Below are 72089 nucleotides of genomic sequence, written 5' to 3'. Positions count from 1 at the left end.
TGAGTTTGTCTTGATGGATCTTCCTTCAGGCAACTTTCTGTCTTCTGGTTTAGGACTTGGCTCTAGAAGAACCAGAAGAATCACAAGGATGTCCCACAGTCAAAAAGGTACAGCTCACAGCTACGAGGTGTGAATTGTTTGGTTAATGGAAGTATGGAGTCTGTGAACACAAATACAGACTTCTGCAATATAAAGCTCTCCCTGGCTGATTTCATGCAATGATCCCAAAGGGAGATCAGTGCTGAATACGGGCCTTAAAGAATGTAACAGAACAAAAAAAGGCAAAATCTTCTGGCACAAAGAGGGGTTTGGAGCTGTAGACTAAGGGCTTTTCTACACTGGAAAACTGGCTAGAATTGCTGTTGCAGAATAAGCTACTCTGCAGCAACTTACTGTCTGATCCACGACTTCTCCTCCAGACTAGAATACTCACACAGGGAGCTATTATGGATAGGTTATTAAGAAACAGCTACTGTGGTCACTTTTCCCACACAGATAAATGCAGTGTTCCTGCATCTCCGTAGTAAGGAAAAAGCTTGTTTGTTTGTGCTTTTTACAGAAGAATACTTTCTTATTTTTCTTTTTTTTTCCCCTGATATATAACATGTGGCAAAATGGTAAAGCAGACAAGGATCTTTCAATCAGACTCTGATGCAATTGATTAAGATATTTTATTTAATTTACAGTATATTATAATTTGCCATGATTACTTACATGCTAAGAACATCTCTACATCTGGAAGACTACGTCCACCACAGGATGTTGCATCAGTTTAACTAAATCATTAAAAATAAAAATAAAATCTAATTAAGTCAATACAAAAATATTAGCAAAATGATTTGCTATAGTTTCTGATTGATGGATCTCACATCTCAGTCATCAGCCTTCTGAAAACATCATATACATTGTTAGAAAGCAAAATACAACAGTTCCACGCAAAAGCCAAGCTTCTTTGGTGTTAGCTCATTAATTTTAATAAACAATACATAGATGATTGCTGCCAGCAATGCCTCAGCTAGTTTAAGAATTCCTGCTTGTGCCTTAGGCACAGGTGGATGGCTGGTACGTTCCTTTCTAAGACTGATGTAGTGTTAATTTCTTATTTCAATATTTTTCTGTATGTCCTCTACTCTGTAACGTTAAAGGGTCTCTCCTGCATTGCACTGGAATGCTTCCATGTTTGGATCCACTCACAAGGACTTTAGAGTGCCAGGAGTGCAAGACTGGGACCTTAACATGTTGAGAAGAAATGGCATTGTTGGTGATACTGTAGACCATCCACTAGTTCTAAGAAAAAATATTTAAAACTTTTTCTGTAAATTAAGCAGAAGGTTTTCTTTCAGCCGTTTAAGAATGTTTGATACTTCTTCAAAAGCAGAACATGCTGATAAACCAATCCAGTTTTGTATTTGGTGTAGAGAGCTTGATGAGATCATACCCTCAGTAAACTTCACAATACTAAGAAGAAAATCAGGAGAGCCAATTCCTAGCTCTCATTTTAACAATAGAATGCCTCATAGTACTGATGTAATGTAAGCAGAAGATAGATGTTGCTGAACAGCTGCTATTACACTACATTGGCTCTTCTCAAAGATTCAAGCAGGAGAGAACTGTTCCTTTAAGTTTTAGGTAAATTGATTTTCTTGATATTTCAGCCATATTATCATGGAAAATACATAAAAACATTCATGTTGACTTAAAGTAATTTTAAAAGTTATTCCATTAACATTATTTAATTCCTGTAAAACATGCTTATTCTATTGAGATATTTTGCTGAAATACAGATTTACTTCCAGAATATTGGATTCACTGAACAAATTATATCATGACATTTAAGGAGAGTCATGCTGCCTATTAGATACTTTTAAAATAATTTTGGCATTCTTTTAAGGACTCTTGATTATGAAGCTCTACAATCTAAAATAAATATTCATATATATATATATATATTCATATATGTTATCTATTCTGACAGAGAAAGACAAACTTTATACAAATCCATTTTTGCCAATGAAGAAACAAAAAAAAAAAAAGTTGCCACTGGGAAATAAATACTCAAGATCCTCACACACATATTAGCAATAAAATGGTAATTTGAATAATGAATAGGAAGAAGACAATTACACCACATATGTTGTCTGCAGGGATCCAAATCTTTACAGGTTTGTGTTGTTTTGGGGATTACTGACACACTGATGAAATATTGGCACTTCTGGCTTGGTATTTTGGAAGTAATTCTAATGGTTCTAAGAAGTGCTGTGCTGACAGTATGTTTTCTGGGAATCATGGCTCTACCCATGGGAACAGATGACAATCAGATTGTCCACTCACATTGACAGAATGAATGGCCACAAGAGTAATTTTGTATAATCTCCTTGGGCAGAAAAGAGCTGTGGCGAAAGGATTCCCAGGGAGTCCTGGGGGGAAAAAAAAGAAATGAGGTTTCATTCTGGTGCAGCAATCCATTACAAGATTATTAGCTAAACCCTTTCATGTCACAGTTACGCTGGGAAGAACCAAAAGAGTGGCTAGTAGGAAGAAAATTATAAATAGAAGTTGGAAAGCCAAATTAGACATCTCTCAGGCTAGAAATGGAAGAAATAGGACAAAGAAATTCCAAACTAGGATAATTCAATTATGCAAAAAAGTGGAATTATGGAATAAAACAAGTTAACAAGTTTTTTGCTTTTTTCTTTCTTTTTTTTTTTTTTTAATTGTGATATATTTTGAAAAAACTTGGGCATAGCCTTCAAACTCAGAGATTGGAGGTCTCAAAGATGACTGACCAAATGGTCTTCATAACAATCTGTGCCCATTGTTCGATTTCAGTTGTGTGTGTCTCTTGGGAGCTATTTCACATTCGTGTTGCAATTATTCTCCTTCTGCCAAGGGACCACAACCCAAACCAAAGAGGCCACGCTACACCTCTCAGATGGATTTAGTCACTGGTAACATAGAATTAAAAACAACAAACCCCAAATCACCACAAAACATATCACAAACCAAAATCAATAATTTGCATGATGCAAAATCTAATATTTCTAGAGATTCAAACTAATTTCCAGCCCCACTGGAAAATTTCATTAATGGAACAGTGCCTCTTTCACAAGACAGGCTCTTGCAGAATATATGGTCACCATCTGCATTCATACTGACTTTCTGCTGTTATGAGGTAGCAATAACAGTCTTGATTTTTCTTCTGTGTTGTAGAACATTCTGTTGTCTAATGAAGAGTTAAACTGAAAGTAAACTTCTACTTTGAAATGACATGTTTCAGTGTTTTGCATGACACACTTGTAATAAACATATTAAATGATACACTGAGGTCAAGTCATGCTAAAAGACTGTAATAAAAATGCTTTTTGCTGAGTGTTTGGGAAATTATTAACAATAACTTTTTTCAAGTTTTCATAAACTCCCCAGATGGACTTGATAATGGAGAAATATTTCTGTGCAGCATGAATAACTATTTTTGTCCTCATTTTAAAAAGAATAAGCTCTAAATTTTGCCAGATGACTTCCTAGGTAAGAGTCTTGCCCATAAATGCAGTCAGGCAGATTGATGCTAATGATATGTGAAGTCCATCTTTGTACTCCATCATTACTGGCAAGATTAGCAATAGCATATTTGCATTGATTTATACTAACTATTTACAGTCCCCAGAGCAAAGATGAAGAGTTTGTTCAGCCATGGAAAAACCTGTCATACTCTCCTTTTTTCTAGTCATTCCTCCATGTATGTGATGATAGAGAGATTGAGCTTCCTGTCACTGGAGTATCCTGCACAGAAGTCAACTTCTCTAAAGCCAGGTATAACAGGAAAAATTGACTTTGCTAATAGCTGGGGAAGGTGATCTAAAGAGGACAACTTGTATGCTACATTTTGTGTTTAAATTTGTGCGTATGTGTGTGTGTGTGGAAAGAGTTCTTTTTGCATAAGCAAAAACCAGAAGTGCTTAATTTGCAATGTAATATGGACTATCATCTTCTTGAATTGAAAATTAGCATCTTGTAATGAACTCACCAAACTATTTGGGCACCATTGCATCACTTTGCCCACCAAGACAAAGAAAAAAGTTGGAAAGAAAAGAAAACTGCATACAACCTATTGGCCCAAAAATGTGAGCATGCTAATTAACTAGCAGCAGTTACTTGAATAATCAAGACAGGTTAATTCTTGTATTTATTACAGGCTCTGTCAGGTATTTATTACATCAGCTGTGATATGTATCTAATCATCTGCTCAGAACATCACATTGGACCATATGTGCTAGAGGAAAGGCGTTAATTCTGGTTATTTAAACGGCAGATATTCTATTTAAGGCACTTTGTGACACGAGCAAGTTTTCAGCTTTCCCTCAGGATTTACAATCTACTAGCACTTTTCAGATGGTTCATACTAATTTTAGTGCTTTCCAAATGCAGTTCCAACCATTCAGCTTTTCAGTACCCAGTGAGAAAATTGGTTTCCTTTCCCTTCCATCTTTTCAGTTTCCACAGACTGGTGGTTAATATTTTCAGCACAGACTCTCTATTCAACAAACACAAAATGTTTACAACATGGGTGACATAACTATCTCTACAGTGCTAAAACCTGAGGCATGGACTCGCCTACAGGCAACCCAAAGCTTTCTGACCATTTGATTGCTGTATCTACAGAAAATTTGCAATGTACAGGTAATTATTGGAGATATAAACACTGATTTGTGCTTTAGTAGATCAACTCACGTTTGAAACTAATTTTTTTAAAGTCATTCCTGAGAATTCATCCCCACTATACTGAATTAATCACTTTGAATCTGATTTAATAATATTTCTGTTATTTAGCATACTGCTGAAAGGACACATAAATTGCCACACGTATTTTCTTGATGAGAGGAGCTTTTGTATGAACTTTCAAGGAGCTTTTGTATGAACTTTCAAGATCAGCTGGCAAAATATAGAAATACCTACCATGCTTCCCTGGATTGGTTTAAGAGATGGAAAAGTAGGAGGAATACAAACACCACAATACTTTGTAGCCCTGTTTAACAACTAAGGGCTAAACTGCCTCCTGCCTTCTATTCTTAATAAAAAGCATAAGACATACTCTACTTGTAAATCCAAAGTCCAACTAGCCTAATATTCTGCTTCTGACAGCAAGCAGTACTGGATGTCACAAGAAGAGTAAAAGAAAAGCACCCAGTGATGCTTTCCCAGCACACTCTCCCAGTCTCCTATATATGACTCATGGACTTCTGGAAACAAGAGGTGTCTTTGTATTCATCTTTTTTTTTTTTTCCCCTATGGATTTGCACATACATTTTCAACATACAAAATGTCCTGCAGAGGGGAGTTCCACAGATTAGCTACTCACTTCCAAAGATACATCTCTTTGAACCTGGTATCTGCTGATTAGTTATGATGCACCTTGCTGTGTTGAACAAGACAGTGAACAATAAACCTATGTCTGCCTTTCCCATGCCATTCAGCTGGGTGAGCCTTTTAGATTTTTAACATATTTGTCCACTCTGCTTCCCTGGGCTCTATTGTCATGGACCAGGGAAGAGAAGAAAAAAAAAAAAAAAACGTAAAGAGTTGTAGATAAAAATGGGGGGAAAGCAAAGATTTGGAATCTGAACCAAGAAGAGAACACAATGCTCAGAATGTTTGCAGGTTGATATGTGGGGCAGAGAGTAAGAGCAGAAAAACAGACTGTGAACAAACACAAGAAGGAGAGTGAAAATCCCTAAACGGCAGGAGAGGTGGCAATTCCAGACAAGATCCTCTGTCTTCCTTTGGATAATACAGGTGTCAAGATTCAGATGGAGTTTTGGGCCATATGAACTTGTCTGGAAGCTACACACTCCCTCCATTTGTTCTTTCCCCCATACATATCAACTCTGCAATCAAATAAAAAAAAAATCAGGTTTTTAAATTCCTTAACATTTGGGCATACACAGGCAGGTTTTACCTCTCATATCCTCCCTGCAGTCCAATGATATTTCAGCCCATGGAAATCTGAGATCGTTGTTTGGCTCCAAAGAAATTCAATGTATAGGACATTAAGGAGATACACCATCTCTTCTCAACACTGAAGGGAACTTTTTTGCCCTAGTTTGAAAAAGAACTTGGGTGAGATCAAGATAAAATAGATTATGGAGAATTTGATATACGTGTAAATGCTTCCAGATATTTAATCAATGGGGAAGCAGTGAAACAGGTTTGGGCAGCCTACAGGTTGATGACCTATTCTGATAAAACCTTGCTGGACTATAGAAGTCATTCAATATCCATTCTTGCTGCATTTTCTCATGGCCAGCTAGCTACACAGAAAAGAGATTCTTGATCTTATTAGGCTTTAACCTGCCACCTTCATACAGCTTATTGTATTAGGATATAAGGAAGTAATCTGAAAGGGACATTGAATTTTTACCTGTCCAAAAAAACCCAACCCAACCCAACCCAACCAAAAAACCCAACATACACACACACACACACAAAACCCCCAAACAAACAAACAAAACCACCACAACAAAAACTACAACCAAATCATTATGTATCCAGATTGGGATGGAGAAGAGGGAAGTGTAGGAAATATTGGCTAGGAGTTCTACTATATGCATGGACATGAAATTTTGGCTGCCCACTGTATGAGCTAAAATGTTGGATAGTAACAGTGCTCTAGAAAAGATTGAACCCTGGGGCTTACTGCTAGGCAATGATGGATTTAATTAGCAGGGTGTGTCTAGAGGGAATGGAGGAGATTCTTCTCAGGACATGACTACACTTGAAACTGTATGGGTTTTGTGCATCTCTGTTAAATTATTTGAAAAGACTATTGTATGATCAATGCACACATTCCTCCTTACAATACAGGATATTCTTATTTTCTGTCACTGCAGTTCTTCATGAATAAAAACATGCTCTTCATGAGCTTAGTTTAATTTCTCAGCTTGTTCACACTACTTTAGTCTTCTGTGCTATTTCCCACATGTTCTGTTACCTTTCCAGTTACAAATAGGATAAAACCTGGCAGATCAGCATTCAACTGAAACAAAAACATCCAGTGAAAATGCTAATGCTACGGTTTTGCCCCTGGTCAGCAGACTATGTTAAACAGCACATTTCCATTTATGCAACAGGAGATTTTGTTAGTCAATAAATCCATGCAATCTTAGGAAAGAATTAATCTTATGTAATTGGGAGTTTTGCTTCAGGAAATGAATTTATACCAAGAGATTCAGTCTCTTAATTGAAAAGATTTAGTGCATTTGCATTCCACTTTGCAGTTTTATTTGTTCTTTAATTTGCAGGAATCCATACTAGGGAAAAAAAAAAAAAAGCCAAGCAGAAAGGGATGTGCACACCAGGTTTGCATGCAGACAAGAAACGGGGTCTCCAGCTATGCTATTAATTGTGACTCTTAAAGAAAATTTCAGAACATTTCATGCTAGTTGCACTGTCTGTAAGATGGAAATTGAGCACCTGGTTATCTCACATAACTGCTATTAGTATTGGTATCCATAGAGGGTGCAGTTGGTAAGTGTACTACTAGTATTACCAATGTAACAAAATCAAAGGAGGCAGGATAAGATTTCATGGATGGGAAACGCTGCCTTAACAAGAGGCTTTTTCAAATGTCTTTCTCTCCTGACAAAAGATGAGAAAATTACTAGTAAATGCATTAAATTGTGTTGCAGGAGGAAAAAAATCCCAAACCTGCCATGTTTATGTTCTGCCAGGAGGAGCAAAACCAGCACTGAGCTGTACCTCATACAAAAGTGTTTGTGTGTCGAATGATCCTGTACCAAGGTTGTGCCCCAGTGCAGCAATTTCATTTGCAGAACTTCAGGGACTGCTCTGCAAAGAGCACCTAAGCCTGCGGACACCACTGCCTTTCCCTTGAACTCTTGCTGCTTAACTTACTCTTTCTGGCTGTGAAGTCTGAAAAGAGTTCACAGAGGAGCAACAGGATCAGACTTCCCCTCTCACCTTTTGTTGCAGAAAAATAAAAGGGTTTGATCCAGACCATTAAAAACACTTCAGACTGTATTAGACCACAAACAAACAAATCCATATCACACCCAAGATATACCCTCACAAAAAAACCCACCACCTTCCTAACTCCTGGAATTTAAATCTTTAGAGCTGCTATTTACAATGAAATATAATCAAATATCTTTAAGACATATTATAAATTATAGTGAAATTGTCGTTTTGCTACAGCTTAAAGAAGTATTCCATAGGTCTGATTTTAGCTTCCACTGAAAGCTGATGAAAGGAACCACCACCCCTGGACACAGGGATATATACACATGCACATATTTCATCCAACCCAGTACTACCAGTTCCAGGTCACATTGATTAACACTTTTCACATAAACACACATTTTCTTGTTTCAAATGTTAATGCCTGCATAGTGCAAGGTGAAAGTCTATCCAAAGACAGAATCCCTTAAGAGTGTTAATTAAGCAGGACAATAATAATCCACTGGTGATTTATAGTGAGGTGGATTACTAGACCGTAGTGGTTGGTCTGATAGGCATTTATTGCCTACTTAACCATTTAAGTATAACAAAAAAAATCATTGTGGTACAAAAGGTGATGAATGTTTCTGCTAAAACAGTCCATTAAGATGATTCATTAACATTACAAAGAGGTCTGCAGCCTGTGTGCCACTTGGAGCCTTTAAAAGTCTGGGAAAGTGAGAGGCATTACCATAGGAAATGCTTTATGCTAAATGTGCCCTGATAGAATCTAAAGTCTACTTTCTGCAGATAACATCACTTTTTACATTTTGCACTACAAGGTCTAAAGGTGCTTTGTACTCCTCAGCTCTCCAGCTCGAGAATGTATCTTCCTAACAGAGGGGTGCGGGAGGAGAAGAGTAATAAAAGTCACAATGCTCTGGCATACATTTGAGTCCCTCATGCTTCCCTTTGAACTGATGTCACTGGAATGCTGAATCGCTGGTTACACCACTGCAGAATGACATGGGAGTCATGAGTTATAGTCACAACAGCTACAACTTTATTAAATGCACACCAAATAAAGCTCGAGTAATGATCTTTTCAGGTCAAATAACAGCAGGTTCCTGCTGTGTAACAGCAAGGCAGTGTACCAGCTACAACTGATGCAGGGAATTGTAGAAGGGTTAAATCATCGTGTAAACGTATCCAAAATACCAAAATTAAGAGCTCAGTATTTTCCTAACAAATTATTCTCCGAAAAATGGAACTAATGAAGCTTGATTCTTTATGGATTTATGTTACATTTCTTACATCTCCCTGTTGGAATAACCTCAGCAGTCCTTCCTCCCGTCCTCTGCTATGTCACACTTAAGTGCCCCCCAGCCTCCTTCAGCCTTCCACACTCTCACCTCCTCCGAGAACATTCGGTATCTCTTATTCCCTGGGGAGTACCTTTGTGTGCCTTGGCATCTCTCCCCTAGCCATCCCCTGACTTTTTCGATTAGGCAGCTGAATAAAGCAATGCTTTGGCTGAGGAATATCAGAACAATGTGCAAATCAGTCGGATGGCTTGCTGTTGTCAAACACAATGAATAATTGCTACATTCTCCCTTCTTCCTCAATGGGAGCATTAATAAGGATTCCTTCCTCTACTTAGGTGCTAATTCCTGCAAAACTGGAAAGGACATAGTATCTCTGAAACATCTCTGTAGCCTGTGACAAGTATGTCAGCATATTAGAAACTGGGTCAGACAAATAATAAGATTGTGTAAGTAGTTTCCCTAGGGAACCAGACTAAGATGTGTGATAGGATCTCTACTGACCAGAAGTCAGTAGGATCTTGTTTATATATTTCATCTTAAGTAGAGCATCATGCAGCACTTCCTAAATTACAGGAAGTGTGTACAGCACCTGCCCAGACTACCTGCTTTAACTCTAAACAAGCCAGACCAGGTTCTAGGAGGAGAGCAAGAAACTTGCACCAGAGCTCATAAATTTTGCTTCTTAGTAGGCAATTAGCCTATTTTATTTCTCAGTAAGTGAATGAGCACAGCTACACCAAATCCTGGGCTGGAGATAACTTAGGCAGCTTTGCTGTCCCTGCATGGTGTTTATTTAGTCTTCTAGACCTTTCAATTGTTCAGAAATTTAAAGTGAAACACTGGAAATGCTGAATCTGTCCAAAGGAATGGAGCTGAGAGACCCATATGACATCAAACATAGCTACCATCAACATTGTTCATTGTCATTCAACTTCTTGGGGAATTGAGCAAGCAATATTTAATATCTGATGCAAAATATAATTCCATTTCATTCTTACAGGAAAACTAGGCTTTGACTGCATACATAATGTGGAACAATGCTTTATTACAAGGCATGATGAACTGGATTGACTTCATCTACAATAATGGGATAACTGTTTTCGAATAGGGCCATTAACCCAGTAACCAGCTTTCCAATAACCAGCTGCAGAAATGACAAATGTCTTTAAAATTAACAATGCTGATTAATGAAACAGTACTGAGACTTGGAGACAGTGTGCTGTTGAAACACATGCTCTCCACCTCTACATGCTTTAGATTCCCCTGGGACACTTGCAAGTCTCAGTTCTTAGTCAATAATGCCCAAGGGCGAACAGCGCGAGGGAAGTGTATTTGTGGTGGGATGAGGCCTGGGTGTAAGGCAGACAGGAGGGAGGAAGGAATACAAAACAGTGGGAGGTTGGCAGGAGCACAGGCTAAACCAGAAAGAGAAGCTGAACATGTGTGTCCAGTGGGGCTTGATGAGATTCAGAGTAGGACTGGAAACAAGGATGAAAGGATTGGATTGAAAGATCCACGTTTGCAAAACAAAGGAGAAGAGTTAGTTGGGAATTTCAAGACAAAGTGCTTCTTGCCATCAGAAAATGCCAACTTGCCAAAAAAAACCCCAAAAAAGGTAATATGCTGATTTCCACAGAAGTATAGTTCGTCAGGTTTGGATATTTCCACAAGAAAAATCTTTTCTGATTGAGAATAGAATCAAACAAAATAGAAACATGGATGTTAATTTATTCATTACTAAAGTCGGAAAAATACCCAAACATCTGATAACTCGCTATCAAATGCAGAGTGATGAAACAGCCTGGTGACTAAGTCTCACCTATGAAGTACAGCACTCCAAGCAAGCTCTTTTTCAATCCACTTCAGAGCTCAAATTGGAGTCTGACAAAAATAATGTTGAAAACATTATGTCAAATGTCTGCTCCAAACCCCATAAAGCACTCCTTGGATATGACCCAAGTAAATACCCTAGCCACTGGATGTTGGCTATTCTGGGATGTCTCATTCTTTCTATTCATGTTTTGTTTTTTAAATCATTCTGTGACAAATCTAAAACAAATGTCAAAACCGTTAATTTTTTTATATACTAGAATTATTTTTTTTTTTCTTTCTGGACAGCTGTAATTCTCAGTGCACCACCCTTAACTCTTCAGTTCATTTTTTCTCTTATAACTTGATCCAAATTGCTGGCCTTTAGAAGAGTGAGAGACATTTAGCTCTTGCGTAGGGAAAATTAATTTGATTTGTGCATTCTGCATTGTCCTATATCACTGATTTTTAAAGTGAGCTTTACAAGAGTTTGGGACCCTTGATCCCAGGGATCCTGAAGGGTAAAGAAGACAGATTGATTTGATATAACACAGAGAACTGGCTGCTGCCAAAGCCTGCAAATCAGTATGCCAACATACATATGTCCCACTGTTGTTGTTAGTACAGGTTGAAAGCTTGCAACAAGCTTTTATTTGCACTTGGATAAATAACAGCTAACAATAAAGACTAAGAGAATCACAAGATTGTTTGAAAGACAGTAAGAATACTTTGGCTCAGGATGTTCATGGTTAACTGGATTCATTACTTTCAAGAGACAGCAATTTTACACCAGTTAAAGTTAATATAAAGTTCATGTTCCTACTTTTTCCTTACCTATATCCTAACAGAATCATAGGAAAACTAGAAAAAAAACTTGGTCCTCTTTGACACTGTTGTCCTTCATGATTAACAATTACCACATCTCTAATATGACCCTTAAACATGAGTTTATAGTCAAAACATTAAATAAAATCTGGTTTACGTGGTATTAAACACAGCTAGAAAGCCATTTGTTCATTTATTCTGACAAAGTAATTCCCATTAACATCTGTTAGACAGATTCAGAAATCAAGGTGCTTTTTTTTTCAGTGCATGCACCTGCACTTCTCAACCAGAGTCTTTGATGCAGCAAACTTTAGTCAGACACAATTAGATACAATTTTCCTTAAATGTGCATTTTTGAGGAAAGATGTGACAAACCTAAAAGAGTACATTCTGTACCTACTGTACCGTGTGTACAAATCACACAGCTACCATATTTAAACCTGAAAACTGGATGCAAAATACCCTGTGCAATGCTTACATACATACAAATAAGAGTAACAGATTTCATCCATGGAAAAACATCGCCCTGCACTCATGGACAGTTGCTTTTACAAAAGGCCAGGTCAAGCCTCAGCTGCTCTTCCTCAGCACTGTCCTTTACCAGAAGCATTTTCTCTATCCCCAGTGCAACAATACAGCTTGCAGTAGAGTCGGATTAGGCTCTGCATTTTATTAGCTCCCTTGATGTCCAAACTGCTCTTCCATACATACCAAATATAGTAAACAGTAAATGCTCAACTTTTTGTTCTTGCCTCACGGCTTAGAAACAACTTGCAAATCCTCTCAATTCATTTTACATCCCCATTCCTTCCATTAGACTTGCTGCTAACAGTATCTTTCACAAAGATTCTTTTGTTTCTACTGGAAAACTCCTAAAGATTTCATTGACATTTCTCTTTTTCTCAGTATCCTGTCACAGGGCACTAGACCTTCATCCTGCACTTATTCAAATCCTTCCTTTTTCCAGGAGACACTGAAGCCTTCCATCCCATTCTCCTAAGAAGGAAAAATGTAGGCACTATCCATTTAAAAAACAACAACAAAACCCAAAACAAAACAACAAAAAACCCAAACAAAATACCAAAAAAAAAAACCCACCAAAAAAACAAACCCCAAACCACACAAAATCCAAAAACCAAACAAAACCCAAAAACCAAACAAAACCAAAGCTCAGAGCTGCAAACTGCTGAGCACTTACCACAAACAGCAGAGTGCTCTTGGACCCCCAGCACATCGTGGAGACTCGAGTGTGTTCTGTGTCTTGTAGGGGTCACCTTTCTCCAGGATTTAGTCTCTGCTTAGAGTATGTGGTTCCTGTAATAATGCATGTTCCCTCTTCTTCCACAGTCTCTTCCTGTTTCCAAATGAAGCAGTAGTCCATGCTTTAACTTAGAAATACCCTTAGTAAATCAGATACCAGAACACAAACAGCAACTTCTTTTATTTGCAAATGTAGTCAGTGTAATTCTCAAATCATCCAAATTATGGACTTCTGCCGCTTGACCTATTGTTGCTTCCCAATTACGCTCAGTAATGGTTTGTAAATAGTTTTTTTTAAGTGGAAGGTCTTCTGTGCTACTTTTTTGATGTATCCAGGACACAGAAATAGGGACAGAAATAATCAGGAAGTGATTCATAATCTCCGTAGCCCTCAACTGCGTGAAGAGACACTGTCTATGCTACATGGATCTGTACAGAACGTCCTACAGTTACTCATCTGGAAGAACAAGACTTTGGTCCTTAGTGATTTCAGTTTGTCACCGTATTTCAAATTTCTCGAGAAACTAAACAACTCAAACCTTTCCCTTCCTCAGAGCTCTTCCTTGTTCATGATAGAACACATGTTGGTCACAAAGATAAATTTATCCCCAAAACAAATGTGAGGATTTTACTGGGATGCAAAAATCTTAACTTCTTTGGACTTTATATTTTTATTTTCCTATGAGCTTAGCAGATAACAACTAATTAAAAAAAAAAAAAAAGCTTTTATATGGAACTCATAAGAGTTTATTTTATAGCCCCTTGATTTAAGTAAACAAACAAACAGGCAAACTGCTTCCTTCTGCTCTTTTCCCGACAATCCAAATATTTAGAAATCTTTATAAGATGCTAATTGTGGAAATTCATGCTTTTAAATTATTCTTTTTCGGTGCCTTGAACAACAAAAACAGATTCTCTCTTGTGGTCAGACCACCGGAGCGGAGTAAAGTGCAGTAACTCTGAGAGTTTCTGCCCCATGTTCTGCTCTGCTTGTCCTTTTGAAAAGGGTCTCAATGAAGAGCCTTGTTGAGACCTCCGCTGGTGCCACTGTTTATAGAGGGGGTCATTAGGAACAGTTTAGTCAGAACAAAAGGGGGTTTGTTTCTATTGTCCTGCTTGCAGTTTGACGATGCCTTAACTGAAAAATTATCTTAATAGTCTAACAGTATATATTTGCCTATGGGGTTCAGACAACTGCAGAAAAGGCTCTCGATGAATGCTAAAAAGATGCTCTTTACAAAGCAAACTCAGTGCACGCCAAGCACTATTTAGGGAGCAAAAATTTTCCGACTGAAAACTTAGAAGTCCCAGTCTCAGAAAGATAAAACTCTTACAGCGTTGCCTTTACAATGAAAGTATCCCTGACAAAAACAGCAGCAGCAGCGATACCAACCCCTCCATACACAGCCCCAGGAAAGCCCCAGGTGAGTTCCTCGGCTGGTATCAGCATACCTCCATCTGCTCACACGGTGCTATGTCGTGCTACACCAGCAGAGGAAACAGCCCACTCGCATTGTCTTAAAATCCTCCACCATAAACTTCTGATTAATGATTTTCTGCTGCTAAAGCTCTGGGAGATTGCTTCACACAGCCACTTGTAATGTGGCAAACCTCCTCCCTCGGTCAGACCAGGAGCTGGAACGTTCCTCAAACCATGGAGAACTGGGGCCAAACAGTGCTACCCTCTGCAACTTGGGAAGGGATATTTGTGGCCAGGGCTTTAGAGAATCAAATGAATCTCCAGCTTCCATCTTGTTTCAGACCAGTTCAGAAACACTGCTATAAATCATCACAGATATAATGAAAATTGTTAGAGGCAGAACCAGAAACAAAAAAAGCACATTGTATCTCTGCAGCCCCATACAGCTCTAAATTGGCACTCAGAATTTCCAATTGGAGTGGTTCTAACATGCATTCGAAATAGACTGGTAAAATAATTGTTCCTATGGAAATGAAATATAAATAAAAGTAGAAGCTGAGACTGTATTAAGATAATGTTGGACGGAATTCTGTTTCCTGGTTATTTAAACACAGAAGATAAGCCTCAACAGGAGAGAAACTGCAGGGTGCAGCTGTTGCATATAATCCTGCTTCCTACAGACCTGTAAAACCCATAGTCTCCAAAGATCTCCCTGCTCCAGCAACATAAGTTTTATGATTCAGGGGCATGGTACATATGGTTTAGCACACACACCCCAATTTTCCATGCAACCTCCCCTGTTAGGATTACTAATACTTGTGGCATGAGTAGTTTGTACAGCAGCTGTGCAAGGGTTATGCAAGCATTTATGTACACATTGGAATAAAGGCACAAAATAATGGTTCTTTTGAGGTATTACTCTGCACCTGCCTGGAGAGAAACAGTAAAGCCATCCAAATTTATCTTACTGCATTTTACAGGTCAGAATCAGTTATTGTTGTTCTCTTTGCAAACAATGAATAGGTTTTATATCTTTTTGTACATAGCAGAGTGTAAAAATACCAAACAGCTCTACCTTTAATGATTAGAAACAGCAGAAAACTAAAGAATACTCTGGAAGACATAAACATATGTGAATCAAAAGAATTCTGAATGTCTGATGATGGACGATCACCACTTATTATAAGAAAATTTTACAACTAAGCAGACTTCCAGTGGCACGTTTTCAAGGTGATGCAGCATGGCTGATGTCTGCTCCTCACAGTGGCACCTAAATATGTTCTCAGTGTAGTTTTTTACTGAAATGAGCCTAAGATTTCAGATGTTCAAATTACAGTGTTACCAGTGAAGGAAATGCCTGGGTTTATGCCAAAAGCTTCAATCAAATCAAAAGTGTATGGAATAATTTAATAGTACAAAATTAAATTCAGTTTTGTTTGGGCTGCTTTGGCAATAGACAGACCCCAGAGTGGTCTTCCATTAAACAATATTCATATGTATGTATCTGTGCCACAAAAATACATTACTTACATAAAGATTGCAGACATTATGGAAGTACACTGCTGTATGCACACATACACATGCTCATACTAATATACAACTACATACAAACATAGATATAACAGAGGACATTGGCCTATATTTAAGCATTTAAGTAAATGCATGATAAACACAATACTATAAATATTTTAATGATACGAACAGATTTCTAATGTTCTCTGGAGTAAATAAGAATAAAAGAAGCCACACAGTCTCATCAAGTGAAGTCCTTTGAAGGACTGAACTTTGTCTGCCTTACTCAGTTGATGAACATTAGATTCAACACTGTAGTCCCATTTCATAAATCCAAAGATCATTTTCTACTTTAGTTATCATTAGCATCCCCAGATGTAATGATGCCCTTTCGTACCCCAAGACGTAATTTCTGACTCTCCTTTCATCAGCAGCAATGAGAATCAATACTTAAGTTTTATAACATAATCAGTATTGTCCAACCCAGCACAGTTCAACCTAGATCTGGATTAGAGCTAATGTAGCGGCTTACTCCTAATGCGATTACTTTCATATTGGTCAATATGTTCTCAGTAATAATGCTGAAGAGATGAATAGAAACTATTCCTAAGAATGATCCAATATAGCATAATCAAATAAGCACAGTAATTATGCATTCTTATGCAAAGAATACTACTATTATTTTTCTTATAAAAGTGTTTTGCATACACAGGGCCCAGAACAGTTCAAAATACCCCAAAACACATGCTACTTTAGTGGGAATATTTGGAAGAAGAAAAAAGTTTGCTATAATTTAGGACTTTCACTTTGTTCAAGACAAATGAGAGAAGATGCAAAACAGAATGGAAAAGAAACATGGTTAAAGTTAAAAAGAGGACATCAAAGTAGGAAGGCAAGAAGCTTGAAATTGATTCAGCAGAAAAGAGGAAAAAATGCTTTGTGTCTGACTTTTTAAAAATCATAAAAGGAGTTTGGAAGCAGAATCCAGAATTTTTACTGCCCAGTTGGTAAAACTGAATGCAAATGGTCAAATTCTGCTACTGGCATATTCCTAAGATGGGTACACGATGATGACAGCAGCACATACAAATTCATGAAGCACAGACCTGCACATTTTGGGCTATTTCGTATTTTAAAATCAGACCCTTTATCTCCTATACACAAGCTTCTAGATGTACTGACTTCCCCACAAACAAAAGCAAAGGCAGTAGTTGGTACAAAAATCAGATAAGAGCATACACACAAGGCTCAAAGAGATCCAAAAGTTACTCAGTTGGTAATGTGCTTGTATAGAACCTCAGAGACATTGGGAGTTTGTTTTTATAGAAATTATCTGAAGCAGCAAGTGCCAACAAACAGGATTACTTCATCATAAGCATTTAGTTCTCCTTCTCAAGTGGAGGACGGACAAGAGAAGAGTAGTAAGAGGAAAAACTGGTTTCTTAATTGATCCAGGAAGGAGGAGGAAAAAGACAATGACATGAAGGTGTCAATATTTCAGCAACCTGTGTGGAACTGATCCTACAGGAAGCAGGATGGGATTTACGCAGCAGGCAAGAAAGGGGGGAAAAAACCTTGTCCATGAGAAAGGCAATCCAGTTTGTACCTTTTCTGTTTGAAAGGGATTTGAAATTCAAGCTCAGATCTGAGGACCAAACCATTGTGGTATGAGCTGTATCATCCTTTATTGTATGCAGCAGAATAAATGCTGCTTTTTGTTGTGCCCCAAAGCAAGCTGAAGTCAAGAGCCAAAGACCTCACATTCAAAAAAAAAAAAAAAAAGACTCTTTAAGAGATTCATTTTCTCATTGCACAGTAGTCCCACAGTGCTACACCTTTTAAGAACACATGCAAGCAGTACTCTTACTGCAAACTCTCATATGATCATTTAATACTGTAACTGGTTCAATAGGATTATAGGAAATGCTGCTACGAAAGGTTAAACTCTTGCAAATATTCCTACGAAGGCATGGGATACAGTTGCAGCATTGCCATCTCTTTGAAGAACATAACCTGCACTAAATGGGGATGTATCTAAACTTGGCTAAAACCAGGCCGCTTAGCCAAAAAAAGAAGGAATTAAATTCAAATATCACTTTCCCAAGAAATTTATAAATTAAGGTTTCAAGGTTTACTCTTTTTTCCCCCCCTCTGCGATTTCTTTATACATAGATATACAGCTTTGACACTAGTTACCTGAGCTGTAGCCAGGATCCAAACCTTCCAAACTCTCTCTTTTCTTTCTCTCAGAGTGATGTCATTCCAAAGCATGACCTTGACAAGTTTTAAATGTGAGCTACAAGCAGTTCAGGTGTAAGTAGTTCAGGCTGCAGAGACACCTGCTCTCCAGCCCACTGTTCTATCCTTACAGATTTTTGATCTCACTGTCTGTGTCTCCTTGCTCTGATGCTACTCCATCAAAGGCCAACACGCAAAACGAAGAAAAACAAACTTCCTACAAGGAACAAAACAGAAAGTGAAATCAAGTTATCTGCAGCTGAAAGGGAGAGCGGAGGGATACTGAATCATCTGTCTGCCCTTCCACCACCACCAGTTTCAGCCAACCTAAGGCAGCCCAGCCCAGACACCCTCTCGTTGCCCCCAGCTGTGCATTCCTGTGGCCTCCCTAGCTCCAGCACAATATGTAATCAGTCACAACTGACTACAGCTGATCCAGCAGAAAATTAATTCAGCAAAACCAAATACACAAACAGTTAAAAAAGGTTTACTTTTAAAAACTGAACCAGCTTCCTGACCTGTGTGTGCATGTAAGTGCTCATACTAGCATTGGAGAGGGCTGGGGTTGCACAGCTGAAGGTCCAGGCTGGGGTGGGATGAGAAAAAAAAAACATCTTTCTCAGGAGGAGCTTGGCTTTAGATCAGCTTAAATTGATCTAGAAACCACACCCTCGGCAAGAGAGAAATTTAGGCAAATACCTGGCCTGCTTAAAAGCAGGTTAGTGCTGCTTCTCAGGAGCTACAAAAGATGCTAGAGAGTTTGATCTTAACTGGGGATCCAAAATGCAACTGCTTAGGTATAGGTGTTTTCGTTAGTGGGGAGCAATAGGAGGACCACTACAGAGTGGCTTTTGAGCACTCGCATTAGCACCAGTGAGTTTTTCAAGTGCAAGTGCTCTCATGTTACTTAAAGTGAATGTAGCTTCACAAACTCTCACCCGCCATGGTCCCAGAGCTAGAGCCACTGCTAAACATGTGTTAGGATTGAGCTAGGAGTTTATTGCTGGTTCCACCACTATTTCAATAACTCTGTGAGTCATTTTGATGTCATGCCTCAGTTTCCCTGTTATTAAGAGGTGTACATACGTTCATACAAACACACTAAATCACTCAATGTGCTTCCCATATGGCTTTTTTACCTGCTGTTCACACACTGATTTTAAACATAAAGCGCTAAAATAAGTGCTGAATACTAATTTCCACAATTTATGGAGGATCTGGTGCTGGATACTGCTATATATTTCTTGCCTGAAAACATCAGATGAACAACGTGTCAAAAAAACCCAACCCCGTCCTCTTTTATCCCTTGACCTTCTTCCTCCTTGTTTTGCTTAAGGAGTGAATCTTAATGTCAGCATAAACTTAGCATGGTACATATGTATATTTCTGTGCACTGGATTCAGTGACCCAGATAAACCCTTCCATCCTGCCTTCCCCTTGCATTCCAAGTAAGTTTTGGGAAGCAGTAGTCTACGTTTGTTATCTGAGATTATCCATTGTTGCAGTAGACATCTATCTGGACTCATCAGGTCTGGGGCTCCCTCACTGCAGATGTTACACCCACTAAGGTAAAAAAATTGTCACTGCTTTAAAAAGCTCAAGCCAGGGTTCCACAAAGGCATGTACCAATGAGCTGCAGTGGATAATGTAATGGTGTAAACCACGCGTGGTGTGCACAGGTTGATGGTTCCAATCCAAGTTTTATGACTCCTCTATCATAACTTGCCCCTCGGATTTCTGACTCTCCTCCAGTAACACTCCCCATTGCCAGCTGGAAAAGGTGACCCGGGGCTCTCTGTATACAGACACACATGCCTACGTGCGTGAGTATGTAATCCTCTCATTTTAAATAATTTAGTGCTGCTGGTTGTGTCCTGGACATCCTCTCCTCATCTGTACTGCTTGGGAAAAAAAAAAAAAACAACCCAAACCCATCCCAAAACAACACAACAGGGTGGAAGAGAAGAAAAAAACCACTGCCAAGTATGCATGTTTGTGCAGACAGACGAGACACTTGCATCTCTGAACTCTGTGGGAGTTTGGGCCCCTTCCTTATATATAAACCACCCTCCCTCCTGGGGTGTCTTCTTCTTAATTACGTTCACCTTAATTGAAGCACTCGGGACCGGCTCACCCTCTCCCCCACGCCAGCAGCCTCCCCAAACATCCTGCAAAGCAACCTGATCAGATGTTCCTCCTCTAGGCAGTTACAGGGATTTTCTCTCCCAAGCGGTTTGGAGCGGGCGAGCGAGAGCGCTCGGGTTTTCCAGCCTGCTCCTCCCACCAGAGACAACCTCCCGCTGCCTCCCCGCCGCGCAGCACTGCACACACGGCTCCGCCGCGGCGTGCGGGACGCGGGCACAGCGCACTAGTCCCGCTCCCAGCGCCGCTGCCGCCACCGGGAGAAGCACTTCGGGCCACCGTCGCCGCCGCTCCGTCCATGGGCCGGGGCCGCTGAGGGTAGCCCCTGCCGCTCTGCGCCGGCGGGCCATGAGCGGGCTGCGGCGCCTTCGCGGGGGCTGCCGGCCGCCGCAGTGAGCGCGGGACCGCGCCGTCCTGCCGCTCCGCTCCGCGCCGCGCATGCCGGTGGGGCGCGTCCCGCGGCGGGGCAGCCCCGCGCCCCCCGCGCCGCCCCTCCGCAGCCGCCGCCGCCGCGCCGCGATGCCGGCGGCGGGGCGCGGGCAGCCCGCCTCCTGGCTCCTGGTGCTGGGCGCCGCCGCCCCCGCCCTCTGGCTGCGCTGTGTCCTGGCCGACTTCACGGTGGACAACGAGGTGCACTCCAGCTTCATCCACCGGCGGCTGCGCGGCCCCGAGCGCCGCGAGATGCAGCGGGAGATCCTCTCCATCCTCGGCCTGCCGCACCGACCGCGGCCCCATCTCCACGGCAAGCACAACTCGGCCCCCATGTTCATGCTGGACCTCTACAATGCCATGTCCGTGGAGGAGGGGGCGGCGGGGGCCGCAGCTGAGGAGGGCGAGGGCTTCTCCTACCCTTACAAGCCCATCTTCAGCACCCAGGGGCCGCCTCTGGCCAGCCTGCAGGACAGCAACTTCCTCACCGAGGCTGACATGGTCATGAGCTTCGTCAACTTGGGTGAGTACCTGCCTTTGGTGAGGCTTGGGGGCTGGATCCGGGGTGCCTGGGCAGGGGAACCATGCGAGGGGAGGCTGGAGCCGGGCCACGGCCACCGGCGGGAAGACTGGCCTTGGTCGCACAGGTGGCCTCAATGAGGACCTGTTTCCACAGAGGGTCAGATGGGCGGCAGCCCACTGGGCGAGGAAGGGCAGGTAGCGGCCCTTGGAGAGGCGACCGCTTTGTGAGGTGGTAGTTAAATGGCACCAGCGTGGAGAGGACTCTGACTTTCCATCACAGCATTTGGACAGCCACAGGCTCTGGCCACAGTCCACCCCGTACATCGACACAAGTTCTTTGTCGTCTTCTTCCTTTGATAGTTTCCTTTGATAGCTGCATGTCAGAAATTGGATTTGCAGGTAGGAGTTAAACAAGACGATTAGCAGGTCTGTTCTGCACCCGGCACCGCCAAGGAAGACACAAAACCCAGGCAGGATCACGGGTCTCAGCACAGCTCCAGTGCTGGGCTGGTGCTCGTGTGGGATGCAGAGCCACCGGGGCTTCCCAGATGACTAGTCCTGGCGACATCCCAGCAGCATCCCAGCACCGTGCACTCTTGGCCGAAGGGGCCGAGCCGCTCACACATGTTTTCCTAATGGCTTGGGAGGGATTCCACAGTAAATCCTTATTTACTCCTGCAGCTTTTTCTGTTGACCCCAGTTTGTGCAGCTCACTTGCCTCTTTTCACAAGCACATGTGGATGGGTTTATGCAAATGATACCAAAGTTGGCACGCTTTGTATGTGGCTTGCTAGGCCTCTCTAATTGGATGCCACGGCCCAATCTGATTTCTATTTGCTTGCTGTAGATTGCACACCCGTGTGGACTGACTTGGCTGGATTTGAGTAAAACACTGTCAGGATGAGCATTCTATTTTAAATATGTAATTACAGACCTGGTTCACTCTATCCATTTTTAGACCTCGTCATGTGCAGCTCTGAAACCACCACACGTACAGATTTGGTGTCTGCAAGTTCAAGACAGAGTCTGAATACTACTTCCAAAACAAGTTCAACTCAAACTTTGTCCCAAACAAAGGGACAGATAAAGAGCAATAGCAGCCCAACTCTGGCATGTAACCCACTAGGGATTACAGACATCCCCATTGCCAATAAATCCATTAACACCTTTATGGATGTCACTGTTCTGGACACTTCCACTGTCTGGAACTTCAGAAGCAGCAAAGATTAAATCACCAGCTCTCTAATCCCAGTGCTTTAACTAACTGAAAAAGATCAGTACCTGTAAAGGCTTGGTGACATACATTAATAATTGTTAGACACGGTAGCCATCCCGGCACAGTTCCTGTGTGATAGGGAGACACAGGACGCTGTGGGAGATCTCTAGTTTGCATGAGCTGCACCTCCTTATTAACTGCCATAAGCGTCACAGTGGGAAGCTTGGAATTACATCTGGCCTGGGGGCTGCGCTCTTTGAGAGCGCGGGTGCTTTCCATTTGGAATTACAGTGTTTGTCTAATTGCTGTTAGATACTTAAGCTGATCAGCAGTGATACATTTAAAATCAAATATTTGAGCAGCTAGAAGTACCAGCAAAGTCAAATATTTGACTTCAGAGATAGGAGTGATCTTGTTCTTTGTGCTTCCTGGGTCCTACACAATGTACAACCAGCGTGCAGGGAAAGTCCCAAACAGAAGATGAAGTTGAAATAATGATAGCAAAATTCACACTTCTGTTTCCATTTTGGGAGAGAACCTTTCTGAAATGTGTAAGTACCGATGAAAGGGAGTTTAGCTCTGGGGAAGCAGCTCTGCTTCTCCGCTGTAGTTATTTACTGCATAAGTTCCATCCATGGAACTTCAGTGTTCCCATCCTGTGTTTCCTGTGGAAGGAAATGTCACCTTTGCAGCCCAGGGAAGTTTTACCTGAAAGGAATTAACGTTCAGGTCTCTACGTACTCTGAATACAAAGGAGTGGAATCAATCCATAAACCCTGAAATAAAAATTGCCACTTTGGATATGCCTGTTTCTACGTGGGAACTTCTTACAGAGCAGGATTTACCTGTATAAAGTGTACGGAATCAATAGTTGACACCCCGATGGGATGTGATGACCACAGTGGATGTATTCATTCATCGTGACCTGCTGGGTTTTATAGTTGGCTTAGAAATCCACAAAGTGTTCTTTATTCAAAATACTTAATTATCACTTTATTTAATTGCTGTCAGCATGGTCAGTGAGTGGGAAGAGTGCAGGCAAAATCCAATCGTTTTTTTAAGGATAGGTGGAATTATTACCATCAAGGCACATTTCAGAGGTTTAGCTGTACTGTTTTGTTCCCTTGTCAACTGTGCATGCCCAGACGAGTTTAAAAAGGACATAGATCTGTAACAGCTTTCTTCATCCCAGTGTACACCTTTCATCCCATTATAGTCACCGGTCTTTCATCTTTATAGGACAAAGACAGGCTTGTTTATGGATGTTTTAATGAATTAGGCCAGCCACTCACTCCCGTATATAGTCAAATACAACACCTGCTTTGATATGTACAGTTTTCTGTGACATTCAGGGAAAATTAGAAGATCTATTGTAGGACTGATATTTTTTGAGGCTTTCTACAATGATTCCTTTTAAAGCAGAGCTGAATTGCTAAATGCAGACTGTAGTAAACTGTGTCCTAGTTTTGTAAGGGATACTCTGTGAGCATTGCATTTCACAGGTAGACTTCTATTTCTATACCAAAGCCCATCACAATGAGGAAGTGTCACAGCATAATACAGTTTCATCTTAGAATGGAGGAAGTAAAAGTGAGTAAAGAAATAGTACTTTTAAATTTCAATAAATAAAACATGTTGTTCCTGGCTTCCAAATGCTAACCTACAAAACCACATTTTTGCTTTATTCATATTCTTCATCTATCTAGTTGTACAACTTTAGAGGGAAGAAAAAAAAAAGAAAAACAAAAAAGGGTTTACTTTACAAAATTTATTGGGATACATAGTTAAAAAAGGAACAAACCCCCTCCACACATTGATTTCTATGGAGATACTGTGATATTGTGTGTATTTATTCCAGAGAATTTATACTGGGTAGGGAGGAACCAGAGTACAGGTGCTCCATTTCAGGGTTATGTTGCAGGGAGCTTTGTACTAAGCATGTAATGTTACTGTAAAATCTTGGCAAATAATTAGATTTAGAACCAGTTAATTCACAGGCTACATTTTGTCTTAGCCTACACCTGTGCTAGGATGGATGAGGAATGGATTTGTGTCAGGAATGAAGTTACATTTAAATTAAGAGACAATTTAGCCACAGTAGTCTGACTAAGTTAGTCAGTTAATTACTGGCTAATTTTATAAAATTTATTGCTCTAATTTTAGTGTTTGGAGTTTCGTTTCAGGTCTTGTCCAAGTTAGTTTACAAACTGATCCATTTTGGGAACTGAAAAAACGCAAGGCATTTTTTTGCACAAGTTTAATTGCAAGTTTATAAACAGCAACTAGGGAGTAAACATCCTCTACATTACTTAGACCCTCTCTTCTAAAAATAATTGAGTTGTCCCTATGTGGGTAATCATGCGTTGGTAAACAGACTTGCTTAGAATATTTTTTAACAGAGTCGGCACAAGTGATATGCAATTTGTTAATTTGTCTTGTGGCTGATTATAAAATGAACAACATTGTTTAATCCTGGCAAAAAATAAAGAAGGGGGGGGGGAATTAGTCATTCTTGGAAGGAGCACATGAAAGTGGCTTTTTTTAATGTAAATCAAGAAGCTGAAGAGCCCCAAAGTTTCCTTTTATTTCATACCATCTGGCTGTCCTTTTTGTTGACAAGTGTTTGGCATAGAGAACCATCTCTTTGCCCTTTAATAACAGGCTTTAACACTGTAGGGTATTAGAAAAAGATTCTATAACAGTTAAAAAATTTCCTTCGGGGAATACTTTATAAAGTGAGCACGGGCTGCAGGCATTTGCAGCTGTAACCTGGCTTGTGTTAAAATTTGGAAGGGGCTGCCTTGCATTCCAGCTCACTACAGGCCTTCATTGGTGTACAGCCAAAGGTTAATATAGATGTCACACAGTTTTTCTTTGGAGAGCCTCAGATATAAGAGTGTGCGTACAGCTGTGTTTTTAGTAACCCTTTCATAATCACTTCTTTTAAACCTCATTTTCCTGCTTATATAAATCAAAGATTTTCAAGGATATTTGACCTGGATTTGAACTTATTTGATCTTCGCATATTTCCCACTTGAAACAAAGCAGATTAAATGTTAGCCCTGGATGCCTGGTCATGATCACATGGTTTGTCCATACATTAGGCCAAGCCCTCAGCTGCTTTTTTTCTCTCCTTCACCTAGTGCTGTTATAGACTCTCAAGCCTGGACAGGTACATCCTGTAGTTGTTCTGGACAGTATGGATATATGCAATACTTGGTGGTATAATATTAGGTGAAGTAGAAAGCTTGCAGCAAAGTAAAGGTATGAAGTACACTGACCATATAGTAAGGTATTCTTTGAATATGCAGACCTGTTCCAGAGATTAATCAAATTTCTAATTTTCAGGTGCAAAATGGCAGAACGGAACAGGAAATATTTACCTCTGCTGTAGGGGTGTAATGGTAGTGGAGAATGGAGCAGCTGAGGACAGATGTCCTCATGCAAGGAAAAAGCACGTGGCAATTGTCCCCATCTGCTTGGATACTTCTGTGGCTGGTTTATCCCAGCAGCAGGGTCTCTCCTCTGTTCCCACACAGGCTGTCCTGGGGAGGTGAAGCCCCCTCTGGGAGCGGTAGTTTAAAAGCCAAAACACAACGGCTTGTAAAGTGCTTTGAAGGAGACAAGCCTTGATGGCCAGATCTTGTGATGCTTGTAACAGGAGTTAGGCACAAGTGAAGCGTACAGGACCCGTTCCCACCCGTGCTCTGCTCGCCCTTGGATTTCTTTGCGTGTGTGTCTGTGTCTGTGTGTGTGTGTGTATGCATCACCCCCTCTGCTCCTTTTGCAAAGGAGGTTTAATGGCCTCAGAGCAGCAGGCAGCATGAAACCAGGCATTATGTTTTCATCTGTAAATAAGCCTGAAACACATTTTTGGGTAGGGGGCAGAGAAGCGTGAGAGAAGGCTACACAAGGAGTTGGAAACATTAATTAAAGAAAAGATTGTAACTATTAAAGCCTAGTCAGGGCTGTTGACAGGCTCCTTTTAAATAGGACACTGTGATGTTTTAGTTTAATACATTCTGGCAGTGTCACCGGGGTTAAGGCTAATACTGGGATGTGTGGATCCTGTCATGTTATTGTCAGGAGGAATGCAGGGATTAGGTTTAGAAGTGGTGGTGGGTGAGTGGTGCAGCTGTGTACACTTATTATAAAAGATTGAAGTCCCACTGGTAAAATCAATATATTAAATTGCAAGAGCCTCTGTTTTTAATTAGTTTAAATCAAATATACAGTTAGTGCCATTATGGCTTCTATCCTAGGACCAAGTGAGGAAATGCTAATATTTATGTGGAAACTGTTAATTTCTGGTTAAAATGATAACACATTTAGTTGAATGCGTCTAAATTGTTCTAACTTGAAGAATACCAGTGAGAAGTTGCAATGATGGATGAAGACATCTGAGCAAGAATACAAGTAAGCACATTTTGATAGCACACCAGATAAAGAGACTACCTGTTGATACACAGCATTAAGAGACCACAATTTAAAGCCCTTTCCAATGGTACAGTCCTCTCTGGGGCCTGCATCAAAATACTCAGGCGAATTAACTATACATATATATATGTATTTTGTATCTATAAAAATAAAATGTATTACATATGTAAACTTCTCTGCAGGGAAGCAACTGCTACAGAAATGAGTGAGCTGTTTAAATTAGTTTCAGGACAAAGATTTTCATTCTACAAATGTTTGAAGTAAATGGGACTAATCACATAGATAAAGTTCTGCACATGCATATGTTTGGAAAATGGAAACCCGAGAGAAAATTCTTGGCTAGGTCTTCATTGGTGCAAATTGTCAAATTTCTACTGAAGCTGGCCCTGTGGTCTCATTATACAACTGTACGTCCAAAGTAATTCCCATAAACTCCCTCTTGATTTACACTAGCACAGTTGAGAACACAGTTGGGCCAAAGAAATGGCCCTGTGATGAAATAACGAGCATGCAGTAGTTTCTGCTAGACCTTCAAACAATTTTCTCTCCTCATCTTGAAACTGTTTTTGAGAGAGGTTTCCTTTACTGCAAATAATCAAAACATGAACTAGCTCCTATTAGTTGCTGCTTATCATTATTAGCCCAGTCCATGTTGTTGAACTACAGCTGAATTCCCATCTTTGCAACAAACAGAATTTAACAAATAGTGTTTGACAAAAATGTGAAACTGATATTTCTTAATACAAGACATATTTCATATGGAGAAACTTCAGCGGTGAAAGATTCCTGGTATCAAAATATCTGAATCACAGTACAAATAAACAGTGTGTTGTAAAGGCTACAGGGCCAAATTCCATGCTGGAGTAATTCCACTGAAGTCAGTGGAATTGTGCCAGGAGATAAACTGCCATCAAGATTCTTTTGGTGTACATGTGAAAAAAACCCAGAAGTGTTTTCAGGTTTTGTCAGTAAACATCTTAAAAAAAATGTTCCAGGTAGTTTGAACTATCTCTTTTGCAAATGCTTATTTGGTTGATGAGAAATATCCTTTATTTGGGTATGCATTGTGTAATTCCATTACACATACATTTTTTTTTGTACATAAATTTACCTGGTTTACAGCAGGTAAAATGAGAGGACCTGGAGTGTGAGCTCCTATGTGCAAGCCCCACAATCTTGTGCCTTGCATCTTCTTTTAAAACATTTGTGTCCACTACATCCTGAAGTCAACTGCAAATCCTTTTGCAATCCAGATTGAATTAATGGCAACTTTGAGACTATAAGTTTTAGTGTAATTGCTTTATTGTTTTGAACCAAGATGCTTACAATCCAGTTCCTGTGCAAACATGTTTAACGTGTGTTAATGTGTTTCAAAACCAGACCCTCTCCGCAAAATTCTGCTTTTCATTAATTGACATCAGTAGCATGGTACAGTATTTCAAAGCACTGGCCAAATATAAACTGTGTTTCTAATTTCCTTACTTTCCTGTGTTTGGAATGCCAATGTTAATTTGTTCCCATGGAAGAGTGAGAGCTGCCAACCACAGTTTTATATAAATGGCTTTGCAGTGTGGGGCTGCCAACATTAAATGATGCTTTGGAATTTTCATGACATTTTGTATCTACTTCTTGTGTGTATATGTGTGAGAGAAATAGAGAGGTATTTGGGATGTTGCACAGCTCAGCCACTGATGATCAAGGCAGATGTTGGGAAAAGTTAATCCTTTGAGTAGCTGTTACTTCATGTTTCTTCTCATATAAGATTTTAAAATAATTTGTCAGATATTACGTAGCATGTTCCTTCTGCTTAAAAAAAAAAAAACTGCAGTCAGTTTCGTTGCTGACTATCCAAATAGCTCTGTGGTTCCCCCCCCCCCCCCACCTCCCACAGTTTTAGTTATTCATTAATAGATGAGCAGCACTTTTGTTTATGTTGCTGGTCTGATCATTATTATGAACTAGACTGTAAGAATGTGATATTACTCAGCATGAGAAAATGTAAAAGTAGAAAAAGCTGCCACAACAAGGGAACGAACTTACTTCAAATACAACAGCCAGCAGATAATTTTTTCTTTAAAAGGAGTAGCTAGATAAAATTCAAGCATGACCATAGTTTCTTTAGTGGTACGTACTGTCTTTGTACATGAAACAAATGTTAAGTTCCCTTTAAACAAATTTATTTTAAACGGATGTTGGTGAAAACAAGGACTGTTTATGTGTTTTTCCTTTTATTCCTGGAGGATATTCAAAATACAAATTGTTCATGTTTCAGTAGATTCCACTTAATGAGTGCCATGGTTTATCTCTCAATTTTCCCATTTTATTGGAACAGGTGCAGTGTCTGCCATCTGTGCCAGCCCTGCACTATACCAACAAACAAAGTGTTGTTTTGGTTCACTGGATTTAAAAGTCTCCTGAGAGTAGAGAAATGAAAGAGAAAGAATTTAGAAAGTGCCTAGTGAAGGAAAGGCACTTCAAGTAATGTGCTTTGTCACTCAAGTCTTCCCGTAAATTACCTTAAACTATGTCTAAACTGTTTGAAAAATTGTATCCACAGAGTATTAAGTTTCTGTTACATCTCAGAGGTCCCATGCTATTCTTTATCATCTTTATCCTACCACAGTAGCTTCCAAGTGAGACTCTTTTGTTGTCAGGTTGAATTAAATTTTACGGGAGGAAAAATTCTTTTTTCCATGCCTCAAAGTAGAACTGTAAATTTCAGTTTTTCACTGTTTCTGATTCCACCTATTTTAAAAAATACTGCAAATAGCCATCCAGCTTTAAACAAGATTATGTTGTAATTAGACAGACAAACTCATAATTATTTAAGGGCTAAACCAACAACAACAACCCTTTCAGGTTCATTTTGACAGTGTTTATCCAGTGTATCTGGAAAGGCTTACAATTAAAGTGCCTGAAGGGTGGGGATGAGATTTTTCAGCATGCAGTCAGTGCTATTGGGTCCACCTGGCCTGGGAAACTATGCAGGCTTTGTACTAGAGAAAATCCTTTAACTTAGATCTTCATGGCAAGCTCTTAGAAGCTACCTTCCTTTAAAAAAACAAAGGGAGAGGGAGTGGGAAGGCTCCACTTCCCTCTAAATAGCTAAAATGAGCAAGTGTCGTCTTAGGCTCTCTGTGACTAGGCAACACTGTTGCTGATAATCTGGTGGTGCATCATTTTGTTAAAGGTTTGCCTATTGTGCATGACTGATCTCAAATGAGCAAAAAATTTCCTCTCATTAGGCTGCAACCTCCCAACGTGTGATGCTGAGCTGAATTACACCTCCATGCAAACTCACTGATGTCACCAGGCAATATCCTCAGCTGGCAGAAGGCCACCCCAGCAGTGAAGTCACCACAGTTGACACCATCTGAGAAGCTGGCACAGTGTCTGCACCATGTCTGGGGGGCTGTAAATCAGGTTGAGCTTTGACTCTGTTACTAGAGCGACTAGGGCAAATCCTGCCTTCAACCACCTTGTTCCATTGGCACTGGTGGGGCTGCCTTGGTCTTCTGATTTTACCAATTGTTCTTCCCACAGCACAGCAGCAGTAAAACTTTTTTTAAAAGAGACCAGAAGAACCCTGGGAGAAGTACTAAAAAAATGCTCATAAAATAATACAGCATCAGTAGTTGGGAGTCACAATTCTGATGGAAAGACAGGTTTCTTACTGAGCCAGGACTGGGAACAGGGCTGGTTGTATTTCACTGCTGGTGTCCCTGAAACAGCCAGTGACTTAATGAGTCCTTTGGCACCCTGATGGAAAGCAAGTTCAGGATGATCATTTAAATAGAACATTAAAAGTTAGTGTAATTTGGGAATTCTGAATTCTGGTGCTTACAATTGGGTAGTGTTCAAATAATTGTGTATCAGTATTTTAACAATTCATTTACATCAGCCAACTCTCTATAATGCCACAAACAACATTCATTCGCCACTGACAGGGATCAATTCCTAGTTGTATCTGTCCTACCCACACACTCGATGCTAGCAAGCTGCTCCTCCCCTGGTTTTAAAGTTTAAAACTTAATTGCTTCTATCACTAAAAGTATTCTGAACATTTTAATCTAGCTACTTTTATTTGTTTATTACTGTGCAGTAATTATAATCCCACAGGGACTTTTTGGATGTCAATAAAGAGAACTGCACATCACTCTCTTCCTGGAGCTTGTGTGGCACTATAAACATCATGCTGAGTTTAAGTTCCCCTTTCTGACCATATCCTTAAAAAATCCAGCATTAGTTAAGAGAAAGAAGGGGACATTTCTTTTTTCTTTTTAAACAAAATAGAAATAGGGAGGGGGGGGAAAGAAAAAAAAAAAAAAAGAGGGAACTTCAGCCTCACAATCTGCTAGCTAAATAAAGCAGTAAATGTTCAGTTGAGACAGGGAAAAACCAGAACTGCTGGAGATTGGTTGTTTCCTTTTGGAGGAAACAATAAATGTGCCCACTTGTATTTTAACAACATTACTACTGGGGCCCCTAATTACATAAATATACTTGTAATAAACTGCAGAAGAGAAGAGCTGAAAAAGAGTCATTCTGCACTGACCTTCAACTCCAAAAGAAGCTCTTTTAAATGTTGGCCTGAATAAGAAGGTGAAGATATTTCAGCACTGTAATGAATCATTTGTCTCCTGAGACAGGTGAAAAGGAGAAGCAAATCAGACATGTGGTGTAAAACTTCCCTCATTGGTGTGAACACAACTTTGACCTCTGAATACAATACTTCCTGCAACTCAGTGGCATGCATTATAATCAAATTACAAGATTATTAGACCCCCATATCCACAGAAATTTCTGACCGTTACACTACATTAAAACCTGACATAGGGAATACAGAAATACATGAAAGAATCCAGAATGATGCAGAAACACATTCAAGCAAAGCCCAAATATTATTTTAGAAAATAGTCACTGCTATTTGGCTCATTAATCCACAACTGTGAGATGAGAGCTGTTTCACTGAAAATATTGCAGAAAAGGGTCGGGGGGAAGGCTATCTGAGTCTGTGCGTCTGACACACTACAAGTCTTTCCTCCCTGTATTGACAGTTGTGGTTCAACAAGAGAACAGTGGCTGATGGGCAAGAGACCGAGCTGGAATAGAATGTGTTCTTGCTCCCTGAAAGACACTTTCCTAAAGGCTATACTCTCATTTCTGTGCTATTTTTAACAGTTTGCACGCAACAGGACGTGAACTGCGTTCCCTTCATTCATACCAAACCGATGCGAGGACACGAGGGTGTATTATAACAGCTGATCTTTTACCCCAGAACTGCAGTTGCAAAATTGCGTTTGAAGACACACAAAACCCAAAACACAACAGAAAATGCTGTTGTTAGGGGCTGACTCAGGAGGCCTGAATGGCCCAACCCTAGTGAGAGGCTCAGTGTAAGGAATCCAGCCCTGCGATCCACAGTGTGGTATGCAAGGCTAGGTGCTGCTGATGTCACTGATGGGCTTATCTTGTACCAAAGAAAATTCCTCTTGTATAATAGAGATCGTGGGTGGGAATTAAATTGAAAATAAATCTTCTCCTAACCTTCAGATGTTATGCCTGGGGCGCTGGCCACCAATATTTAAAGTGTAAAGTGGACATACACATGCACACACTCTATACATACATCTATATCTATATCTCTTCATGAGTAGGACATTTCTGAAATACTAGTTTTCACTTTCCATCGCTCTAAGACACTAGTATTTTACATCTACCAACAGAGGTATACATGGATGTCATCAACTTATGGATCTTTAATATTCATAGCTCTCAGGCCCATATACCAAGTTATTAAAAGAACAGACAGTCCCCTGCCTGTTTTTCAGTGAATGAGTTGCACAGCAAGCATTCCTAGAAAGCAGAAAAGATTGCACACATAAGACGTGAGTCCCATGGCAGGCAAAAGGCCAGCAAGTGGATGTGTGGCTGTGGGCAGTGAGGATGACTGCTGGGCAGGGATGTACTCTCTGGTTCCTACGTCTCAAATTCAGGAGGCTGTGCTCAGTGCCCCACCTGAGCTCAGCTGTCTTGGCAGCACAGATGAAACCATGATCTCAAAGGAAAATGTGAAATAGGTCACAATTTCCCACTTTCATGAGGAAGGGCACTCTGGATTATCTTTTTAAGCAGTAATTGAAGTCTCTAGTCAGTGTTTTCCAAAATGTTTCCTCCCATCCCTCCAAACATTGTATTTCTGTCTGTCTGTTAAACTGTGTTAGTATCACTGGACCTCCCATATACAGAACACCTGAAAAATACGCAGTGGACGTAGCAGTATGGACACAAGATGAGCTCTGCTCTCACAGGTGGCCCTTTTCCCTGAAGAGCTAGTTGCCTGCTCATCTCCCAGCACTTGCCTGATGGAGGAAGGCACAGACGTTTGTTATTGCACAGTCAAGCTCAGAAGGCCCAGCCAAATGCAGTTGGATGGCACAGCTCAGAGTGTATACATTCAGGGTTGAAATTTTGCTGATTACAATCAAAGGCTGAGATTCTTATCTGACGGCCACCTGTCTGATATCAGCTGGTCATTTTGTAATATCCCACAAACTACTTTCTCAACAAAACCAGAATCTGGGATTTCAGCTGAGAAATCCAGCAAGTCATATGGTTTCAAACCTGGAGAACTGGTTTGTGAATTATTTTCCTTTTATCACAGTGAACCACAAAAAAGGCTCAGTTCCCCACGCCTGTGACTCCTGCTGTGTCCCTCCCTGAGAGCCTGTGCAGGTGTAGACTCACACTCTGGAATATTGGGGGGGTGGGATGCTGGTATTGTTGTGGCAATACAATATTAAAGGAGCATTAATTAGATTTATGTTATTTATTTGGGCAGCTGTTCAGTAGATGAAAGGCAGTCTAATGCAAATGAAATGAAAAAGCCTTAAGAGGCCAATGTGCAGTCAGTGCTCCACTTGTGTCCCTTAGCACGGCCAGTGCAGAAATGGGCAGATTCCTTTGACAGAATTGAGGCATTTGAAGATTCCATCAGCTGAATTTTCTCTTTCAAGTGTTGCCAGTAGATGCACAATATATACATGTGCTTTTAAAAGACTTTTATTTTGAACTCAAGATGTGAATCTATGGTATTAAGGAAAGCAGAACAATCCTTTATTTAGCTGCACCTGCACCTTAATGCCTAATGAGTTTAGTCTGATGGAATCCAGACCTCAGGAAGGATTATAAATTCTCATTTGATTTCATTTACTTCTAAAATACTTTAAACCAGCTGTACCAGTCGAGAATCCAGTCCTCCTTTCTATATCAATTTTGCAAATGTTGTTGAATTTTTTGCTGTATTAAGTAACTTTATGCTATATAATAATACACCAATAGTAATGAGGAACAGGAGGCAACTTTAAAAAATCATGCAGTAGAAGATAATTAGCAGCAGATATGCTGCATCAATTTATGAACACAACTTTTCTAAAGTTCTTCAAGCTCTGGAGGCATGATTTGGAAATTATTGGAACCAAGTTGGTGGGCAGCATCCTCTCTCACTGGCCTAGTGTAAAGCAGAGGAGTCTGGCCTTGCAAATGTGGATGAATGAGCTCTCCAGGGCATTGGTGGTGTGTGTAGCCATTGCTTTCTGTTTTGTATAAACGTATCACAGACGCTTGGGCAGTGACCTTCCCAAGATTACTCACTCAGGTTGTTTATTATGAACAGTGTCTGAAGCCTTCTTAGTTTGCCCCAGTGTAGTTACTGGAATGCAAAAGCACAATCTGATATTGCCACATCTCTACATGATCAAACCACTGCATCAAAGAGTCACTATATCCCAATTTGCTCTCTCTTTGCATGCCCTCTGCACACGCCTTCCTGCAGATCAAGGTGCCTGTGCCACAGGTTCCCAGCTTCCTGTAGAGATGCTTAGTCTGTCCCTTGTACAGACACTGGGGTACGATGAGTAGGGAAGCTTGCAGTGCTGCTGTCCTCACTCTCTGAGGATGAGCACCCTTCCACTTTGCCTGTCACTAGCGGGCTGTCTTCTTGAGGTTAGGTTAGGTTAGAGCGGGCTAAAAATGCTTCAGGGAAACTTTCATGCCTTCCCCTGATCTGAAATTTGGTCCAAGCTCAAGAAGAACCATTTCACACTTGGAAGTTTTCAAGAATGACCTGGAACATTTTCTTCCAAGATCTGCATTTTGTCCCCAGATAGCCTGTTTTAGGTTTCCCTGTTGTAGTCTCTCACACTGCCTCTTACCTTCCCTGGATGAATACATGTTACTTCTCACCAGATCTGGTCTGCCACTTGTCTCTCCTTCTTTGGCCCTGGGGATGTTTCTGTTTGCTCAGTGATGTGTGCACAAGCAGACAGCTGTTTTTTGCATCACTGATTTTTTGAGAGGCCTCCAGCCTCAGAGCAGGTTGCAGGAAGCACCTTGGGCCCCATTTGTCTGCTGGTTGGACTTGAGGATTATTTTTCTCAATGAACCATATTGTCACTACTTTTCTCTCTGTGCTCTGCAGCCTCCTTGCTCTCTTGAGACACCCACCACCCTGCTTTCTTCTCTAGATGTGTACTACCATTTTCTGTGCTGTCTACCACCTCATCCTGACCCTCACTGAGAGCCTCAGTGGGGGTTTCTCACTATCTCCTTGACCCTTGAATGCACTGGCAAAATGTGTGACTAGGAGTTCACACCTAATGCTGGCACAGCTTCCCCGTGAAGTTGGCCTCACCAGATACAATACACTGATTTCACAGCACCAGAAAAGCAGCCCCACTGTCCTCCAAATTGCAAGAGAGCAGGGTAATGTAGCAGTCATCTCTGCTCAAGGAGGGGAAAGAAAAATTATTTTCCTTCATATACTTCCCACTGCTGCACCCAAAGGATTTAGGGTTTTGGAGATGTATTAGACAGCAGCACACCTCTGCTCTTAGTCTGTGTTATTCTGTGCTATGCATTACCGTGCAGACAGAGAGAAGGAAACAGGAGTAATGCTGAGCTTCTGCCTCTCATTTTGCTCAATTTGAACACAGAGACATTTCTAGATGAGGGTAAAAAGAAGAGCTAAGATTGCCTTTGATGAGCAGGAAGCTTTGCAGCTGCCTTAGCCTATCCCATGCAGCACATGGTACCAGCAGGGAGCTGAAGGAGGCCCCTGCTTGGAGCTGCTGTCCAGGTGCATCCCTGTCTTTCAGATACACAGAGAGACGCAGCAGCCCCAATCTATCAGTGGTGCAGTCTGTTGAGGGTCAAAACCAGCCAAAGTTAACCCTGCTCTCAGTAATAGCATGAGAGCTTGAGATATTTTGTAACGGCCACAACTCTGTCCAGTTGAGAGGACTTTGGAGGGGCCATGTTTTGCAGCATCGCCACATTCCCCAACTTGCCTCTCTGGAAAAATGCCACCCCCAAGGTGCTAGTGAAGGGAGAACTGCTGGGGGTAAATCCCCAGGTCAGCACTGTCCTGAGAGAAATAAGAGAGGCTGATGAGGGAGACTCTGCAGGAGATTTCCTTATATTGGATTCCTGGAGGATGAAGGTAGAAATAGAGGGAATCTGTCTAAAAGAACAACTTAATGAACACCCATTTATTTCTTTCCCATGTCACCCCCCATTTCTCCATTTCCCCACACACCTCAAATCCCACAGCAATCTTAAGTGCATTAGAGCAGCTGCAGATGGATTGCAGCACTATGTGCTGCTGTGTCTCACATGCTAAGGCTGTGAATAAGGTATTCTGAAGAAACAACTCTTCCCTGCTTATTTAACTTTGCTTTCCCCAGATACACATACAGACACTGCAAACTCAGCATCAGGATTCACACCACAGTCCGTCTGTTTACTATTAGGAGAGTTTTGTGTTCACAGAGCAGTCCCACATGTAAATTTTTCACAATACCTTTCATCTAGTCTGGCTCTTATTTCAGCAGAGAAACCACAATGTAAATGGGTACTGATCAGGGCACACTTGGAAAAGAAAATGGATTACCTGTGCATAACCTGCTAGATGGTTCATGGATGTTCTTTGAAGAGAAATAGTTTTACCATCCAGCATTGCCTTAAAATGCCTACAAAGAAATCTGGCAAAGGAATGTTTCCAAATGCAGAAGCATGCTTCTCTCTGTCATTTCCCTCCTGATTATTATGTTTCCCCTTTGCTATCTACCATCCAAGGAGTTGTAACTTAAAAATCTCCTGGGTGACACTTGGGGCAAGAGGATATGGTGGCTTGCAGCATCCTCTCATCCCCTGCTGTGTTCCTGGCCAGCACAGCTCCCAGAAGAGCAGGTGGCTCCACATCGCTCCCTGAAGCCTCAAAGCAGGTACAGCACTAACCCAAATGCCAAAAGAACATCATCAAGCACCCAGGCATTTTGTCAGAGAAATACCAATTTCTGTCCTGAGCAGTCCTTGCTAGCTGAAGTTTAACTTGGTCAGGAAGAACTTGCTGCTGCTTCGGAGATAATTAAACCCATCTTCCCTCAGCCCGCTGTTTGTACATGCACAATGATACCATTGTTCAGAGTCATGCAACACATATGCTGACATTAAAGTATTTAATCTTGTAGTACAGTATTCCATTATTTTTGGACATCTGTACATGATAGAAAGGGTACGTATTAAGGGATTTGTTGACAAAGAAATAGCTAATGCTGATACATGTGTGGACTGAAAGGATCTTTCCAAGTTGTGCTCGGCAGTAGGGAGAATGCTCCTTCCCAGGCCCGAAGCCTGGCACAGATGTGATATGCACTGTTGCTATTACCACTTTGCAATTTATAACAAGGAGTCAGTGTTCAGAAGAATTCTGTAAGCTCCCTGCTGGGTTTGTGGCTAGGTGGTCTTGCTGGCAACACCACCTTCATGCTGAAAGCTGAAAAAATGAAGTGATAGCTAAGGGAAGAATATTAACTCCAGAGGGTTTTCTTTCCCTTTCGAAGTGAAAATGCTTACCCCCAGATCGCTTTGTGGAGTGAGCACTGAAGAATTTTGAACCCTCCTGTTTCTAACCTCTGGGGCTGGGTATCAGAATTTATGGAGCCTAGTTTTCATCTCATTTGAAATTAATGTATTAGTCCTGCTTCCACCCATGTCTGCAGCAGGACTTCTCCCTGACACATGCTGAATTTACTGTGCAGGAGATACCATATCACCTCCCTTTACCTATCTGGAAAATGGGTACGTGAGCATCAGAGTGTGTGGGTGCAGGTTCCCTTCTGCTGCATGCTGCCTTGGCTGAGAGCAGCCTCTTCTGCAAAGGGCTGACAGGGTCAAGACTATCAGGACGGGGCTTTGGCAGGTAAGTCAAGACCTCTCAAATACCTGGGGGTCCTAAGCCTGTAGCTGAAGGAGAGGCTCTGTTTTCAGACGTGGCAGGATGATGGCAGTCCCAGGTGGTGGGGTGCATTAATGAGTTATAGAAAAAACACAGACAATTTTTCTAGTAAGCTTATCTCACAGACCAAAATGAAGGGATGCATTTGTTTTTCCATAGGTTTCTCCAAAACCTTGCAGTATCTTTTAGATGACTTTAGAATGCTACAGCTATCCAGTGTAATAAACCCTCCAAATACTGTTTTTATCACTCCTAAAAAAAAAAAAATCCCATCACACAACCCAAGATTTTTGCTCTACTCAATTTATAGGACTCCCAATTTATATTCTGTAACTGTTTCTTCAAATATTTCTTTAACTGCTGCTTTAGCTGCCTCATGTCAGCATGTAAATCTTGTAGCCAAGAGGATGAAGCAAATGAAAACCAATCACAGAACTTTTCATTCCCAAATTCTTGCCATGATAAATTTACTGCCACTGCCCCTGTAACTCTTGCTGTCAAGCACAATGAGGAGGGAAATGTGTGCCTTAGCAGACCATGGCCTGGCATGACATTATTGTAGTCTTTATTTTACTCCCCCTTTTCCTCAGAAAAATACAAGGACTGACCTTGCACTTCTTGCTTCCTTGGGAATTCTGCTGAGCCCAGTAGGCTCTTTCAGCTGTGGAGACCGCTGGGTCCTTCCCTAATTGGTTTCCTCCTTCTTGAACCTCACTAACATGTTGAGAAAAGGCCTGTATTTCATAAGTGACATGGTTTTATCCACCAATTTAGAGACAAAGAAGTGCAATTTATAGAGGGAACATTTAATGCCTGTTAATTAGAATCCCATCAAGAGGTCTCAAATTTGGCATCCTGAAAATTTACAGTGCAGTTTCACAACCGCTGCAAGCCCAGAGTCCAAGGGGTGGCCCTGCCCTCCCTCCTGCCGTCCTGGGAGGTCATCACTCCTCCTCCTGGCACCACTGCTCCTGGAGCATCACAGTGGGCTGCGTGAGGACAGGATCTATTGAAAACTCATCTGGGGAATGGAAAATGATTTTCCAGTTGAATCCATTTCCTAAGAGAGGCAGCAGGGTGAAGCGGTAGGTAGGAGTGGGACCTTCCCATCGTACGCTTGCTGAAGATGCTCATGGACTCCAGGCAGCACCGGTGGTCCCAGGGCAGCTGGTTTCTAGGAACCTCATGCTCTACGCTGAAATGATGCCAGAGAGTTTCTGAAGTTTTGGCTTCAGTCTCAAGGGGATGGTGATGGAGGGAATTAAAGGTAAATTTTCTTGGAAAATCAGATGAGATTTTCAACTGCTGGATGAAAAATGGTGTAATTCAAAGTGTAGTCTGCCCTCTCAGGGGTTTGCCCAGGAGGGCTCACTGGAGAAATCAGGCAGCCCTCAGTCACCTCTGAAAAAGTAGTGCTCATTTTCTGGAGTTCTATTCCTGTCAGAGGGAAAGTAGATAAAGACTTTCTTACCCACTAAACACACCTACATGACTTCTTCAGTGCCTGGGACAGGCAGCCACAGGTAGCCCCTGAAAACCTGTTAGACCTTGATGCCAGAGCGTGGCAGATTTTTTTGGCATCCAAATCTCTGAGGGGTTAAGATTGTCCTTAAAGTTGCTTAAGAGCATCTGCTGGTGGCTCTGCAGTGAGTCTCCCGCCTGGCTGGGAGGCTGAGGCAAGGGGGTGTTGTCTTTTGGAATCTATTTTCCTTTGACTTATCTTTCAGTTTCAGGAATTCAGGACCTTTCATCTATTTGAGATTAAAGTCCTTTACAAATCCCTTCTGGCCTTTTTTGGGAGTAAAGAAGTTACAGACACCCTACTGCACATTCCACTTGGTATTTTTTTTTCACTGTAAATGAGAAACAAGTAGCACTCTAATTGTTGTTAGCTCTGCAATAAATGAGACAACTACTCTTAAAGTGCCTTATAAAAACAATTAGCATATTATCAGGAGAAAGTATTAACAGGAAAAAATCTGAGTTTTTGCTTGTGTAAATATTCCAAGTGCATCACCTAAATGTGCCAGGGAAGAGGAGGCAGGGAATTACTGAAGCTTTCCCAGTTTGGCAGCCTGAGCACAGAATCTATTCGTCTGGTGTTTACTTTGCTTGTGAAAAGGGGAGTTTTTACATCTTCATAAAACAAGAGCATAAAAATACTTAGGTAAATTGGCAAAAGGCCTCTCATGAAATCCATTGAAATTAGTGCAAATATTTCTGTTGCCTTCCCTGGGGTTTGGATTAGCTCTTTAGCACCTCTGTAATAATTATTTTTTAACATAGCCATTCTTGGGAAATTAATGCTATGATTCACTGGTTCTTTGCTTGACACAGAGTTAGTGGTTGACATTGTGCTACTGTGCTTGGTACTAAGACTAAACCTTTGTGATTCCTTTCGTATGTGTGGAGAGAAATCATAACTTCTGCAAGCTGTGTCTCAACGTCATTTTTGTTGTCAGGTGTCATGCCTTGCCTACCATCAATCCCTATTACAAAACCAGTGGTCCAACCAGAGTTTACAAAATTGGCTTAGTTTACCCTTTCACTTACCAGTTGTGATTTACAAAGTAGTTGAAAATAGTTGGGGCTCTTACTTCTAATCTCAACATTTTGTTGTGAAAACAACCCAGCCAAATGTAAGATCATTTCAGTTTCCCAGCTTTGTGCTGATGTGTCATTTGCTTTAGAAGTTTGGGTACCCTGGGGTGTTAAACCAGGCTCACAAGACTTTCTGTCCAATGTACTTTTTTTGGTACTAGTTTCAACTTCATTGCTGTGAGTTCTGGCTGTACCTACACTTTTCCACCTCTGCCTTTTAATGTTTGCAAGTTATGTGTCTGAGAAGAGTACACTTTAGGACACGTCGAAACAAGCGCCAGGGATTTGTTAACATTTAATCTCCATCTTTTCCATATTTTTGGATCTGATACCTGGCTACTTCACACCTGAGCATATGTATCCGTGTTTTCTTTTAACCATCCCGGTTGTTGCACAACTATGCCATCCTGCCTCCTCTTGCATCACCACAATGCCACAACAGAGTTGGTTTGGAGAGACAAAAGACTTCAGAGAGACCAGAGCCTTATCTACATCAGATAGAGTGCAGTCTGTGCAGCATTCAGATTGTAGACAGATAGTCAAGGCTGGGCTTTCAAAGATGCTGAGCTTACTTGCATATTTGCAACAGAGGAGTGGCAAATTTACTGATAACCACTAACCTAAGATATGTGCTTGTTTTGATCACCTCAGTTGTCCTGCACAATTTTTGGTGTTTTGCTTATTTTCTCGTGAATTTGTTGCCTGCCTCCATACTACAGTTCTCAAATCCCATTGTCTTGACCTTTCCTTTTCCAAAGGACTATGCCAAAGGGAGTGTCTGGTCAGCCCCACCTACCATAGCTACGATTAACTGCTGCATTCACCATGCCCAAAAGTTGTTTTGCACCAGTAGGTTTTCAGCCAAGTGTTAAATTAGGTCTCTATAGTGGTTGTGCCTCCAAACGTGAGACCACTTCTAAAAATGAGGAAAGGTGCATTTACCCACGTATCACCTGTGAGTGACTTTGGGTTGTTCCTCTAGGAGAGGAAATCCACTATTTTCCCACAGCTAAAGCACACAGTCTGTTTCATAGCAGAATTATTTTTCAAGGGTGTTCTTCCTTTTCATATTTTATAACCTTTGATTGCACATCCAGAGCCTTGGTTTCCTCTCCAAACAGCTGCCTTGCCAAGCCATTTGAATTGTGACAGTTTCTGAGCTGGAATTTCCAATGTTTGAAATTAGGAACTGGGCTAAAAGTATTCACCAAAAGCCTTTGGGTAGTAGTAATTTGTAAGAACTATGAACCTGGGACAGACATGAGTTCAAGTTCTTTGGGCAGAAGGGCTATTAAATATAGCCAGAAATATTCATATAGTTTGATGATTTTAAAGGGAATATTTAGCACATAATGGCTGACAAGCAGCTGAGATAAAGTCCTTCAAGAATGACCAAAAGGTTCTCACTATGATATGTTGCATCAATAGGGATCACAGATTTTATGGAACTAATGGAGAAACCACAGTTTGTATTCAAAGAGCTGTAGCAATTTGCATGACTGTTTTGGTGAATGTTTACAATGTCACTCCCTTCCCCTTTTGTTTGTTAACTCCCCCTCCTCCCTTGTTGAGACTGCTCAGGTAATTAATTGGAAATGACCCAGTTGCAGTATTGTCAAAGGTCTGACTAACACCCATCAAACCCAGGAAACTCGGGCTTCTTGAGCACTCCCCTGCTCACCTCGTGCTGATGTGCTCAGGGTCTACAAAAAGTGCACAATCATTTATACTGTACCATATGTTCACAAATACCATTGCACAGCAGCATGAATTAAGGATAGGATTTCAGCCCTCATAATGAAGAGTCTTGCTTTTATGAGTTCAAGTCAGACCCTTAACGTTATTTTAAAGTAGATTTTGGTGTTTAATTATGTAATAAGATTTACTGCAGTCATCTAACAGATGTTGATTCAGGGTCAGTGTTTCTCATAAATTAGTTCTGAAAGGATTTGTTACTTCTGGGTCAGCAGATAGGTCCAGAGTGCAAAGAAAAAGGGGAAAAACAATAAACACTGAGTTGAAGGGTTTCTTGGGATTCTTTCTTCAGTTACATATCCACATATTTTCATGATCTTAATGACTATAGCCACAAGAATGTTTGCTTTAACACTAAAGATGGCTCAGCCCAAAACCCTATATCCAAACATCTGCAAAGCATGGGAAAGTTCAAACTCCAGGGCTCTTTATTTTATGACCCAAGCCATTAATTTTTCATACTAATATGACAGATTTTTTTTCTAGGGCTCTGCAGTGGGAATCACTGTGAACTCTAACAGCACCCGAAAAAGTTTCATCCTCATGTGTTTGTTGTCAGAGTTTGCATATGAAGTGCAGCCAAAGCCTGGTGTTGGCCGATGTAGTTGTCATCACATCTGTATGCTGAAAAGGTGCACCCACCTTCCTTTGAAAATTCAGCCTTCCTATGCCTTTGGAAGCAAAACATACTGATATGCTACTGCTAGACCTCTCTGTAAGACACCCTGCTGGTGATATTAGCCATAATCTAACTAAAACCACATAGCATTATAGTCATTCTTCTATAGTTGTGGTTAAAGGAGCGATTCCATATTAAAATGTTTTTTCTTCCCCTCTATAATTTATTTGCAGATAAATTCCTTTGAGACTGAAATCATACTCTTTATATCTTGTTCTGATGAGAATGCTTTGGAGGAAGTGAACTGAGGCATATTTAGTAGTATTGCAGCACTTATAGAGTGATTTTAGCCTGCCAAGTGTTTTGCAAATACTGGTGAATGTTCACAGTATTCCCCCACTTGTGGATATGAGAGACTGAGTGATCTTCCCGAGGATGTACGAGATGCTGCACTTAGAGGGACAACAATAACTTTCTTCATTCAGCACATGCTAAGAGTCCTCAACACATAAAACCATTTGCTGAACTTAATTACCTTTGTCTTGGAAAGTTTAGGCATTTCATACCTAAAAAGCTCTTCTACAATGAATCCCAGCTACTAGTAAAAGCTCTGAAGTACTTCCCTGAGGAGCAATCACACAGTGGCAAACTGCAAGCTCTGGACTCCTTGCAGAAGTAATGTGTGAGAGGAGGAAGAGCCTGTGGCCAGCTACTGAGTCTCAGCCAACAAAGCGGCGCTGAACCTGCTCTGTGTAAGTGCTTGGACACAGCCTGGTTCCCAGAGGCTCCCCACCCTCCGTCCCTGCCACAGGGGAGGCCCTCGCCAGCGCCGATGGACATTTGTGCAGTGTAGTGCTGTAAATTTAAATAGCACTTTCCAGACCTGTGCTTGAAGCTCCTCTTTTTCAGGAGTAATTCCATTTAAGTCAATGGATTTACACAATGGATTTATGGCTGCCAGAAGAGAATCAGGCCTGTAGAAAGACACACATTCTTTGCCAAGAAAATCTCAGAGCTAACTACTTGAATTGTGCAGTTGAGCTGCAGGGAGGTCAAGTGGACAGAGAAGAGGACTGTGACATACGGGAAGTCCCTGGTTCAAACCTCAGCTCTTAAAATGTCATGTGGTGTGACCTCTGGCGAGTCAGTTCATCTCCTTACACCTCTGTTAACCCATTTTCCTTTCTATGACTTGTCTACTTAATTTGGAATTTGTTTCAAGAAGGGTCCTTCACTTCATATGTTGGCATGGGGCACTGACACCTTGCCTCCCTGTTGATGGAGGACAGATTTTGTTTCCTCACAACACTGACCCTTGCCTTCAGTATCCACAAGCACTGTTACATGAGACCATCAGCTGTCCATCAGAAGACAGGCAGACCCATTGCTCAGTGGGATACCCCCCCACAGTAACACTGTCTTGGGAGGGCTCTGGCACTTGCTTGTTATTCAACAGTCAGGGTTGGGAGTAGGAAGGAAGTCCTCACTTTGAACATTTGCCTCACAGCCCTGATCACTAAAGATGCTTTAAAAGGAAAGCTTTTACCCTTGGGAGCAGGGCTGTGAGCTTGTGATGAATTCAGCTGGCACTGGATATGGGTCACCAGCATGAAAAGCCTCAAGAAGTGGAATTTGTGTATATATGTGTGTGGGTATGCATGTGCAGCTTTCAGAAGGAGAGTCAGGCCAAGAACCAGTGCTTCTGAAAAGCCCCATCTGTTTCTTTCAGCTCCTTCCCACAGCAGCTTGGTCATTATCGGTGGCAAATGTCCAAAGTCACTTGTCAAGCATGAAGCTGCCAAAAATCATTAAAACACAATGGTCACCCACACCCTGTACCAGCCAGCTGTAAAACTGTTTCAAAGAGAGTCTGATAAACACATATATGCTTATAATAGCCCAGATGAAGTCGTGCATTTCCTACGTGCTTTAATGAATCAAACAGCAGCCAGAGATGCTGCAATCAGATATTCTTGCCCTTTTCTGTTGTGGCAACTCACAAGCTTGTTTGATGGCAAGGGGAAAGGGAACAAAGCAGGTGGCTAATGGGCTGTTTTTCTGTTTCAGTGGAGCATGACAGAGAGTTTCACCATCAGCGCTGCCACTACCGAGAGTTCAGGTTTGATCTCTCCAGAATCCCAGAGGGGGAAGCGGTGACGGCGGCCGAATTCAGGATATATAAGGATTATATCCGCGAACGCTTCGATAACGAAACGTTCCGGATTAGTGTCTACCAGGTCCTCCAGGAGCACCCGGGAAGGTGAGTGACCTGCAGGGAAATCCTGATGAAAGCACAAGCACTATGTGTTCCTCCTGAGTTATATCCAGTACTTTCAGAAATCCTGATGCCAGCAGCACAAGCGTCTGAAGAGCTGTGTTTAGCCATCAGGACTGTACAGTGACATCTCAGTCAGTGCTAATGCAGAAGACACATAGGAGCCATGTGTGCTCAGCCACTGAGGGAATGGGGAGAATGTGCCCTCCGAGACTCTGTGTGCCCCAAAGGCAGTCCCCAGTGCTGCCTCTGTTGTCCCTGGGAGTGCTTGGTAGCTGAGGACCAACTGGCCTGGGCCATGTGCTAGTGCAGATCATAAACTCAGAGTATTTCAAGATTTCTGGAAGACCTACCCTCCTCCTCCTGCCACTTGGGGATCCTGAAGTGGTAAACCCACAACTGAATGCTTCCTTTCTAATTGTAGCTTAATTACTAGCCTTCATTACCGAAGGCGTTCAAGGTCCCTAATTAACAAAGACAGATGACACCATGCTTTTTATACTGACTAATTGTTTTGCATGTGCAAAACTACAAGATGAGCTATTAAATCCATTCTGAGCAGTTATTAATGTATGCTAAGATCCCTGACAAATCCTCTAGGGAACTTGAATAAGAACGTATGTTCAATTTTCTCATCTGTTTTTAGTTCAAATTGATCATCAATCCCAAACCATTTATCAAAGGCACTTAGTTTCATTTGCATGTGGTTCTGTTACATACAAATCCTACCAAAAGTGAGACTGCATTTATTTACATGAGAAGTATTTACAGTCACATGCTAGTCAGAAGTTATTCTTTGGGATTACTAAATATGGGGTAATAATACTACAGCCCTAATTTAAGTTTATGAAAAGAGAGAAACACTAGGGATTTAAAAAGGAGAAAGTCCAAAAGGGTAAGGAAAAAAAAAAATATATAATCAGGACTCTGGCTTTTTATTTTTATAAGAGCTAGTAAAAATGCAGAAAAAATTGAAACACAACAGGAAACCTCATCAACGTTTTTAAACGGTGAGAATTTCTACTGGCTGTGCTGTATGGTTAAAGTATTTAACAACTGGTGTGTTTTCTTCCACATCTGAAATTCTAATTTTGTGGCTTAAAACTCATGGTTGTCTTGACATTTCTAATAACACTATTGTTTGCAGAGTTGGGGGACTTTAGTAATATTAACCTATTTTTTATCAAGCTCTACATTTTAACCAGGCTTACTTAAAAGAGAAGGCAACATGCCACGGATGTGCATGGGACCTGTTAGATGTTGTGCTTACCGTAAGCATTGAAGTTTATTCTTAGGCCCTTCCAGCGATAGAAGGCTCCCTTTGCTGTGCTTTTTGGGTAGGTTATTTGGGTATAAGCCTGCAGGGATGACTTTTCCCTCTTGAGAAAAGCAGAAACAAGAGATGTGTTGGCAGATGAAGAGGCCCTAACCAGTGTGCCAAGGCATAAGGGAATTGCCAGAAACCTGTTCTCAGCACAAATGCCTTTCCTCATCACATGCCAGGGAACTTTTCCTTCAGATCTTGATGAGGGAGGTAGGTGCCCACTAGGAATCTTACTGACAGAGTTAGGATGGCATTTATTACCTTACTTTTATGATGATACATCCACATGTTTGTGAAAATTAAGTTTAGAGAGGGTTGCAAGGGACCCACTGGGCACAGTTCTGTGTGGAGCAGCAGGTATTTCTGCAAACTGCCTCCTTCATAAATACTTGTTCCTAAAGGAAAAAAATGTATGCAAAGAGCAGGCATGTACATGAACCACTGGCTGGAAGAGGTGAGGAATCTTGCTAATTATTCAGATGTTCCAGCTACAAGATTGCTGCAATTTTACTGCATCATATTCACCACAGGAACACTATTTTTAATGAGTGTTAATGCATATTCACTCTTTGCATACATTTTGGCACAGGCATTAATGAGTTTTTGAACAGTTTGTCCTGAAAAAATACTCCTGTTGGTTTGGATTGACCAAAGGTAAAAATATTGTCACTAACATTTGTAAAAATATTTGTTCTTTTTCTGCATTTTTCCACTGACATTTTCCAACCGGCTCTGTCACAGACCAGTCATCCAAGTCAGTGTGTCATTGGGCAAGTGGAGAAAGAAAACAAACTCTCTCCAGTGTTGATCAAAAAACACCCATTCACTTTGATGCTTCCTTGGCTGTTTGTCTCATCCTGAGCAGGCTGGAAAGTCAGACCCATCTGACGTTGTTAGCAACAAGAGCAAAACAAAGCCAAACCCTCCACCCCACGCAGACAAGAAAACCTTTGCTCATTTGGCTTTGTAGATTCCTCTCCTGAGAGCATGGCAGGTACAATGGCCAACAAAAATCCACATGGATTTCCTTCTCCTTGTGCTCTTATGATGATACAAGAGCAGTGGGATCTCCCAGGAGATTGGTGGAATTGCCTTGTGGGATCAGAAACAGCAGGTATTCTCCAGCCCAGTGCACCTCCTATTGAAGTGCAGCAAGGCACAGCAGCTCAGTGCTGGGCTCCCCAGAGGCAGCTGCAGCATCGTCTCTCCTTTGTAACACAGCAACACACAGCAGAGATCAGGACAGCGTCCAGGGCCACAAACCCAGCACAGCATGCATCTGGAAAGCCCAAGCTGAGGCCAACTGGAGATTTTTTCCTTTGAGGGTGAAGAGACCATCAAGCTAAAAGCTGGATTTTCATTTAAAGCTCAGATGAGCCTCCAGTTTGGAGGACATGCTGGTGCACCCTCAGTTCAAATAAACCATGAGCATGAGCAGTTCAACAATTACTGACTTGCTTTTCGAGTTCAGGCAGGTTGGCTGGTATCTAACCAGTAACATCTCTTGTCTGCAATTTATTGTCAGTGAAAAATACAGTCATAGGTCTTTCCAGACAAACAGCTGCACCCACAGCAGGCTGTTTCTGAAATCCTGCCCCTCAGTACTATGCACATCTGAACATGGGATGGAAGCTCTTCTCTGTCTGCATGCTCAGATAGGCACCTAACAACCCTGGCAGTAAATATGAGACCCCAACCCCATCCTTTGTAGTCAATGGGATGCCACTCTGGACTTCGACTAATAGAAATTATGTCTTGTCAGGCTGAAGATACTATTACAGGTGTTTATAGGAAATCAGACCGAATGTTCAAAGATTCTTTCTGGCCCTTCCAAATCTGTGAATTCATTGCAAGACAAATCTGGCAACATCTCCTTTATAAAAAGGCATGTACAGCATTCTTCAGGGACAAAGCATCAGTTATTCACTTGAAGCAAACAAGTACATTCATGAGCAAAAATGTTTCTAATATCATAAACACTGTGAAAACAGTTGATATTTTGACTAACGTGTCTCAAAGCTTTCATGTGCATAACTTAAAGTCTGGTGACTCATGACCAACTTTTGTTTGGTCTTCATGGTTCACTCATCCAAAAGCCTGGGAGAGTTTTACAAGGCCAGTAACTGGCTTGAAAAGGTGTTGAACAGAAGGACCTCAAGTCCCTGGTTCTGGTCACAGTCCCTGCTAGTGGGAGCTAAAGGTTGCCATCAAGGAACTGGGTGCTGCTCAAGTCTCTGTCTCCTCGCTTCTGGGTGGTGTGGGAAAGCAAAGCAGAGTACAGTGCTAGGGGGCACATCACAGGGCACAGGGCTTGCTACAAGGTGTTGAAGGTCAATTTATCTCAGGCATCTACACAAGGAACATGTCAAAATAAAGCTTATGGGTACAAGTCTCAGAAGAACTAATTTTCATATTTTTACAGTAGGATCATTAAATAGCTTGTGAAATACTTTTCAAAAGAAATATGCATTGCCCTCAGACTCTCTGCTGGTTTTGTAAGCAGTGGCCAAGGCAAGAATTTCAAAGGGACTTCAGTGCTGAAGAGAAATGCAGGTGTGCAGAAGGATTGCTCACAACTAAGCAGATCAGATACCAAAGTCCTATCACAACTGATAGGAACTTGTGTTTTTTGCAAAAAGTCCCTGTGCAGTGCTGGGGCAGATTGTCAGGCCATCGCCCTTAATTTATTAACCTGACACTGCAGAGCAAATGCAGACTGTATAGCTCTCCTCAACACCAGAGTTTGGTCCTGCCCATCTGCCTGCACCTTCAGACATGCCTCATCCCAGATTTACCTCTGTGATTTCACTGGACTCGGCACTTGCACTGTGGAGTAAATCCCAATCCGTTTGAAGTTGATGGGAGTTTTGTTACTGGAAAGAATAAAGCTGGGTACTTGACCAGCCTTTGGTAATTGAAATGTAGTTGCTACCTGTTCACTTTGTGGCCATTACAGATTTCACAGGCTTCAAAGGCAGCAAATCATTTGAATGCTCCTGTTACCAGCTCTAAAGAAAAGTAAGATACTGCATGATGCATTCCTGGATTTGATTTGCAGCTGGAACTCTTTAGTTTGCACTCCAAACTACACCCCTTCTGCACCCAGATCAAACCTGAGCCCCTCTCCAGACCCCTATGTGTAATTTAGTAACTAAACAAGGTTGAGGCCCACCCAACCTGTGCAGCAGATGTGCCTTCTTCTTTGGAGTTTTTTGAAGTACCAGTGTGGTCATTCTAGGGATAGTAAAGAAAGGTATAGTCTGTTTTAACATGGTGCCTCAGCACCATGATGGTATCTGCAGGTATGAGCAGTGTCTAGAAAGGTACTGACAAGAGCTTTGGATTTTTTGGTGACTTATCTGCAAGTCAGCGGTACTCATCTCTTAGCAGGTAGCAAAGGAACTTCAGCATGGAAACCCCATTGCTCTGCAGAAGCAGAGCTACATCTAGTTACCTCTTTCAGCCCATTTCTAGAAGCCACTGCAGCCCGCAAAACCTCTGACAGATCTTGAACTCACTTAGTGAGGCACAACTCCTCACAGGCACTTGAATGGCTGCAGGAGGCATTCTGCATACCCCAGTGGGCTCTTGCTCAGCAAAGTGATGCACTAATGAGCAGTGATTCCATGCTGAACAGAAACAGCTGTATATAAAGCGTCAGAGATATGCATATAACCTCATTTCTCTCAGCACTGCTTTTACAAGAGGCTTCATAGGAAACATGCTGCATTGCTCTGTAACTCCCATTGCCACTTTTAATGTCTTTGAAACCCAGCTCTTACCCCTCTCAAATGCTCTCAAACATAGGAAAGGGAGCATGACTACCAGAAACATACAAAACAGAATTAAGAATCTGCTGAAGTCTAAAAGTTAATGTAGTTTCTCCCAAGAATCAACAGAATTTACACAGATATCTTTCACTACCAGTATGGCCAGTTTGCAGACCAATCCTTGGAAACCAGCTCCAGCAAACTATTTCTGCTCTGGCTATCCCTTCACCTGGAGAAGACCCCAGACTGTATAGGCTGATGGCTTCTCCCTGGGGCATGAGGAGGGTTTTTATTAGTGGGGAGAGAGAGGGAAGGATAAGCAGGGGATCCCAGGCATATGGGGAAGGGAAGGTATGGGAGGAGGGCTGCACCAGGTCTGTGTACAGTGGGTGTTGCAAACATGCCAGGGAGAGGCCCAGGGAGATCCTGGGGCCTGCTCAAAGTTGGAAAGTCTGAAAAATATTTTCCTAAGCTTGCCTTTGAACAGCTGCATCTGACTTAAAAGCAATGACACCAAGCAAACTGGAATCTGGATACTGCAGTTTTTAATCCAAACAGATGTCTTCTAACCTCAGATCTGTTCTCACCCTCCCAGGATGTCCTTTCTCCCTTCTGTCTCCACCTGCTCAAACCTGGACATGACTTGCCCCTAGCCTACCATGCCAGCTCCATCCTTGGGCTGCCTCCTAGTAAACTTGCTGTCTTGCATCATGCCTGTGACCCAAACAGCCCTCTGGGGTTATACCACCAGTGAAGAGGACAGAATTATGCTCCTAGCTTAGTTGCTGTGGTTTACATACCAAGTCAATAGGACATTTAACATATCTGTGCCTCAAGTGTTTGCCTCTTTAAAACGGAAGCAAGAGTGTTGACCTGTACTTGTAAAGCCATTTGAAGTCTCTTGCAAGTCACAGTATGGTCATTGTTTAAAACACTGTTAGATCTGTAGTTCCTCAAACTAGCAGGCAGGGATTAGAGCAGTGCAGCTGCTGGGCAGCCTCAGTGTACTCTTTTGGGCTGGCAGATTACCTGGACACAGGCAGGAGAGTGCAGGACCTCCTGGCAGTGGCCGTGGGGCTGCTGCTGCCAGGACGCAGCCAGGTGAGCCAGAGCTCTGGGTCTGCCCCGACCCCACGGTGCCAGCAGGTCACAGAAATCAGCTTGTCTTGAAATGTAATGAAAGTTGCTAAGAGTCACCTTTACTGCTGTTGCCTGTACTTCTTCCCATTTATTTTTATCCCACTTGGAAGTGATCATTAGTGTTTACTGCCACTTGTCAACCAGCAGCTTGAAATAACAGAGCTGATGAGGGGGATGGGGAGAATGAGTGAAGAAAACAGACACAAAAGCAGGGGCTGTTTGGTAAAAGGGCTGCCCTAGAGCAGTGTAGACCTTGTGTATTACAATTTATAAATGCAGAATTTCATTTCCTGTTCTTTCTTGTTACTGCAGAACTGCCAACTCATGTTTTCACTGGTTCTCTCTCACTAGCCCATTTTCATGAAGTTTCATTGTTGTTCACCCTCACAATTACCACATTTCAACATGGCAACTTTCTTCCTCACTGTTTCCATACAGGATAATCTTACTTGCCTTTGCTAACTTTCTTAATCCTGTTCTCTTCCACTAATCACCAGTGATTGCTTTTTTCACTGTACTCATGCCACCAGCCCTCAACAGCCTTTTGGCCGTTCTATCTCCAGCTGCTTTCCAGACACGATCTCACATGCATCCTTCCCAGCCACCCTCACTTTGCAATGTTTGTTATTCATCCTTGAGTTCAGAAAACAAGTTCACTAAGGAAATTTCATAGACCACACACCAGTTACATGACCTGTAGACAAATTTTTGGAGTGCTTTCTAACAGGAGGTGACTCTTCTTTCTGGCATCCAGTGCCAGACACCACCAAAGCAATCAGTAAATGAGTGCCAACCTCATGTCCTCATCTTAGGCTTCACTGACAGCCCAATGCTTGAGAAAACTGAGCTGAAAGCCCTGAGTTTTATCATTGCTAAAAGCTTTGACACTCTTGCTGATGTCAGTACTTTGAACACTGAGCCATTTTGATGTGGTCTCAACAAAACATACTTGTGGTCTGGATCCAGACTTAATAATTTATGTAACTCTAATCTAGACATTAACATTTCCATGTCCTGGCTTAATTTTCTGTAAAATGAGAATTGTGCCTTTTCCTATCTCTTGGGCTGATAAGAAGTTCAGTATAGCTTCTCACATACTCTGAAGTTCTCAAATGAAGGGATTAAATACAGGGCCAAAGAGCCAGAGTGCTTTTCTGCCTCCTGCCATTCTTCACATCATTCCAAGAATGCTCTAAATACAGATAGAGTTGGTAGGTAAGACATCAGAGTCAGATGTGCACAAGAGACCTTTTCTGACCGTGCTTAGATCTTTACCTCAAAGCTAAAGCCCAAACCAACTGCATTAGACTTAACTAGCCCAAGTCAAGAGATGGGAACCCTCAGAGTAAATGTTATTAAGTGTAATCAGAATAATATTTCTTTGCCATGTTTACTGTGTCTTGTCCAACAGTGATGTCTAAAGGTCTTGCTGTCTGCTAGCTAGCAATGGAAGGCTGTTTGGCACAAGTCTTTGGGAGCATGGCATGTCTTTGTAAAAGAACAAGAGGTTTCTTCTCATCAGAGCAGGTGACAATTTCAGGAGCCTCTGCTTGCTACACCACTCAGGTTTTGCATCCTATCCCTGGCTGCTGCTGATGGGCCAGAGTGAAAAGTGCTAGTCCAGGAGTGCTTGAATTTCTCCAGAGAGTGTCTGACACATGGCATTTTGGGGTCCAAATGTTCCAAGTGTGTGGGAAGGACATCTCCCTTCGGTATGTCCCTTTGATCTCTCTCACTTTGGGCATCCCCTCCAGGCCTATTGTTTGCACATTGCTGTAACTACAGGAAAACAAATGCATTATACAATTTCCCAGACTGACTCACCCTGGTACTTGATGCCTCTTGTTGTCTGGTTACCCTGATTGCGTCATGTCAGCATGGGAAGCTTAAAGGCTGGTTTTTCTGAGTAATAATACTGCAATTGAGCAGTAGCTAAAAACAAAAAAGTTATCATTATTATTATCTTCAACCTACAAACTACAAGGGAGAAAAGCCAAGCAAGCCAAGTCTCTATTAACTAAACCTTGTGTGAATCATGAGTTCCAGTCATGGGCCATGCTTAAATGATGCAGTATGTGAATATAAAAACCCTTTACTTCTGGAAACTTGGACTCAGCCATTGGAGTGGGCCAATCTGTACTACTCCCTCGTCCCTGGCTCCTCTGGGACGCATTTTGTTCAGAATGTTGTAAACAGGGAAGGGCAGGAGGTGTTCATGCAGCTGTCATGCTCTGTGGGAACAGGGCTGTTGCTTCAGATTGGGCATGAAACCCCAGGAAATTTGTCCCCCCAGTTTGAGTTCAAGTATCTTACATTCCTGTAACTAATGTGTATATTGAGGAAAGGTCACATCCATACTGTTTATTTTCAGCTGTCCTAGGTGCACCTAGAAAAGCTAACTGAGCTCTGGAGAGCAGCTCCAGCACCTGGGTTGAGCCTCCTCTTACACACACTGGGCAACAGGCTCGCGTGCTGTGCAGGAGCTGATTTCAGAAGCTGAATTTCATGCAAGCCAATACAGAGCCAGAGGCAGCGACATCCGTTAGCTCATGGAGAAAAGCCATCATCTCCTATGCTCTGGCTCACTAAGGTAGACAGGAAAGCTAGATAGTAAAAATATTTCTATAAAACTCCATCTCTTTGAGTCAGATATGTGGGCAAAAGGCTCTGATTTCTTGATATCTCACAGGGAAAAGAAGCACCAAAAGCTACAGTCTTAAAACCATCACACAAGACGAAAGCCTCTGTGATGTCGCTACTTCTCAGATTCATTTTTGATCACTTGATATTTGGTGCAAACAAGAAGGACTGTGTCAGCTAAGTTAAATACATGACAAATCAGTACTGACAAAATTAAGAAGGCCTTCTTTATGCTTTGAGAACATGATTAAAGGGTTTTCCAAGGATGTTTCTTCTTTCAAAAGGATATAATTACACTTAAAGAAGTAAGCATGTTTGTACACTGTAAGTACAAAAGCAGCCCTTATGGGACTTGTCTGGACACTGCCATGTTTCTTTGTTCTCCTTGTAAAGCTGTTTTTTATGAAGGAACCTCACCACTGTCCAAATTTTTCATCCAAGTTTTATCTCTCTTAATTTCTGATAAGAGAAGATTCCTTCCTTTACAGAACCTGTGTTTTCTCAAATTTTTATTTTACAGAGATTTGCCAGGAAATGTTTTGTAAATCCAGAATGATTTCATCATTTTCAAGTGCACGAAATCCTCTCTATTACTGATATTTTCTGGTATTAATTCTTTAACTAAAATAACTCAGCAGTGGCCTTTTAAAAAGATTTAGGCTAGGATTGAAGGCAAGTTGCCTCCCAATGTAATTCAGACCTGTGACTGTGCAGAGGGTTATTACCTTAATCAGTTATCTGTAACCTCAGATGAACAAATGTGAAAAACCATTATCTATGGTAATATATGCACACCAGTGTTCCAGTTGGCTTGTACTGACACTACTATTATGCATAAAAGTCAGGAAATTATGTGTGGAAAGGATAATGAGCAGCATTGTCTGCCCAATTACCAACTTTGCATATGCAAACAATAATTTTGTAAATCTGTGCCTGGCAAGCATTTTTTTCCTGAAGTTGCATCAGCAGCTTTAAGGTTAACTGTAGCAGCAAAGTAACCCAAACCCACCTCAACTCTGCTTCAACCCATCCTCCCTTTTTTTGAAGGAAAGAAAAGTGCTTCCTCTGAAGGTGATTAGAAGGGAAAGTGCTCCAGCCCAGCTCCAGCAAAGCCTGCCTGTGGTGGAAAGGCCAGCTAAGTGTGGTGCTTAAAGCATATGTGTGGATGCTTACAGAGGCTCAGAGGAAAGCCTGACTGACTGGGAATTATACTTCTTTTGTTTCAGGGACTCAGATTTGTTCCTGCTCGACTCTCGAACAATCTGGGCTGCAGAAGAAGGGTGGTTGGTGTTTGACATTACTGCAACCAGTAATCACTGGGTGGTGAATCCCCAACACAATCTTGGCCTGCAGCTATCTGTGGAAGGCATTGATGGTGAGTGTCAAACACCCTTCATCAGTCAGTGAGTCTCCATTTCAGGTACACAACTCCCACTCAGGGCAAGGCTTAAGCATTCAGCACTCTACTTTGAATAGGATTGCTTATGCGTGGTTTTCTTGAACTTGCCTAAGAAGGAAATCATAATAATAACAGTAATAATAAAAAAATCTGTAGATGTGTCAGGATGACCTCAAATGCTTTAATAGATTAGTAATCTGTCTTCAGTTATTTCACTTTCAGCTATGTACACATCTTTCAAGGTACATACATGCTGCTATCTAATTTGCTGGTAGTGCAGTCCAGTTGTGTAGAGAGGAAGAAAGTTTGTACGTGTGAAAAGACACAACTGAGTGTTGTGTGTAAAAGGCTCGTGTTAACTGGCACAAAAGCTCTTTCAAATTCAGAAAACAGATAGGAACCTTTTTAATTTCCTCTGTTCCAGCAGAAATTACTAGTGAAGTCATGTCTGGTCTGGACTCTGGGGTCTGCAGTATGCTTAAGGTACAAACTTGTGAGATTTGGGAATGGGTAAGAAGACCCAGCTCTGAAACATCTCCAGAAAGGGTGTGTTCAGAATCAAGCAGGGAATTTTCCTAGCCAGGTCTTAACTAAGTCATGCTGCTTTGCCTTAAAGTTAAGACTCCTATGCTCACCTGGGGACTATTGCAAGGAAATGAAAGTATTCTGGATCTTCTGGGGTGTTCTGGGGACCCAAGACCATCTGGAATTTCCTGGATGCCCCACAGGAGACTTTAAGCAAAATCCAGCTCAAAATTATTATAAATACTCAGAATGTAGTTATCTAAGGACGTATTTTAATTCTCCAGGTATGCTTCTATGGTATCACTTGCTGTTGGTTTTTGTGCAACACTCTGAACGTTTCCAGTAAGGGTTCCAGTAGGGTTTTGCATAAAGACTGTGCAAAGCAGTTTTGAAACAGGCAACGTATGGAGAGTGATTTACATGGAAGAGTGATGTTACTCCTGTGAGACCTGCACACAGAGGTGCCTAGAGTTTGTTTTAACCTGCCCTGAGTGATCAGTCAATGCAGAAATCCAAACACAGATACAAAGCAGGAGCTTCACCATAGAAGTCACTAATCCCCACCCCAATGACAGATGCCCTTTGCCATCTTTGTATAAAGATTCAATTTCAACCTGATTTACAAGTTCATCTTAGCTCTTAAAACAGTAAGGCAAATCAACAGTCCGGACAAGCTTAACCTGTTTTCAAACACTTCTTGTTTTGTTTCCAGTTTGCTTCCTAAATAAAATACTTGGAAGCAGAGAAATTGTGTCCAGGATTATGGCACATTTTTTCTGTTGTGGTTCACATATGGGAAAACCATCAAGACCCAGCACAGAATCCACAGAAAAGCAATAGCTGGAAGTAGGCTTAATACCTCTAAACACTATGGATACTACAGTATCACACTCTTCTACTGATAAAGTCTTCTTATCACTCTTTCCTCCCCCACCCTCACCTAGTGATAATACTGCAAAAGTCAATCCCATTTCTCATCATTAAGGAGGATGGCAGCTGATATATGAGCATGTTACAGATTTCAGTGAAGACTTTTTTGGGATCCTGCATCCAAGGAAATGTTGCAACTTTGCACACATTTACAGTAACCCTGTCTGCTCTGCTGGAGGAACTAGAAATGGACCGTTAAAAGCATACAGCCAGATCTATCACACGGTGAGCCTTCAAAGACAGAAATTCCAGGTTCAGTGATGAGTGTATTCTCATCTGTTATTTGATTCAATTAAAATTAGGAATATGATTTTTTTTTTGGACTCCTGAGAAATCTCTCAGAGTTTGTATATGATTTCAACCCATTGCTAAGTGACTTGCTCCTTTCCTAAAAGAGGTTAACAAAATACTTCAATTGGCTTATCATTAAAGTTAGAAAAGTCATCTGCAGTGTTTGAACAGTAAATACTAAATACAGAGGTACAGGACCCCAACTGTCTGCTTGTCTTCTGTAACCAAGTCTCCTGGCAGCACAGCTTTACACTCACATTTCTCCACCATACACGTGAATTTTTCTTTCTATTTTGAATGGCAAGGACATGTCCTTCCTTGCTCCCTAAGTTTTGTTTTGGATTTAGACCAACTCTGTGTGCTAACAAGAAGGCTTCTTTTACACCTGGACTTTATATGAAAATCATATGCTGCAAACACAGCAGGATTTTGATGCAACACTATATGCTTGAGCAATCCCCAAAGCTTTAACCAAATTAGTAAAAAACCCTCAACTTCTCTCTGTATCTGTCATTACAGAGATCTCTAATCATGAAGCCAGTACAGTCTATTAAAAAATCTGACATCATGAGCACTGTCCAGATGAAATTATACACAAGAAATTAATTATTTTAACAGATCTTTGTATTTCTTTGTAATCTTGCCAAATAAGTCTGTCAACATGGATAACTAGGGTGGAATCAAAGGGTATTTGTTTACTCTTTGAAAATGGGGATCAGCTCAAGCAGTAAGTAAAAGAAACTTTGGAGTGACTCAGTAGCCTTCAGCAAGCTCTCAGCCCAGCACCCAATACTCCTTGCTCAGCAGCAGCATGTGGGAACCACAGCTGCCCACTTAGGTTTACTTAGTTTGTTACTTAAGATCCCATTTTTGATGGTATTTAAAAAGCGGTTTCATAAAAGCAGATATAGCTGTGCCCTCTAGTTCAAGAGCACAGCTTTAGTTCTTTTGGGAGAAGTTTATCATTGTCTCATGGTGACTACACGTGTCCTTGTGTTTAACCTTGCTTTCTGGATGCATAGGAAGTGGATTTTCCCCCTCTTTATTAAAAAGAAATGTGCTACTCCACATAGAGAGCATTCCATGCCTTTCTTTCTCCCTGTAAGGAAACACTGCCACCATTCTGCTCTTGAACATGACATCTTGATGTTACATGAGGAATTCATTGGCTAGATACTAGTTACCACTGCACAAATGCAACTCCATTAGACATATCGGTGCTTGAACTTCGTGAGAAGAAACTGAAGACACAGTCTTAAAACCATCACAAAGGCTCAGTCCCCTCACTGCACACTGCTAACCTACTCTCTAGAGTCGTGGTAGAGGTAAAATAATTCACATTGGAAAAAACATTGTCATAGATGTACTTACTAGTTTGGAGAGCTTTGGGAAGCAGAGAGGCTGCTTGGAAGGGGCAGGAAAGGCTGTAGCAGTGATCTTCAGTGAGCTCCAACTCCTGCAGCTGAGTTTGTTTTCAGGAAATAGGGCTTCAATCTGGCAAAGCCTGAGCACAAGTGGAACTACTTAGATATCTAGCATTAGCTGCTTCCTTAAGTACTTCGTGGGCTCAGCCTCAAATGTTTAAAATAAAAACTGTTTGGACAAGTTTCCAGAAAGGAGCTTAAGCAGAAGGTGAAGAAGTTGTTGATGTGTGTCCACACATAAATCTAAGTACATGAGTTTTTGCATTTGCCATTTTCACCCAAGCTTTCCTGGTGTCCTGTCCCAAGATGAGTTTTGCTTTATCTAGTTGGCAAGGCCTGGCTACACTGGGTAGTTGTTCTGTTGCTGAGCTCCCATTAAAACCCCTTCTGAGGCAGTCCTCTCCACAGATCCCACATAGTGCAGCATGGGGTTTGCTCACAGGGCTGCACACTTCTAGACAAATAGAAATTGGATTCCAGTTGAGGCTGGTCAGTTTCTTATCCTCAGGCTTTGACCAAAGTCCCCCTTTATCTGTCTCTGTCACTTTTACTGTTCTATTGGCCACATGCAAGAGCAAAGGGGGAAACAACTCCATAAAGACAATGATTTATAATCCTTGATGTGCAGTCTACTCATCTTGAAAACAGCAGTTACAGAACATCACCTAGAATACTTCAGGTTACCAGCTTCTTTACACATGGTAGTCTGGAACTAGTAAGATACAGATGTTTGTGTCAGTGGACTGTAGAGCCCCTCACTTACTCTCCCTGTCCATGCTGCCTTTCAGGGCTTCCCTAGACAAGCGTTGTCTGTCCTTTAGCATACTCAGTTTGTGGCTGACAAATTGTGGCCCAGCTCTGTCCTCAGCAAAAGGATCACAAAAGCCATTAACATGACTTTGACCTAGCAGCAAGACTCAATAGCTTGCAACAGTGAAATTCTGGATACCACCCCTGTATTTCACAACAGCACTCAGACATCCTGTGGAGGCAACATGGAGAAATAGTCAATTTCCCAGTGCTACCCCCTCCTTGCAGGTTTTGGGGGTTTTTAATAACAATTCAATTCTACAGAGAAAGCATCTAATCATCTTTTACCAAAAATCAGAATATTTTAAAAGCCCAGGATGAAGGAAGCATGAACGGTAATCAACGATCATGCAGCAGTGGTCAGGTACAGTAGTGCCAAGATACAGCAATAAGCAAAATGTCTCTAAACATCTGAACTATTTGTTTCTCTCAGCTACAGTGTATCTGGAACTCTGTCAACATTTCACACAAGGCATTTTTATTTTAAGTTAATAACTTTCCAGTGGGAATTTAGTGTTCCTATGGGCTGAGTTTTATGGTTCCTTTTATAGGATCACTTCAAATTATAGGTTGGTGAACTTAAAGAAACCCCTCTAAAGAATGTAGGAAAAGTTAATGCTAAGCGGATTTAAGGTAAAATAATTATAGGTAGGGCTATTTTATGTAACTTTTACATGCAGATATAAAATGAAGTTAGCTGTACTGAGCTGCTCTTGTCAGATTAAGCCCAGGCCCTTGGTGGATGGATTCATACAGACATGCCCAGGGATCGCCTCAGCAGCCAGCAGCTCTCCCCCTTGTTAGCCTTACTATGGCTGCTGAACACAAAAAGTGACTGCAGGCCCTCTCATCGGTCCGTTCTGTTACGAAGGGCAAAGCATCAATCCCAAACTGGCGGGTCTCATTGGAAGGCACGGCCCACAGAACAAGCAGCCATTCACGGTAGCCTTCTTCAAAGCCACTGAGGTCCATCTGCGCAGTATTCGCTCCACGGGGGGCAAGCAAAGGAGCCAGAACCGATCGAAAACGCCAAAGAACCAGGAAGCTTTCCGGGTGTCCAACATTGCAGGTACAGCATGGGTTGCCGGGTCTGTTTCTGGGTGTGGGGTAACATGGGAATGGTTTCTCCCACATTCAGCAGTTGGTTGTCTCTTTGGTCTACCAGGTGCTGGTTTGAAACTACTTGCCCAGTTCTGAGCCCCTTAGTTCAAGAAGAACAGGGAACTGCTTGAAAGGGTCCAGTGCAGAGCCACAGAGAGAGTGGAACATCTCCCTTACTCATGAGGAAAAGCTGAGGTAGTTGGGTCTCTTTAGCTTGGAGAAGAGGAGACTGAGAGGTGACCTCATTAATGTTTATAAATATGTGAAGGGTGAGTGTCAGGAGGACGGAGCCAGGCTCTTCTCAGGGATGTCCAATGATAGGACAAGGGGTAGCAAGTATAAGCTGGAGCAGAGGAAGTTCCACATGAACATAAGGAAAACCTTTTTCACTGTGAGGGTGACAGAACACTGGAACAGGCTGCCCAGAGAGATTGTGGAGTCTCCTTATCTGGAGACATTCAGAACCCACCTGGATGCATTCCTGTGTGACCTACTCTATGTGATTCTGCTCTGGCAGAAGGGTTGGATCAGATGATCTTTCCAGCTCTCTTCCAACCCCTAACATTCTGTGATTCTGTTATTATTTCAGAGAAATTATGAAAATAACGTTTCTTTCAAACAATATTCACAGAATCACAGAATGTTAGGGGCTGGAAGGGAGCTCAAAAGATCATCCAGTCCAATCCCCCTGCCAGAGCAGGATCACCTATACCAGGTCACACAGGAACACATCCAGACAGATCTTGAATATCTCCAGAGAGGGAGACTCCACAATCCCCCTGGGCAGCCAGAGGGGGTTCCTTAATCCAATTAAAAAAAAAAAAAAAGAAAAAAAAAAGAAGAAAAAAAGAGAACCCACCTAACCAGAAAACCCCCTTTTCTCTCACATGAAATATTTTTTTTTTAAATGCAATATTATGGCATATTAAGGCACAGACCCCCAAAGATAATTACCTAAAAGCAATGAGTGATTAAAACAATAATGTATTTCAGTGGATCTGAATTAAAATGCTGTAGATTTGCAGAGTCTGTGATTTGAAGTTTAGGCCCCCGCAAAGGCTTAGTAGTCCCAAAAGTTCACATGGAAGAGGGAAGCCCGTTCATTGCTCAGGATAACCGCAGCTATTTTGGGGGGAGCTGTGCTTCCTAATATGGAAGAAAACTCCTTCAGGCATTTGAAATAGAAACGTGGCTTAATTGTGAGATACCTCAGGATAACAGGCCCTTGGTGACCTTCCCAGCAGGAACCACAGTGCAGGGCTAGCTCTGCTGAGAGTAGTGGCAAATTCCAGCTCTGTTTCTGCAGGCACTTCAGTGAATGAGGGAGAGATTTTAAGAAGTGGAAGGAGAAGGACAATGTAGGGCACAGTATTATCTTAGACAGCTAACCTTTGCCTTGGGTTGCTTGGGGTTACCTGCAAGGCTATAGGAGAACCCTGTCCCATCAGTGTTGTTGCAGCTTCCCTGTATTTAATCAGTGCTACTGTGAGGTCAGAGGAAGCTCGGAAGACAAACAAAACATAAAAAGCTATGTTCCTGGGCCTTTTCCCAGCCTTTATTTTATGACTAAGACTGAAAATGTGTTTTAAAAAACCCCACAAATGCACCAGATGAGCAGTGATGCCTTGCTCCCTTTTGGGGCATTGCTCAGGACTCTGGGTACTGGAGCAGCCCAGCCTTACGGCTACACATTCTCCCCATGCAGAGAACAGCAGCAGTGATCAGCGACAAGCCTGCAAGAAGCATGAGCTCTATGTCAGCTTCAGGGACCTGGGGTGGCAGGTAAGGGCTGTGTGTGACCAAGATGTGGGAGCTGGAGTGCCTTTGCACATCACTTACTGAGCTGCAGTGGTGACATCAAGCCAGTAACAGTGGTGACATCAAGCCAGTAATTTTTATGTCTTGAGGGAAAAATTGCATACTGCCTTTAGCAAGCTTCTGCCAAGTCAGGGTAGGCAGTGCTGGATGATGCTGAATGGATAACCAATTTTAATTAACCAAAGTTAACTACTCCATGGGCACATTTGCAAAGTGGGATATGCCCCTCCAGGAAAAACAGCCTCTTTAGAGGTGTATAACATAGCATGAGAAAGGCCAGTGTGCCAGAGTCTTATTTTACAGAGCACTGTAAACTGTATGTGGATGCACAGATTAAAAGACTCATTTACTTTTTGTTTCACTGCACAAGATTTCTTTCTTTGCAATCTAACATCTTCGATTTAATCCAGGACTGGATCATTGCTCCGGAGGGCTATGCTGCGTATTACTGTGAAGGAGAATGTGCTTTCCCCTTGAATTCATACATGAATGCTACCAATCATGCCATTGTGCAGACACTGGTAGGTGCACTGTGCAACCATGTACAGTTATAGCTAATAGGTGCTGCTCAGAAGTAAGTTTATACACACAAAAAAAATCTGCCAAGCTAACAAGAGAAGGAAGGTCTGCATTAACTTACTAAGATGCCTGCAGCATCTGGCTCAACATGTCTAGCCAAGTGGCCTGAATTAACAGTTGGCTAGGAATTACCCTGCCGTTGCTGCAAGCGTTGACATGCTGTCTCTAGTTTAAAAGGGCCCTATGATTGACATCTTAATGGTGGTACAGTCCCACTGCATGGGAAGGAAAGAGCAGGATGTGAGACCCACTGTCAGCATCTCTTGGAAGGACTCTGTAAGGACCCACTACAGGGCTGCTGCCAAAAGCAGATTTTGAGGCAGACTGAGGAAGGGGCCAGTGAATCCCAAAATTACACAGCCTGGCTGCTCTGTGGGTGTATTTGTTTTTATGATACTGTGCAATGATGCCCAGATAGGAGCCCTGAGCTGGCATGTCCTCATGACACAGTGCCCATTCTCAGGGGCAACACTGGCTGGGGGCCACTCAGTCCCAGCAGTGTGTCACCAAAGCAAATGCACTGTAGTTCTTGGCATGGGACAGGGCACACACTGGTCCTGAGTACCCAGGCTGTCCAGCATTCCCAGCTGACCTCTCTGGATGCCCTCGCCTACCCAGCCTAGATCCAGCTTAGCAGCCCAGCCCCCCTGCACGCATCTGCAGGGCTTGAGGAGGCTCACTTCTCCTTCCCATTTACATCTCGTGCCCTATGCACAGCTAAGGTGCAGCATAAGAAAAACTACTAGGTAAGACCGAGGGAACAAATATCTGCATGGTTTTCTCCTGGTAGATTGCTTTTTATTTGCTTCTGCCTCCTCTCCCTGGGGGTCCCTCAGGAGAGAGCAGAGAGCACCCAGAGCCCTTGGCTCAAGCTGGGTCTTGGTGCTGCCAGCTACAGGGACAGGGCCCCCTGGCCAGGGCTGTTGGGATTTCTTGTGAAACTTCATCAACCCACAGAGGTTATTGTAACGGGTACCCTTCTGCAGAACACTGCTCTGACAAATGCGAATTTCCTAATGAAATCCTGCCTCACTGAAAGATTTCCAACTAGATCTGAGTTGAGTGCGTGTGTCAGCCTCGGGACATGCAGGGGACATCTCAAGACGTTTGTACACAAAGCCAGGTGTTCACATGTCTGAGTGAGTGCATGGGACAGACAGAAGGTTGCTTGGGAATGAAAACTATGGGGTGGGAGAGGAGGAAAAGTAAATCTTAACATGCCTCTACTTTCATTCCTCAGGTTCACTTTATAAACCCAGAGACTGTGCCGAAACCCTGCTGTGCTCCTACACAACTCAATGCCATCTCAGTGCTCTATTTTGATGACAGCTCCAATGTTATCTTAAAAAAATACAGGAACATGGTGGTACGAGCATGCGGCTGTCATTAGATTTGTAGGAAAGAAAAATGTTTTTTTTGTGAAGAGTGGTTTTGTATGGTTATGTGGGGGAGGGGAAAAGGTTAGCACTCCAGCAATGGGTTTAAAAAAATCCCAAACAGTTTTGTAGGTCTGGGCTTCTGAAAGTTCAGACAATGGAAGAGTTTCTGGATCTAAGTGGCTTTTGAACACATTTTGTTTTAGTTTATTACAGACAATGAGCTTGTAAACTGAAACAAGCCAGAGAAACCATTTAAAACCAAATCTGCCTACAAAATTGGCTCCTACAGTACATACTTCTGCAAATAAGTCTTTCTGAAGATTGCAAGCTCACTGGTGTTGATTGTGAGTTAAAGAATAATTATCTATCAAAGGTGAGAATGTGCTGTGACTAATAAGCGTGCATAGTTCCTGTAATACAGTTTGCAATAAAGTGAATATACCTGGAGTGAACAGGTATTTTGTTAGAGAATGATTACTTCCATCCCTCTGTTTGCTTCAATTTCATAAGCAAAAAGAAATATTAATTACATGAAGCTTCCAGTTTTAGACTATAGTAGCAAAAACTACACCTGGATTAATGCAAATTGAAAGGATTGGTCTTAAGGAAGAAAAAAAATCAAAAAACCCTAAAGAATTTTCTAACTGGCAAGCAAAAGAACTGAAGACAATAATTCCAAAGAGCAAGACTTTTTGAGTCTACTTTTTTTGATCAACAGGGAAGGAAATTTCCTCTAGCAACCAGAAAGAATTAGAATAGCTATGAACTGGAAACAGGAAAGCAGCAAAATGTTAAGAAACAGAGATTAAACCTCACATTTAGCTGGGTTAATCTTATGCAGTTATGGAGTTGTGAAAGCCAGCTAAAGATCCTGCTCCTGTTTGGAAAATGTCCATTGACTTCACTGACTCAACAAGTTCCAACACTTTCTCAAAACATGGAGGTTCAAGTGCAGAAGTTGCTGTGAACTGGGACATATACCCAGCACCACACAGGCTCAGCTAGAAACAAGCTAGGAAACCTCACTTCCCAGGGTCAGTGTTTTTGATAACCCCCCTGCTTCATTATTGGCTTCATCTTAAAAAAAAAAAAAACAACAAAAAAAACCAACCCCCCAAAATTAAAAAACCTTTTCAAGAGCCACAGCAAAAAACTGGAATCACAAGCAAGAAAATGTCGCCTCAAGGCTTTTCTTTTTCCTTCTTTTAAAGTCACAGGTTACACAAACATCACACTTATGTAATTAAAACTCAATTAAAGTTGTTGTGGTGAGGAATACAAACTAGCAATATCCAATCATGAGCTAATTCAACACTTTGGCATACGTTCTGATTACAAAAGTAGGATTGGCATATGTGTCACCCAGGAGATAAAGAAGAAAATTCAATCCAATAAAACACCAGATCCTCAGCACACCCAGCTCTAAGTTTCCCAGCTTCAAAACCTCAACCTCCAACAGCTGGGTCCAGAACATAATAAATCCCTGGAGGTAGTTCTTCCTGCTCAGTGAGTGGACAGGGTGATGCAGCCACAGTGGGAACTTGGCTCTGTATCTTGCCTTAGAGGAGAGTTAGGGAAAGAAGATAGATGAACACAACTGCCTGATTCTGGAAGATAGTCACTGCTCTTCTTCCTTTAAGTTGCAGATCAAATCCAGACCAGATGCCTCACTTTAAAAACAATAAGCAAGGGAAGAAAAATTACTGTCTATTATATAATTTGGAAACTTGTTTCTAATGGTCTAATTCTAATCTCATTTAAGTCAATTGGTGCTTTCCCAGCAGTTTTCTCAGTAGCAGGATCAGGCTTATGGGAAAGTGGGAGTCTCTCCACAATATGGGTAGGTTTCAGACTGGGGCCTCGATGAGCAGTTGCCACATTGCCAGACATGCCCCAGCTTCCAACCCAGACAACTCAAGCATCTGCAGGACCAGCCTGACCACAGCATGCACACTCCTCAAGTGCAACTCCAACAAACTCCCTAACTGCCCCAAGGTGAGACTTGAACCAAATAGTTACAGCCAGACAAACGGCAAGACAACAGCTGAAGCCAAAAGACTGTCTCTCCCTGGAGCCTACAAACAAGACTATCTCCATTAAACAGCCAAAACTGCCTTCAGTGCATCTCTTAATTAGAGAGAGGTATAGGAATCACACAGACAGGAAGCATCTTTTGGCATTGTATACATATATACATCAGTGCTTCTGTAAACCTCCTAAAGGAAGTTAAGGTACTGCCTAGAAAATTAAAAGCTAATGATGCCTAAACTTCCACTATTTAGTAGTCAAGGATTAGTTTTTCTTGTGGGTGTTTCAGTGTTGATGGTCACTGCGTTGGTGTATTGCATTTTTAACTTGGACCAGAGTATCTTACTGTATAGGGTTCATATATTAAATATTATGTGGGGATTGTTTCTGGTTTGGTTTTTGTTTGGGTTGTTTGTTGTTGTTGTTGTTTTTTCCTAAACATAATAACAGGCCTTCTGTTGCTAGGCTCAACATCAGCTTCACTGTTTGTACATTTTTATGTAAATAGTTGTCACAAGCTGAAGAAGAATTATTTATTTCCATCTCTGAATTCCTTTTCAATCACATCCAGGAAAAATGATTCTCGGTTCCTAAACACATTTGTTTCCTTATTTAAGAAAGATATTTATTAACAGTTGGCAAAAATGCATACACGTTTCTGGTTCTTTTCATAGGGCAGTTGTCAGAACCTTTTGTACAAACTAGTAAAATAAATCATTGCAACTTTACAAAAGATATCCCAACGACAGTGTGTACCCGTGTGGTTATTCTCCCTATATTCAAAGAGCCTTTCTGGCTGGGCAATATTTCATCCTGAGCCTCTCTTTTCACATACATCAATCTTTATGTACGGGCAAGACCTGCACGTGTCGCTATTTGGTGTGATTCCTTCAGCCCAAATACAACAGAGAGGGAATTATACAAGAAAATATGAAAATGTTTTGCAGTCTGCACTGCAAAGATCTGTGATTGAATTGTAGTGCAGCTGTCAGCAGCTGTTTCAAAGAAGCAGGGGGTAAATTAGTTCTGTTTACTGCTAACATAGTTCAGAGATTTAGTCATCCCAATAAAATTATAGAGGCACAAGAAAGGAAGAAAGAAACTCCAAAGGAACATCAGCCAAGAAGCTGACATTTTCTAATTTAGATTGTTTTAGCATATTTCAGAGATGCTGCTGGCATGAAGTTTCCTACTGTGGATACCACACCACATTGCTATGGAGGCAGCTGAAAAAAAAAAGGGTTTAAATCCCTGTATTAACTAATATTATATCTTCAGGGCATAACAGCAGTTTTTGGGTTCTTGTTTACTTTGAACTGTGAGCAGAGTTGTGCCCGTTTATGTAGATATCTTTGTTGATCCAGAGGCTTAAATCATCAGTGTTTTGGAGTTAAACTACCATCTACCATCTTTCACTAGCAATTACATATCCATAAATGATTTTTGCTTCTTGCAGAATCTGAAGTCAGCCGAGCATCAGCAGAAAGACCCTTATTGATCAATTCTGATGCCTACTTGGCTTCTGTATGCCTAGTTTTAGAAGTCAGAAGGAGCATCCTCTGCTATTTCTCATGGTCCCAATTCTCTGTGTTTAGCCCCAGTGTAAGCGGGAGGTGGTTTCCGCAATAGGTGGAAGCATTTGGAAAGAAGAAAAAGCATCCTGTTTTACAGTGCCAGTCCTGCACCAACAGAAGCTTTACCAGTAATATCAACATCTCTAGCCTTACATCACAAAATATTGCTTGGTTTCCAGCTCTGCCACAAACACACAACTAGCTGGATATGCTTTGGAGCAGTTTTCCCAGCCTGGGAGCCAAAACTCCGCTCCCGAGCTGGTTGCAGCCTCCCCTCAGTTCGCAGCGCTACTGTGGCTTTGTCTCCTCATCTACTGTTCTGGAAGAGGAATCCTTGACGTGAATACGAATGCTGCCATAAACTGGCAGGGCCATAAAACTCTAGAGAACCAGCTTCAAAACAGCTAGATTTATCTGAGTAATGACATTTTAAAGAACATTTAAAACATTTATAGATCAGTTATTTTAACTTCCTTCCAGGCCAAACTTGGAGGACATTGTGTTTGCTTAACTGGGCTCCTTCAGATCTGTTCCAGTACTGACAGTGGGATCCTTTTGTCCCTATGCAAGAAACTGCCTCCATTGCTGCCAACGGTCACATAATAAAAGATAATGATTTAAGCAACCCTTAGTGTAATGTTGAGTCCTGATTTTTATGGAAGTGTCAGCTGTAAAGCCTAAACCCAGCAAGGGTGAGCACAAGTGCAGCATTGCCAAGAACCAGAGGATTTCCTCTGCTGCTCTCTTCAATCCCTTCAGCTCTGCCTGCAATGGGAATAGACACTCTCTGGATAAAGACTCATCTTTTGAGTTCAGCATTTGCATCCTCTGTTTCCATCCAAACACCCTGTTTGCTGACTTTTGTTGCTAGCACATAATTCTCTGTATTCAGCTGCTCCTTTGGAGAGAAATTCTGCCCAATTAAGCTAAAAGGAGCCTGTTTGAAGTTTTTATTTATCAGGTAATGATTGACAAGACCTTGAGGCAAAAACTAGGAGCACTTTATAGTACAGTCATTCATTACCCAAGTACAAAAGCAACACAAATGGGTTATTATGCCACTCTGAGTTGCTCTGTTTTAAATAAAAATATCTATTCCTACAATAGAATTTGTATTCCTAAACTAGCAGCTAAGTAAGATCAGAAGTTTGGAATAGCACAGGTTTAATGCACTGATTTGTTTCCTAGCCCCTAGGAAAACCAGTTTGCATGCTGTTTGCTGACCAGACATAGAAGCAAATTATGTTCTTAGAGAGATTTTGATACCGTGAATTTTTCCCACTTTGGGACAAATCTGCTTTTTTCTCCAGTTAATAGAATCCTGGTGTTTGACTTAATTCCATAAATGAAAACAACACAAGCTTTAGCCAGCTTGAGTTTGGCTTTATGTTTAAAAGGAGAACAGGACAAGTCATAGTCATGCTCGTCAAATTCACTTTTTTTTTTTTTTTTCAAATCAGAGAAAAGTACTGGGGAAACTAGGAGAGTAGAGAGGTCCACAGCCCCAGTCCCACAAACCCTCAGAAAGGCTGCTTTGCCCTTGACTGATTTTTGCAGGCGTGGTTAAGCATTTAACCATTTGAAAGATAAGTTGTACGTGGGGCTGCTGGAATTAACCTCGCCCTCAAAGAACTGGCTTGCTTGTCCATGGTAAAATCCAATCCCAGGCCAGTCAGCAGTAATTTGGGGAATGGAGCATTTGAGCCTGGAATTGGGAGAGGGTGAGTGGCTGTATTCATTGCAATATCCATGGGCTTGTCCATAATTAAAACCATGCACTTACCCTTTCAGAATGGGGAGCTGAAGTGACTCCTGAGTTAGCAGCCCTGTGCTGCTGATAACTTTAGGCTAATGGTCTTATTTTAAGCAGCTCTTATGAGGGGAGGGACATGACATGAGGACCTCAGCAGATCTGTTGTGCTTTAAGGTGTCAGCACCTGTAGCTCAAGATCTGAACTTCAGGTTTATACCATATTTCTAAAGCAGCATGTTGATATTTGGGATGTCACTGTGGTTGTGGGGTACAAAAAACCCCACAGAGGCATTGGGAGCCTTTCCACCTTCCATTCCACAGCATCTCTGCTAAGGTCTAGAGCAGGCAATGGCCTTGGTAGTGGCCAGACTCTAATGGTGACACCAACAAGGTGACCTTTGGCTGAGCTAATGAAAGCAAACCATTCAGACTGCTGGTTTTATTCCTTTGTTATTTGTTGCTGCTGTGTCAGATGCTTCATATAAAATATGGAAGCAGAGACATTGAGTGTCTGGATTTGGTTATGAGGGGTCAGAGCTCAAAGATATCATTTCTCAGGTGCCAACAATTTAAGCATTTTGTCCAGCATTTATAATAAGCCATAGACAAGAGCAGAGAGGTCAATGGCTCTACATCCATCTGCCTTGGTGAGCAGTACCTATCAGCCTCCTCAGAAAAAGATAGTTGGGCAACTGCTTAATGAGAGCAAATTCTGTCTTTGACTATGTACTAAGCACACAAGAGGGGAGAACAAACCAGCATACTCAGCTAATCCAAAACTGGAAGAGGAGTAGTATTGCTTTTGATTTGTTTATTATTTTCTTGCAGTGATCTACTGCCACTACTGACCTACATTTGGCTCCTGAAGCTAGAAGCTAGCTCTTAAATTCATTGAATTGAGTTGTCCTACCTTAAAAGGGTATGACCTGGCTGGACTTAAGTTTTAGGACTTGGTTAGTAACTCCAAGGACTTATTTAATGAAACCTCAGGGCTAGACTTTGGAGTACACAAGAAGCAGAGGTAGGGCTAGGCATTTCAGAAAATAAAGCATTCAGCTATTCACTTTGCAACTGTACTATCAGGTGCTGAAATCCATCTTGCAGTGTTCCTCAGGAAACTCAGCCAGTGGTTTTAGGGAGAAGGAACATGACACTCGCAGATGTTGGGCCACCATCAATTTGGAGCAACTTTAATCAAGAAATCCTTTTCCTAACAGCATACCAGAACTTTTTTATTCTTTTTTAAATTAGAGAAATGCACAAGTGATTCCAAATTCAGTCCATCAGTTGTTTTGGTTTCACATGACTACTGAGAAACCAACTGTAAAAGCTGGTGTAGTTATATACACACATACCATGCACAGAATGTGAACTATAAATACTGGCAGGGAGTCTGGTGTAGGAAGCTGCAGTTAACATTGTGTGAGAACAGCCCTTGGAACCCTCATTTCCAGAGATTCAAATTGCAGAGAGTGGGGAGGGAATAAATCCAATTTTACTGGAACATTGCCTACAACTTCTCAGCCATAAAGCCTTTATTTATGGCTGTTACATAGCATGAAGGATTCGATTTGCCCTTTGTTACAAATTTCAGTGGATCATGTAACTGTTTATTTCCAGATTTTTTTTTAAAGTTGGTATTTTTGGTTTGCAGGAAACCCCAAATCTCTTCATAGTGCATACTAGTGAGGGTGTGCTTAAATCACACTTGATGAAGAGTACAATGGGGTTCCAAAGCAATTTCTTTCAGTGGTACACAGAGAAGAATGAGACAGGGTAATAAAGGACTTTCATGAGATTGGTAGGATTGGGGGATGAAGTCTAGTGTGTAAGTTAAGGTATCCCCACCTTAGTCACTTGGCCATGATCTTGCAACCATTTCAGTCAGGAATGGCAGCTAGCTCCCTTTGAGAACTGATGGAGGGACTTCTCAGAAGCAATAGCTCCAGCTTCACAGGAGTAGGTGGAAAAGC

General features: G+C 41.7%; 1 protein-coding gene across 1 annotated transcript; it reads left to right on the top strand.

Moving 5' to 3' along the window:
- The first annotated feature begins 20919 nt into the window (after window positions 1-20919).
- BMP7 (bone morphogenetic protein 7) lies at window positions 20920-64806 on the top strand. Its single transcript, XM_054391858.1, has 7 exons — window positions 20920-21433; window positions 45424-45616; window positions 55732-55880; window positions 60756-60953; window positions 62691-62767; window positions 63214-63324; window positions 64623-64806. Exons 1-7 carry the CDS (start codon window positions 20920-20922, stop codon window positions 64770-64772), a joined length of 1392 nt encoding a protein of 463 aa, XP_054247833.1. The 3' UTR covers window positions 64773-64806.
- Window positions 64807-72089: the final 7283 nt, after the last annotated feature.

This window comes from Indicator indicator, chromosome 24 (genome assembly GCF_027791375.1).
Source record: "Indicator indicator isolate 239-I01 chromosome 24, UM_Iind_1.1, whole genome shotgun sequence".
Classification (NCBI taxonomy): domain Eukaryota; kingdom Metazoa; phylum Chordata; class Aves; order Piciformes; family Indicatoridae; genus Indicator; species Indicator indicator.
This window is presented reverse-complemented; position numbering and strand designations above follow the sequence as displayed.

Bases quoted from the DNA above. Each gene is read 5' to 3' on its own strand.
- BMP7 (XM_054391858.1), top strand. From the start codon at position 20,920: ATGCCGGTGGGGCGCGTCCCGCGGCGGGGCAGCCCCGCGCCCCCCGCG. The intron at 62,768-63,213 runs GTAAGGGCTGTG...GATTTAATCCAG, and splicing joins TCAGGGACCTGGGGTGGCAG to GACTGGATCATTGCTCCGGA. The intron at 63,325-64,622 runs GTAGGTGCACTG...TTCATTCCTCAG, and splicing joins ATGCCATTGTGCAGACACTG to GTTCACTTTATAAACCCAGA.